General features: G+C 39.6%; 1 protein-coding gene, 1 long non-coding RNA gene and 1 pseudogene across 2 annotated transcripts; 1 reads left to right on the top strand and 2 right to left on the bottom strand.

Annotated features, from left to right (window-relative positions):
• Nucleotides 1–11,531: 11,531 nt before the first annotated feature.
• FLVCR1 (FLVCR choline and heme transporter 1) lies at nt 11,532–48,238 on the bottom strand. The gene is made up of 10 exons (XM_008536334.2): nt 47,255–48,238; nt 42,645–42,789; nt 36,315–36,455; nt 22,127–22,194; nt 21,317–21,420; nt 19,064–19,174; nt 18,474–18,579; nt 18,145–18,256; nt 14,443–14,510; nt 11,532–14,276 (listed from the first exon to the last, which is right to left on the bottom strand). Exons 1-10 carry the CDS (start codon nt 47,990–47,992, stop codon nt 14,202–14,204), a joined length of 1,668 nt encoding a protein of 555 aa, XP_008534556.1. The 5' UTR covers nt 47,993–48,238; the 3' UTR covers nt 11,532–14,201.
• Nucleotides 48,239–48,375: 137 nt separating this feature from the next.
• LOC139079006 (uncharacterized) lies at nt 48,376–49,529 on the top strand. The gene is made up of 2 exons (XR_011532260.1): nt 48,376–48,894; nt 49,410–49,529. It is a non-coding gene; the product is annotated as an uncharacterized lncRNA (long non-coding RNA).
• Nucleotides 49,530–51,769: 2,240 nt separating this feature from the next.
• LOC103561620 (small ribosomal subunit protein uS8-like) lies at nt 51,770–52,355 on the bottom strand (annotated as a pseudogene).
• Between the last annotated feature and the right edge of the window lie 2,117 nt (nt 52,356–54,472).

Raw genomic sequence — 54,472 nt, forward strand, 5'->3', positions numbered from 1 at the left:
TTTGGGAGACCTTCTTTCTTGCACAGGGTCTGCAGAGGGCTCAGTGCCATGGAGCAATCCAGGCCACTGTCTCATGGGTGTTGGGAGGCAAAAGCACCAGCAGCAGGTGCGTGCCAGAGCTCAGAGAGACAGCACCTGACTCCCTCAAGGTTGGTAACCAGCTCTGACTCCTCCTTGGAGACGTACATCCTTCTGGGTCGCAGGTTGGACTGGCGCCTGCCTGCTCACGTTAACTGCCTGAGGCTGGGGCTGCTGCCAGCCACTCCCAGCTTGGGTTTTCTGACTTTCCTTTTCCCAAGGAGGCAGCATGAACAGGAGAGAGGGCGGCCCTGGGAATCTACACTGGTCCCAGCTCTGTTCTTTTCTAGCTCTGTGCCTTTCAGCAAGGCTGGGTCTCAGTTTACTCTTCTGCAGAATGGTTGTAACCAGTGAGCCTCCAGAATTTTTACAGGAGGCACTTAGGGGTCCCCAGGAAGGAGGTGGGGGTGCTGGGGAGTTGTCTACAAGCACATATACACCATTTTAGTTAGATGACAGGCTTGTTGGGGATGAGTTGGGGGCTGAGAGTCAGGGCGATGCTGAAGCCCCTCCCAGCCGTCTTTGTGCTGCCGTGCGTGGTTTATATGAATCAAAACCCGCCTCCTTCTGGGGTGATTGTGATGGTCAAACGAGATCATGGAGAGGAAGCCCTGTGGGAATTGTAATGCTCTCAGCAGATGGAGCTTATTATTATCCCCTGCTAAAGCAGGACTCTAACTCTTGAGTCAGGAGCCTATAATGGATCAGTGATGTCGCCTGTGGACTCTTCTGCAGAGGGGCCACCAATGAGCACTTTCCCCAGCCCTGGACGATGCTCCAGGTGGTTTTCTTGGGGCTCCTTTCTAAGCCAGGGACGTGGTTGGATCTTCCAAGCCCCCCAAAACTTTGTTTTCGGCAGGAATCTCCATACTCATCCATGGCCCAGGTAGTCCTCCAAATAGGCGGTAAGAGCTTCAGAGGAGAAGGCGGCCACTGCCCAGCTGTTCCCGGAGCGTGTGGGATGCTTGGGAAACATCCCTCCCCCCTTTCTGGGTCTGCGGAATCACCTTCTGAGAGCGGGCTTGGACAGTGTGGGGGGGATTGCATTGTTTTGTTTTGTTAATTACAAGCATCCTGGTTATTGTTGTGCAAACTGAATTTGAGTTTTGCACCAGGTTTATCCGGGATCTGGTCCCAGATAGAGTTTCTGCAAACCATTCACATTTGGGAGACTCTTTCCCATTTCTAAAGGGCCCACCTGTCCCTGGAGGGTGATGAAGTGACAGGAACACACAAAATATACCACCCTCATGTCCTTTTGGGACCGTCAGCTGAGACAGTGCAAAGGAAACTTGAGATTAAAAAGAGGACTGGGGAGGTCGGGTTTTAAATGCATTTGGACCTTGCTAAGGGCAGGAACTCCCCACTCTGAGGGGAAAAGCAGAAAACCAGAGGAGGCCTCACAGGGCGCAGGTGGATGCTGATGTCAGACTCAGCTCAAACATCGGCTCTGCCAGCCACTTCCCTCACCCACTCCCTGCCCACCACACCCCCACCCACGAGTTTATCCTAACGTGCCACAGCACGTGGCACAGACCCCTCCTTAGTGCTTCCTCACCATTACAATTCCCCATATATCTGTCCTCGCCTGACTATGAGAACTGGCATCAGGTCATGCTTGACTCTGCCATCCCAACCCCTGGCCCAAAGTGCTGATGATGTTTGTTGAGTGAATAAACAAACAAATCCCATAATTAATCTGCTGGACAGAAACCCAGAGGAGACCTTAAATCTTAAGAGATAATTTAAAGAAGAAGAAAAAAGAAGTCCTTATCATACAACTCATCCTTACAAATAATACAGGGAAAACATAAGCAGGCAGAGGAAGGGTGAGGCAAAACCATACTTGACAGTTCTAGAAGTGAATAATTCAGGGAAGTGGTGTCCTGTATGAGTCCGACCCAGTGTGGCCATCCCGGGAGTCACTAGGTGATTCCTAGAGCATAAAAATCAAGACTACAAGCATCTCTCTTTCCCTCCTCTATGCTCTCAGAAGCAGGAGGCTCCAGCGTCAAGCCTAGGAGTTTTCCCTGTGGGAAGCGGTAGGAACCCGGTTTCGAGGGCAGAGCCTCATCTCTCCTTAGCTACCTTTTCTCCAAACCAGGTAAAGGTGTCACTTGCTTTCCTCGCTTAGTGGCAATCAAGGGGCTGCAGGAACAGTGTATTCATGCTGTCTTCACCAAGGAAGAAACTGCTTTCCTAGAAGCTGGTTTTTCCTACCCTCCCTTCCTCACAGCAGAGTCCTCTGCTCCCATCTTAAATCCACCCCATTTTCAGAATCAGTCCAAAGGAAAGGGGAAGGAGGAGGATAAACATCTGAGAGGGAAGAGCGACAGCTGACACTCTCTAGGAATCAGCCTGGCCCTCCCCAGGGCTCCCGTGGGTGGCTGAGTTTGTTTCTGCACAGAAGCAGGTGTCCAGTGGCGCGTGGTCCCACGCAGGCTGGAGATGCGCCAGCTGCACCGTCTGCGTTCTTTCTCCACGACTGTTGCAGGTGCACCCGCCGGGCTTGGAACTGTCGGGGTGTCTCAGAAACCAAATCTCTACCTTGTTCCTCTTCACAGGGGAAAAACAAAGGCCTCCCATCTGGGTGGTGAAAAGAAGAGCCAGGTCATGTTTCCCTGAGGCCAGAGGAAGTGTTTCTGGGGCATCCGGGCGAGCATCCGCTGGGAGGGATGCTGAGCTCAGGTGGACCCACCTGAAGAGGCAGTGTGTGCGCTCAGCCCCCTGGAGAAGCAAGGCTAGCAGGCAGCTGCTGCAGGCAGGGAGTTCTCAAAGTGTGGTCCTGGACCAGCAGCATCAATGTCACCTGGGAACTTGTTAGAAGTACAAATTCTTGGGCCCCACCTGTGTTAACAAGCCCTCCAGGTGATTCTGGGATACCCTCATGTTGGAGAGCTGTTTGAGGTATGTCTTGATAGTGAGCCCTGAGCCCTGGGGTGGGAGGCAGGCCTGGGGTATGGGGGTCATGCCAGAGGGCCTCCAGTTGGAGCAGCCGCATCCATTTGTGTGGTACAAATAGTGTCCTCTGCTAGGTGTGCCACAGGTTAAGGTTTGGGAGCCTACCTGAGAAGCATGTGACAGGGAGAAACACTGAGGGATGATGTCACCTACTGAAAGATGCTTTCACTCTTCCAGGCACGGATAAGCATTTATCCCAACTTGGATAGCGTATTTCCACAGATTCCCAAGGAGTCTGGCTTGGAGACCAACATGGTGTTCAAATCCTTTTGCTCAACATGAACCTGTCGTTTTTCAGCACAGACCCACTGCTTGGGTCAGCAGGGATGAGGAATGGAGACAGCACACGGCTGAGCTGAGGGGTGTCTCTGGAAGGACGCCCACCCTTGTACCACCCCTGGAGCAGCGTGGCCAGAGGGCACCCCGAGGGCCCCAGGAGGCGTTCACAGATTCCACAGAGGGGCAGCCTCCAGTGAAAAAACACCGTGTTCTTTCCCATTTTACAGAAATTGTGCAGAACAGTTAAGCTGTCAGCACGTTCACCAACCATCCCATTATTTGGGTTGGAAATGGCACCAGAAATGTGAAAGGCTGTTGATGGCTAATGTTTCACCACTCGTTTAATGTGTATGTGTGCGTGTGTGTGTGTGTGTGAGTTTGAGTGTGTTTGGGGCAAGTGACTCCTACTGGTTTGGCGATATGGCTGAAATGAACTGGCACACCCCTGTCTCACACACACACACACACACACACACACACACACGCGCACACATGCACGCACTCAGCAATCCAGCGAAATTTCAGTGAGTCTGAAACAGTTTGTGAAAAGACCACTAGAGGGAGTGCTCTCCCCGTTTTTGCAGTGGAAACGGCTCTACCGGCCCAGAGCCAGGGGTGGGTCCAGCTGCCAGGTTTTCGGGGCTAAGGAAAAGCCCGATTTACTCGTAGGTCAAGGAGGCATCAGCCTAAAGCAGAGTGATTTCAGGGGCACAAGGAGGTACAAAGCCTCCATAGTCTGTCTCAGTGGAGCTCACTGAGCTTTACCCAGATAGACCAGACCGATTTAAAATGCAAATACAATCAGTGATGACACTTCAGGACTTCTCTCTCTGAGATGGAGGGAGCTGAGAGGTTTTGACAAACTGTAATGGAGGGTGAGTGCTGGGTTGGGCAGAGGCATAAGGGGTTTACAACAATGAAACTGGGGCTTCTCAAGCATCTCAATCCTCCTCTATTCAAAAGAAGAGAAAAGCCTTGCCTGAGTCCGTGAGTGAGAGCTGAGCACTGCGTGTCCCTGTGCTCAGGAGGGGGCGCCGCCTCCTGTTTCCTTTGCACCTGGACAGCGTCTGAGCAAGTGCTGTGGACTCTGATAACCGGTGTTCTGGTCTTTGAGCATTTGGAGAGGGGAACACTGTTTTGAATTTCTAGCTCCTAGCATAAACCCTAACAAAATTGTAAAGGCTCAATAAATGTCGGATAAGTGAATGAATGAATGTCCATGAGTAGGGAAGCATTAAGTAAATTATGCTGTATCAGTCTCATTGGAATATTATGCAGTTATTTAAAATAATAGTTATTTGAAAGTTGCTAAGAGACTAGATCTTAAAGGTTCTCATCACAAAAAAAAAAATTTGTAACTATGTGAGGTGATGGGAGTTAATTAAACATTGTGGCAATCATTTCACACACTATATATACATTAAATATTATGTTCTACTCTTCAAACCAATACAATGTTGTATGTCAATTATATCTCAATAAAACTGGAAAAAATAAAATAATGGTTATAAAGGCCGTGTAGCAACATGGGAAATGAGTATATTACATTAAATATACAAATTGCATTGTACCAATGTAAGATTATGCATGCATGTGAACGAAAAGGGAAGAAGGAGGAAGGAAGAGTTGCAGTGGGTGGTGCTGTGGGTGGCTTCCCTCCTAGCTTGTTGTTTCATCTCCTTTGCTGTGGGTTGTGCAATAAACATAGAAGTCATTTTTTCCTGCCCACAAGAGTGACTCAGTTTGGTTCTTTGGTGACCAGGTACCTTGACATCCATCCCATTTGCCCAGATCTCACCGTCTCTCCAGAGTTCATGTTTGTTTCATTTTCTTTGCACGGTGCCCAGTGCTGCACCCCCATGAACACGGAAGTGGCTAAAGACTTTGGGTATTAATGATCTTAGTGGCAGCTGCTATAAATGACGTCAAGTTCAAAAGACTTAAACACCATGTTCTCCCAAATCGGTCAACTTTCTCTGAAGTGTGATCAGCAGCGAGTCCCTGTTGATACCGTTTCTCACAGTGAGAATAATAATGGATCTGATTTGTTAAGGATCTACTATGTGGCTTCTACTTAAATTTAATCCTCACCACAAACCTGCAAGGTAGGAAATATTATCCTATTTAGTAGAGGAAGAAATAGAAATCCAGAGGGTTTAAATTATTTTCCCAAGATCATGGACAGTCATGTTTTACACCTAAGACTTCAGGCTCCCAAGGGCCATGTTTTTACCCTCCATACCATGATGGATGCTTTCAAAGGGCTCCTGATGCAGTAGAGGCAATAAAATAATGCACGTAAATAGCATAATTCAACCATACAAGGAAACTGTGTTATGAATAATAGTACCAAGTGTTGCATAGATCCACAGGTCATGAATCTATGCCCATGTGTGACCTCTCCAGGGACATCTTTTTTTAGTACTAATCTCCTGATTGTGCAGTGCGAAGCTCTATCCACTCATAAATCCTGCCCTAGCCAGAATGACCTAGAACTTATTGTCTTTGTTTTGGGTCAAAATACGTTTTGAAGGATTCAGGCTTTTCATTGAAAAAGAAATCACTGTTACTACTTTTTTTTTTTTTTTAAGATTGGCACCTGAGCTAACATCTGTTGCCAATCTTCTTTTTTTTTTTGCCTCTTCTCCCCAAAGCCCCCCAGTCCGCAGTTGTATATTCTAGTTGTAAATCCTTCTGGCTCTGCTGTGTGGGACCCCGCCTCGGCATGGTTTGATGAGCAGTGCTAGGTCCATGCCCAGGATCCAAACTGGTGAAACTCTACGCCCCTGAAGCGGAGTGCGCGAACTTAACCACTTGGCCATTGGGCCGGCTCCCACTGTCACTCTTATTTCAGCCTCACTTTCATGTGTTGTGAAACTCCATGACGGGCTGGCCTGGTGGTACAGCGGTTAGGTTCGCACATTCTGCTTTGGCAGTCCAGGGTTTGCCGGCTTGGATCCTGGGTGCGGATATGGCACCGCTTGGCAAGCCATGCTGTGGCAGGCACCCCACATATAAAGTAGAGGAAGATGGGCATGGATGTTAGCTAAGGGCCAGTCTTCCTCAGCAAAAAAGAGGAGGATTGGCAGCAGATGTTAGCTCAGGGCTAATCTTCCTCAAAAAAAAAAAAGAAAGAAAGAAAAACAAACTCCATGAACATTATTCTATCAATTAACCTCGGGGGTTAGGGGCCATTTCAGTGCCTGAAGGAATCAGATGTTCCCTGAGAAAGACAGGTGTGCCCAAGCAGCATTCATTGCTCAAAACCTAGACACTCTGACCAGAAATCAAATTTCTACTGGTTTCTGACAGTTCATTCTCTTTACAGTCACCACTTCATCATGGGCTTAAAATAAGAAATGAAGGGAAAACGCAAATGAATATAAATGACAAGAAAGGCAGAGGCCGGATCCACCATCTCTCTAAATGGAAAATGAAGCTCCTCTGCCTTAATGAATCTTTTTCTTCCTCTGCTGATCCCATTTCCTCCTCCCTCCTATTCAACCTGCTCGCAGGACATCTACAGATGTTAGCAGAGATTTAAGATAAGGTGTTCCCTCTCGGTGGCCAGTGTGCTTTGAAACTTTACCTCTCTTTAGGGAACCAAAGATATTTTATCTCCTATGAGATGTCATAAAGGCATTTTCCAGGCACTAGGATTGTGTCAAAGAACTTGAAGTCACTTCAGGGCAGGTTGTCACTTATGTGAATAACCAGCTCCACTTGCAGAGCGGGAGGGGCAGTGTGGCGGGGGCTGGCGTCTTGGTCCAGGAAGCTGAGACTGGGGAAGTGGGTTACAAAACAGAGTTGACTTCAGAAATGTGTTACTCACCCATATATCTGTGTCTGCTGTGGAAAATAAGAATGGTATTTTTTTCTGGACAGAAGTAGTTTTTCCCACTGACAATCTAAATGTAATTTTAATGATTCTCAATGGGATCTGAGAAAGGTCTTAGATTTTAAAGTCTATTTAATATATACTGGTAACATAAAATGCTATGTATTATTTTACATTTCTAACAGTTTGAGGACCAAACATTTAGCTATTTGTAAAATTAAATAAAGCTGGAAACTTCATCTTGAAATATCACACTGTTATCTAAATTAAAATAGTATGACAAGAGGTAGTGGTAGCATTTTTTTATGGCTTCCAGCTTACATAGGAGGTAGCATCTTCATTTGCAGCTACCAATTCTCTTCTCTTTGGCCTCATTAACAAAGCTACCCAGTTCTGCCTTTCTTCCCCACAGGTTCCTTCTGGGTCTCCAGTGACTCTTCTTCCACATGTCTCCTCATTAGAGGTCTTGGATCCTTAACCCTCTTCTTACCCACTCTCCCTTTTTCCTCACACTGTCAATCATCGATCCGTGTCCATGACAGCCAAACTCTTTTCTAGAAGAGTGGTTCTCGCAGTGCACCCCAGACCCTTGGGAGTCCCCAAGAACCTTTTCAGAGAATCCATGTCAAAACTCTTCACTAATAAATTAAAGAAGTTCCTTGATGTTTTCACTGTGCTGACATTTGCTCTGATGGTACAAAGGTGGTGATGGATAAACTGCTGGCACCTTAGCCCAAATCAAGGCCAAGGCAGAAACTGTACCATCGGCGGCCATTGGATTCTTCACCACCACACATTTGCAGTTTTAAAAAAGACAGTTCCCCGAGATTATCCTCAATGAAGGAGTAAGAGCGATTGAATCCTTGGGTACATGACTTTTTCATATTCTGCAGCGAAATGAGAAGTGTGCAATGACACACCTCTGCCACACGAAGTACGACAGTTGTTTAGAGGAAAAGCACTTGTACAATTATTTGAGTTGCAAGCTGCACTAGACGCTTATTTTCATAGAACAATTTGTACTTGAGAGAATGATTGACAGATAAATTACGGTTATTCAGATGCGTATTTGGTAGGTATTTCTTTTTTTTTTAACTTTAATAATATATTTTATTTAGCCCAATATATCCAAACATTATCATTTCAACACATAATCAAGATAAAAAAAACTAGGATTTTAAATCTTTTTTTTTGAACTAAGTCTTTGAAATCCAGTGTGTATTTCAGACTTACAGCACATTTCAAGCTAGATACTAAATTTTCACCAGAAATACTTGATCTGTATGGAGAGTTCATAAAATTAGAGTTGAAAATGTAGATTCCACATACTGAAGTTCTTCTAAACACTCCTAAAAGTTTTCTAATAACTGAAATGTCTGCTTTTATTTTATTTTTATTGAGTTAATGATAGGTGACAATCTTGTGAAATTTCAGTTGTACATTAATGTTTGTCATTCGTGTTGTAGGTGCGCCACTTCACCCTTTGTGCCCACCCCCCACCCCACCTTTCCCCTGGTAGCCACTAATCTGTTCTCTTTGTCCACATTTTTAAATTCCTCATATGAGTGGAGTCATACACAGATTATCCTTCTCTAACTGGCTCATTTCACTTAACATAATTCCCTCAAGGTCCATCCATGTTATTGCAAATGGAATGATTTTGTTCTGTTTTACAGCTGAGTAGTATTCCATTGTATATATATATATATCACATCTTCTTTATCCATCTGTTGATGGGCACTTAGGTTGCTTCCATGTCTTGGCTATTGTAAATAATGCTACAATGAACATTGGGGTGCATAGGACTTTTGGAATTGCTGACTTTAAGCTCTTTGGATAGATACCCAGTAGTGGAATGGCTGGATCGTATGGTAGTTCTATTTTTAATTTTTTGAGGAATCTCCATACTGTTTTCCATAGTGGCTGCACCAGTTTGCATTCCCACCAGCAGTGTATGAGGGTTCCTTTTTCTCCACAACCTCTCCAACATTTGTTACTATTAGTTTTAGATATTTTTGTCATTCTAACGGGTGTAAGGTGACATCTTAGTGTAGTTTTGATTTGCATTTCCCTGATGATCAGCGATGATGAGCATCTTTTCATGTGCCTATTGGCCATCAGTATATCTTCTTTGGAGAAATGTCTGTTCATGTCTCCAGCCCATTTTTTGATCGGGTTGTTTGATTTTTTGTTGTTGAGTTGTGAGAGTTCTTTATATATTATGGATATTAAGCCTTTGTCAGATATATGACTTGCAAATATTTTTTCCCAGTTAGTGGGTTGTTTTTTTGTTTCAATCCTGTTTTCATTTGCCTTGAAGAAGCTCTTTAGTCTGATGAAGTCCCATTTGTTTATTCTTTCCATTGTTTCCCTTCTCTGAGAAGGCATGGTGTCCGAAAAGATCCTTTTAATATTGATGTCAAAGAGTGTACTGCCTACGTTTTCTTCTAGAAGCCTTATGGTTTCAGGTCTCACCTTTAGGTCTTTGATCCATTTTGAGTTTATTTTGGTGAATGGTGAAAACGAATGGTCAATTTTCATTCTTTTACATATGGCTTTCCAGTTTTCCCAGCACCAATTGTTGAAAAGACTTTCTTTTCTCCATTGTATGCCCTCAGCTCCTTTGTTGAAGATAAGCTGTCCATAGATGTGTGGTTTTATTTCTGGGCTTTCAATTCTGTTTTTGGCAGATATTTCTAAAAAGCAATGAAGTGAGTCTGTCACTTCAAGAAACAACTGACAGAATTTTTTCCCAATGATAAGAAAAGTTTTCCAACTAAAATTAGCATTTCGGAAAACCTGCATCTGCCAAGGCAAGTTTTAGAGAACTTGTATGAGCTTGACTCCTTCCCAATACTTGAAAGACTTTCTGATGAGATCAGAGGTATAAACGAATGCAATTGGTCTGGCATTATATAAGGAAAAATATTTTGGAAGAGCAGCATAATTCAGTGAAATAATATTTTCCAAATACTAATGCATAATAAGACAAAACCATGCATGATTAAAGATGTATTTAAAGTATAAGACAGATCGTTAGATTTTAATGTAACAAAGCATGGAAAGTTTATTGATACAGTTTCAGATTCCACATAGCAACTAAACTTTAAGACACTACCAGTTCAAATTTTGGCACAGGATTAAAAAATATCTGCAGTTATCTGAACAGGCTATTAAAATAACTCTCCTTTTCCAACTCCACATGTGTGCAAGACTTTTCTTCAAACATTTCAAAACAGCGTATCTCCACAGATTGAACGCAGACTCTGACATGAGAATCCAGCTGTATTCTAGAAAGCTCGACATTCCAGCGTTTTGCACTCTTTAAACATTAAAAAATATTGCTCTTCTCACATCTGTTTTGTTTTTGAAAAGTCATTTTTCATAAAAATGTAATTTATGTTAATATGTAATGAAGTTACTTTTAAATGAATATTTTTTTTTAGTTTCTAATAGGATAAATAATGACATCGATAACTCACAAAAACAAACATTATTCGGGCTTCTCAATGATTTTTAAGTCTAAGAATTCTGAGACTAAAACTTTTAGGAGCCACAGACCTAGATGAATGGTTCATCCAGCCTCCAGTCCCTGTCAGAGTTTCCTTCAGTTGCCCACCAGTTTATTAGGATACAGGATGCTCTTCGGGAGATTCTGAGGTGCACTGTCCCCCACCGTCCGACCCCAGTCTGATCTGAATCATCTGGGCAGCACTCCTGTCCTCCTCAAATGTCTTCTCTACTGACTCCCACAGGACCTCGATTTTCCTCATTCTTATTCTGTTGATATACCTCACTTAACTTTTCTCTTCAAATCTAAATACATCTAAGCGGTAATATGCATAGTGCTAGGTACCAGCGATCAATGCATAAAAATAGAGCCATCTTTTGAGCGTTAATGTCAAGCTTTATGCTAAACACTTTCCACGTATTATCTCATTTAACATTACGAAGAATGAATGTTCATCATACCCTATTTTTCAATGAAGACACTTACAGATTGGTTTTATTATATTAATCAGAAAGGCCTTGAGGAAAAGTGACGCATACTCCAGGAATAAGGTACAATACAGGCACACGCTACCAGGAGAGAAAGAGAGAGAAAAGTCGGAAGCTTAGGTGTTGTGGCCATGATGGCTCACTCAAGGCGGCCCATCTGCCTGAAGGCAGGGTGGGCACCAGAGTAAGAAGAGGAGACACAGCCCTCGCTACCTTGCTGTTTTAGCCCTGACCTTGGTTTGACTTTGTTTCCCTGTGTTCCACAAACCACCTCTCTCCTTCCCTCGTCCATTCTGAAATCACATAACCCCTTTCCATTTCCCATGTGTGCCTAAGAATAAACTTAAAATTTAAAGAAAAAAAAAGCCATACAAAATTACATTAAAAAAATAAATTTATTTCAAATCTGAAATACTGAAGAACAAGCATACAGATAAATAATACAAAAAGCAAAAATTAGAACATTAAAAAAGACTTAGGCATTCTTCCAGCAATACTCTGGGTTAACACCTAAACATATTTTTAAAGACATTTCTCCAACATTCACAAAAGGCAAAAGCAATATTTGCTGGGGCCGGCCCCATGGCCTAGTGGTTAAGTTCAGCACACTCGGCTTCAGCAGCCCAGGTTCAGTTCCTGGGTGAGACCTACACCACTCGTCAGCAGCCACACTGTGGCAGCAACCCACATACAAAATAGAGGAAGATCAGCACAGATGTTAGCTCAGGGCCAATCTTCCTCAAGCAAAAAGAGGAAGATTAGCAACAGATGTCAGCTCAGGGCCAATCTTCCTCACCCCCCCAAAAAAAAGAAGAAGAAGAAGAAGGAAAAGCTATATTTGCAACATTTATAAAGGTGACAGTTTTTGAAAATATCTAGTTTCTTTCTAAAATCATTTGATTAAAAGTTACACAGGTTATGGTTACCCAACAACATTTTCCAAAGATACAACATAGAATTATAAGACATTTTTGTTTGACATATTACAGTCAACTTTAATTCAAAATACAGAAAAATTCTCAGTTCATTTTATGTTTTATCACATATTTCATCCTTTTCCTAATCAACAAGGAAAAATACACATGACATATATGTATATGCTTTTCAGAAATAAAGCATTCCAACTTTTATCTGTAATGTGTTCAAAACCTCAGGAACTCAACAAATACATGATTATTTTAAACAACATTCACAGTTTAAAAATAAAAACAGTTACTTAGAGAAGGGGCCTTAAAATATATTTTCGGCCATAAAACCAGTGAAGTAAATAAATAAGGAAGTTAATGATTCAGCATATTCTGCCTGAGTGATCACCAACTGAATAAAAAGGCTAAAAAGTCAGATTTTAAATTCCCTGTATGTAGAAAGAAACAATCACTGTTGTGTATCCATTTGTCCAGGGAATTTTTCTCTAGCTAGATTTAAGTTCTTATGCTACAATGATCTGATCTACCCTACGATGAAAGCATTTAAGATTCACAAAAGACCTTTGAGATTAAATTGATCACATTCATTATATGGATGAGGAAATGCTGCCCGGAGAGTTACAGGGACAGTGAGAAACAGACCCAGGACATGGCCCCGGAGGTCCTGAGTCCCAGCTAACTTCTGGTAACACATTCTCCAGGGTGAGACTCTACAAAATTTACCGTTGTTTGATCACAGAGAATGTTATAGCTTGAATATAAAGCAAGACATAGGCTATGCCCAAATCAGAATTGCTAATTCACTTCAAGGGTATGCAAGAATATACCTGACAGCTTTTTTTTCGTTTACTTGGACATAATACAAGTATTATGGGTGCTTAAATGTCATTACTCATAAGATATTCTCTATCAGCTTAGAGAGTCAGGACATGAACATTTAAATTCTCACTGTAAATGAAACGCAGTGGTAGGCACTGTGGAAACACATTTGGTCCTACTCTCCTTACCCTGAGCATGTGAAAGAGCAGACTGTTCCAACAGTACGGAGACTGTGTACACTCTATGGTGAAGATACACTCCCCCGACGCTGAGGGAGCACGTACCTGGGCACAGTATTCCTCAGAAGAGAATGGTCACAAAAAATGATACTGAGAACTAGAATAGAGAGCATTTCAAGAGGTTTCCATTAAATGGAAACATAGGCTATCTGAAGTTATTATAGATTTCCTTATCTCGGAAACTTCAAGGCAAAAGTATAAGGTGTAATACAAAAAATCATGAAAAAGCCAGTAACATATAAGATGGCATTTTCTTACTAGAAAGTTCTATATTGAAAAAAATGAGAGAGTAAAAAAGGCAATGGGTACAAAACTACTCTATTTCAAGTTGGAGTGAAAAAATAGAGTGGTAGCATTTATACCATGATAGGAAGGCAGCACAGAGAAAAATTCAAGATAAGCCTGTGCCTGGGCTCCTTAGCTTAAATAGAACGTAAGTCTAAGACCAAAGTCATGGGTTCAGCCTGTACACAGCTTTTATAGCCATTGACACCATCTGTTACAAAGCACTTTGTAACAAGAATATAAGAAATGGGAAAAATCTCAGAGGTCATCTGGAGGTCTCACCCCAACACCGTCCTCTGGGGGGTTAGGTGTCATGCCGGCACGCTGAGGGGCTGGGACAGCTGGCAGGAACGACGGAGAGAGGGCCAATCAGGAACATATCGTATACTTGGTTCCACTGGATATTTTCATAGAGAAACCACACATACTCTTATGTAACTTACAGGGATTAAACCTCAATATTATTTTAAAGCCTCCTAAGCCTCCATTTTCTACAAAAAAGAAAAATATTTACTTTTGAAAAATAAATGTCAAGAAGCTTACTTTCAGATTGACAATTTAAGACTAAAAATGGGATCTTCATTAGAAAAACGGTAGTGTTAAAATGATGTAAGCAAAAGTAATTTTAGCAAAATATTGCTTAAATTAACAATTAAGCAAAACAGTAATAAAGTTTAGGAGTCATGTGATAATTTTCAACTAAGTATCCATACCCCATAATCTATAAACCAAGCCTTACTGCTCAATTATCACACGACATCAACTTTTCCTTTCACCTCAAATTGCTGATTCTGCCTGCTTGGACATTATAATAGCTTTTGCTTCTTGATCTGCAGGACTATCAACTGGTACCTGTAGAAAGAATCAGAAGATAAAAAATGTATAGTATCTGGCATAAGTCATTATGACAGATCAACAGTTGGCTCAAGAATATAAAACAACTGACTAGATAGATTTGTTTCATACTTATTCTATGCACACATTTCTAAACAGTATAATAAAAATTTTCATTACTTACAGCTTTAATATCACCATTTGTAATTCCTATATTTATATTGTGTCTTCTCAAATCAGACTTGATTAATGCTGAAACAGAGAAGCATCAATGTGGTTACCATAGAGTACATACGAATATACTTTTCTCTAAGCAGTGCAGAGTCTTTTTTGATATCGTCAAATTTAGCACACTATAGCACCATAATATTCAATAGCAATCTCATAGCCTGAAAAAATAATAGTACTTCTCTGAGCCATTAACTTAATTAGCAAGTCATTCATTAGTGAACACATACAGGATGCTAGGAACCAAAGACACTAAGATGGAAAGTGCAATTCTTTCCCTAAATGACCCTCCAATCTAGAGAAATACTGACATGCAAGAATTATAACATTTTAGTCTAACTGCAATAAATGCAGGCATGTACAAGGTGCAGTGGGAGCATGGGAGAAAAAATGCCTGTGTCAGCCAAAAGCCATCAGAGAAGGCTTGCCAGAGGGGACACGTGAACTGCAACTTGAAAACTGAGGAAGAACTCCTTCAGCAGGGAAGAGGAGAGAGGAAGGCATTCCAGGCAGGCAGAAAAAAGTATATGCAAAAAATCAGGACAGAAAGAGTATGGCCTGTTCTTGGCACTGGAGGTAGTTTGAGATCATTGGAGCATTAGCACAGGGCGGAGGTGGCAGGAAATGAGGCTGGGTTCGAGGTATGGTGTCCACTGTGTTAAGGAGTTTCCATCTGAGTAGGGAAGGACGCGACCAGGCCCACGTATTAGGGAGGTCAGCCTGGCAGCTCCGTGGAGGATGACTAGCAGCAACAAGACCAGAGGCAGGAAGGTCAGACAGGGGCTTCGATCCTGCTGAAACAGAGTAATCCTCAATGTGAGACATAGGGATACAGGGACAGATTTCAGAGACATATTTTAGAATAGAACCAATAAGCTTTGGTGACTTGATAGAATACAAAAAATGGAGGGAAGGGAGAAAGAAAAAAGTGAGTGACTTGAGAGTTTTCTTGGGCAATGAACAGATGGTGGTCCTAGTTAATGAAAAGGAAAATGTGAGAGGAAGAGGTGTGGTGGGAAGATGGTAAGTTGAGTTCTGGACAGGCTGAGGATCAGACTTCCACGGGACATCCAGGTCAGGGACCGACACGTAATTGGATATATTGGCCTGAAATGTAAAAGAGATCTGGGTCTGGACATAAAGATTTGGAAGTTACTGTGTTAAAGTGGTAAAGCCACAGACTGCTCAAGGAGAGTGTAAAACAAGAAAAGAAGATATAAGTTTGGGGGTAATTAAGTAATCTAATCAGTCATAAAGCAAAATAAAAGTAAAAGATGAAAGTAAAACCAATGTACTAAAAGTCTAAAGCTTCCTTTGAAATTCACACTGCCTCTTATAATTCTGCTCCATTACTGATACCAACATTTCAGAAATTCAAATATTTATGCTGAGCTAATTGGATATATATAAATATGGCCTTTCTGAGTGCATTTAAATGATTTTAAAGAAACCGGTGATGAGGTGGCCTGGTGGCATAGTGGTTAAGTTCACGTGCTCCGCTTCAGCCGCCTGGAGTTTGCAGGTTCAGATCCCAGGTGCGGACCTACACACCCTGATCACCAAGCCAAGTTGTGGTGGTGTCCCACATAGAAAAATAGAGGAAGACTTGCACAGACATTAGCTCAGAGACAATCTTCCTCAAACAAAAAGAATGGCAACAGATGTTAGCTCAGGTCCCATCTTCCTCACCAAAAAGAAAAAAAGAAGAAGAAGAAGAGGAAGAAGAAGAAACTGGTGATGTTGTGGAATGAGACCATATTTAAAAGCAGTTTAGATATTAGAACAACTATGTTGCTTTAAATCGCAGCAATGATTGCCATTGACTGATCAGCTCTACAATGTTGTACAATTTGCCAAATCAAAGAGGCTACTCACTCATTTTTCTAACAGGGAGAAAATGTATTTCTTTACCATTAATACTAATTATGGAATTTAGAAACACTATGAATGGCATTATCATCCATTTTTTTCAATGGACACACAGATGAGCTAGGGACAAATAATATGCAGTACAGAGAGCTGTCAGTCCTGGAAAAGCAAAATGCACTGCATTCAAATGCTAATTTCTATGTCAAAACAAGAACTCCCAGCACTTCTAGGAAAGAAAATGTAAAGAGAAAAGGTACCACCTTTATCACACCTCATGAATTTCTCAGTCCCCTTTCCTGTCGATACAATATACAAACACTGGATAGAAAACCCATCACACTTGGTCCAGTAAAATACTCAACAGTTGAGGGAAATTAATTAGCATTTTTCGATGGTAAACGTAGCAAAGTGAAACAATTTTAAAGATCATTTTTCACATCTTAGTTTTCTAGGCTTGATTTCTTTGAATTAACATTTATGAATCTTATTACAAAAATGATGTGAAAAAGTACAAAATTCCTCCCTTTTTTGGTCCAACAGTAACAGTCTATTTGACAGACGTGTTACTTCCTTGGAAATTAAGAACCAAGACGGAATTATTTATGACAGATCAGTAGTTAAAGCAGTCAATGTATCACGTTTTTCACAGTTTTGTATGCTTCATTTTACTAACTGAAAAGAATGAGGGAAAAACCTCCCCCATCATAAGATGTTTTCCTTTGAGGACACAGGTTACATTTACTCTCTTTGAACATAATGAATGAACATAGTGACCTTAGGTGTTTGTGTATTTCGAAAATAAATGTTTACCACTGGTAAGATTTCATATTGGGGGTTTCAAAAAGAATGATCAGGTATTCAATGAACACAAAAAGCAGCCTTGATTCACCTCTTTCTGATAGATCTGTCTCTTATATTGGTAAAGGGATGCAGAAAGAAATCAACAAACTGAAATAACAGTAGAAGCCAACATGGGCTGGAAGCACTGCCGGACAGACGTCTTACTTCCAAATTCAAACACTTATGTGCCTGGAAAACTACGGATAAAAGTTCTTTTACACGCTCGTTCTTGGGCGATGGGGCACTATTCTCTTTCCTGCCCATGTCTATTCTGATTACAATCATGCACTCCCCAGGTGTGTAGTAGTCTATACCATCTAGGTTTGTGTAAGTATATTCTATGGTGTTCACCCAATGACAAAAGCTCCTAACAATGCATTTCTCACAACGTATCCTTCTCAATACCTGAGAAGTCTAAGAATGGGCTAACCATTCCACATGCTATTTCCACTACCACCATTTGACTTCTTACTGCCACTATCACGTTATAATAATAGCTAACGTGGTTGGGCATGTCCTAGGTGCCAGACACTACACTACGAGCTTTCCATGAACCGCCTCAGTTAATCCTCATAGCAACCCCGTAACGCAGGCTTTTTAATACTTTATTATATAAATGAGGAAAGGAGGATTTGAGAGGTTAAGAAACTTGTCTAAAGTCAAACAGCTAGTGAGCAGCAGAATCAGAACTTGAACCCGGGTCTGCTCACTCCAGGTCTTCACTGACTCTCGATATAAAAGTTTTGTTTTCAATGCATAGTAATGGCACTGAATTTGAAACCTGAAAAATGAATTAATAGGTTCATATCCTTGGAAGAAAACAAATAACATCCTGCTTTTTACTTCATTTTTTTTTATGAGTTCTGCCACGTCACTGAGAATCAATATACATGAAAATATGAAGACAACATGACACAAGTCTTTTTGCCAAGAACATACCCTAATTTACCTGTTAAAACGATGCCTACAAACATCCAAACACAGAGGAAAATGTTCCCTGCCTTAGGACTATAGTTTGATGTGAGCATTCCTTGAGCCAATGTGAACAAAATTCCAAATATCTAAAATAAAATAAGAGAAATAATTTTTATTGTTTACGTCTTTAAAATAAGTGTAATGTTCTTCCCAGATCTTAACTATTTTATTCAGATGATTTGGCTTCCAGAAACATTGATTGAAAGGTATAATTTTTAAAACAAAAACTATGGTCAAATTCATTACCCATTAGAACATTCGGTAAACTAATCATCTCAGGTTTCAGAGAAATCAGAGGCTTACCTGCGCGGCAGCATTAAGGAGACCAGAGGAAGTACCTTCAGATTCAGGGTAAGTGATTTCAACTGCAAATTCAAAACCCAAGGGAAGGTAACCAGTCATGAAGAAACTAAGAAAATAAATCCAGAATTACAGAAAGAATTAACAGAAGGACATTATTACATATTGAGGCAATCATTCTACTTCTCAGGCTTATTCTAATGATCAAATAAGTAAATATTTTGAAGTTAATACGTGAAAGTAAGGCACTAGTATTATTCACCAGTCAGCCCAAGGTCACGAGAACTGAGAAGCAAAACAATTCCTAATTTTTTTCAGAGACAAACTTACCTCTAGTTTTCTAAGTTGTCTTTCTAACTAAATAAAATTACTTGGATTAAGTGAAGCTTATCCATTTTTCACCTATATATCAAATTTTAAACTATTTTTAATATTTCTAAAGAATTACACATTTATATGCACAGGATAGATTCTTTAAAGTTTAAAATACTAAAGAAACTTTGGATAAACTTTAAAAATTAAAAACCACGGTAATAATACTTCAGAATTGTAAGGGCATGCTGTCATTCCTCCTAAACACATTTGATGCTTACCCAAGCACCCCTCCAGTAATAAACACGATGATAATGTATCCAAGGTCCAATGTGAAAGTAAATATAACCATTCCAACAAAAGACAAAATGTAAACTATCAGAGTGGTCTGTCTAAAACAAAAATAACAAAATTGTTAGTATTTTGTCTGATTTTCCTAGGCACATAAAAATCATATGGCTAGCCACTGCTCTGTCTATACAGTAATAATTCTGTGGTTTCCAAGATTAGGTTTTCCTTATCTGTGGAAAATGTTTCTACCAGAGTGTGGACTTCAAAGCTTAAGACTTAAGATTCAATAGCATCAGACAATAAAACCCACACCATATCCAATGCTCAGACAGGAAGGCATATTCATTTGGATACAATCATTTTTATGCCACCAAATGGGATAGTTCCCTATTTGTATTTCAAGATTCAAATTCCACCTCTTCCAAAATGCCTTTCCTAACCACTGCAGCTTCCAAGTTTCTTTCTTCCAAACTTCCTTATCATTATACCGTCTACATAACTGGCACTTGACTGCTATTGGAAGAACTTATGATTATCTATGTTAGTCTGTTATATCATTATTTAACTTTTCATATGTGAATGCCCTATCTTCCCCATTTACACCACAAGGGTCTTAAGGACACGGATCATACTTCCTTGCCACAATTCCTAGCTAAGAGCGATGCACACAGCAGGAGTTTGGTGTATGAATGGGAGTTACCCTGAGAAGAGAGCCAGGGCAACAAAGAACCAATTTCTATGCCTATCAAGTTTTCTAATTACATAATGGACTAAAGACTATTAATAAATTTAATCCTTTACATACGCTTGTAAGCATGGACCCTCTGGGACCAGTTCAGCTGACTCCATCTTATCAACAGAGTAATTAAGAGTGGTTTTTCAGGAATGGAGACCCCTTGTCCAGTTCAGGCCAGTTGAGACTACCAACCCATCAAGTGGGCCTGCACAAATGCCCAATAAGTGATCTTTTTGATGTCAAAGGGCTGAAAACTCTACCCTCAGATCAGGCTAACTCCATCCTCAGATGATGCTAACACCACCCTTTTGTGAACATGTGTCCTATGAAGAGCCATGAAGCTTGCCTATGCTTGCATATAGGTCATCCATTACCTCACTTCTCTTTACCTCCATTCATCTATCTCCACACTTCAGACGGCCCTGCCCTTCATCCCATAAATTCTGCCCCAAGCCCTGGATTGGGGAGACAGATCTGAGAGCATATGCCTCCCATTTCCTTGAAGATCAATCTCGCAAATAAAGCTATTTTTCTTTTCCCCAAACCTGATGCCTGTAATATTTGGCTCTTTATGCGTATCAGGTGGGAGCCCTTGCTGGGTAAGGTGCCCTTCATCTACACATTAATGGGTTTCACTCTAAGCCACCACTTCATAATAACGAAGCTGCACCAAGTGTTGTCTTAAAGCATGGGAGAATGATCTTTGAGAATTTCAAGATCAAAGGTATTCTGGAAGGGTTTATTTAGATAATGGTATCAAACATATCTTGGGCCTTGAAAGGTGTGTAGGAGGACACAGTTCCACACTTCATTCATTCACCGTTCCACTCATTCATTTCTCCCAAGCAGATGAGAAGTCTATGCCTGTTAAAAAAAATGTAGCTATTCTTTTAAGGCTTGGTGCAAAACATGCGGCCTCTGACACCCGCTTCTCAGTCTCCCAGTTGGGATTACTCTCTTTCTCTTCTGTATGAGCATCTCGCCGGTTCTGTATAGATGGGCGATTAATAAGCAGGAAAATATTATGTATCATCTTATAGTTAAGTGGTGCTATAGTTTGGGGGCATTTTAGCCAAAAACTTTTTACCAAAAAAAGGCCTATGCTCAATAATAATTTTTTGGTAGAAAAGAACAACTTTTTGTTTGTTTTATGCTCACATGAGAAAAGAACAGTACACAGTTTCTGTCAAAAGTCAAATGTTTCTCAGAAAGGGCTTATTTTAGAATAGAAATGATCCCTTCTGAAGTGGTACATATGAGTATTATTAGAGGGGAAGAAGATTCATTAGGAATCCAGCTTCTCAAATTTGAAATAAATACGACTGATAAAATAAGACAATATTTAGCCTATGGAAACATTTGGAAGTGAAGGGAACCTCAGAGTGTCTAGAATCCAAGTCTTTTAGTACTAATACTTCTAAAAATTTCTTAAAATAAAAAGCAATGTTTTCTTTAAAACCAAAAAATCTTAGGTTGTACACCATACATTTTATCTACTTTCACTTACTTGTATGTTTTGGTATAATCCAGCCATAAGCCACAAAGAATAGAGCCCACCATTCCAGCCACTACCAGTGTTAGGCCAATCCTTCCAGCATTCACTTCTTCTCCCTTAAAAGAATTTTCATAAGAAGTTAATCAGATACTTCTAACTCAAACAGATCCTTCACATTCCCATACCCTTTCATAGTCATTGGAAGTAATCAGACAAAATTAAGCAAACAATAGGAAGATTCAGTATGTGTGTTAGGGTGATGTGGGTGGGGACAGGTAACGCATATATAAAGGACATTCTATTTTAAAACCAAAAAAAAAAAAAACCACCGCTAAAATATAGGAGAAATCAAAAAGGAAATTTTTCCTGATCCTCCATGAGGTTAGAAGTACAAGCATGTTGTTAGAATTCTTAACTAATTCATAGATGTCTGAAAAGAAGGTTAATCTGATAGCTTTTACATATTACAACTGTTTTCTCCTTTCAAAAACAAAGAGAGGTTCATCACTTGATATTTACTCCTGTATACTTGTGTTGGATTCCCTTAAAGTTTTTTCTTTGTCTTTTTCCATATAACCTGTCACACTTTCTTTAAAAAAAGAATAACAAAAAGATTTAGGTATTGTCAAAGCAACAATAACTTCTGCTTTCCATCTCATACGTTTTATAAATTGTATTAAATGTATTCTCAATTAAAACAAACATAAATCTTTCACAGCAACAAGGTCATAAATCTTTAATCTTATGATCATGCTAACAGGAATTATATTGCTAAAGAAAATTTCTGGGCCAGACATTCAACAAATGTAGGTAAAAGCTTACCTTATAATACGTCAGTATCATTTGATTTAATAATGTTGAGACTGAATAAAATGCTCCAGTCATGATACCTACAACAATAACGGAAAACTATAAATGTACCGTTAACTAGTTCATGACAGTTGTGAAAATATAAAGTATTTCTCAGACAGCTGATAGAGAAAATGAAGAACTCTTGCTATTCCCCCTTAGCACGTGGACTGATCAATATAACACCTCAACTTACCAGAGATTATGTCCTTACACCATTTCTTATTATTTAGATTCAGATATACCGGCCATAAATCATCCCCACACAAAACACTCTATATGGCAATCAAGCACGTACAATGTACTCAAGCTAATGAATGCTAAAGCACAAGAGAAAATCTCTGCTTCAGAGATCTCATCCCTGCATCAAAGACTTACAAGGCAATCAGTAATACAATATTAATGAAAGAATACTTAAAAAGAGAAAATAAAAACAGCCAGTTATCGGGAAGCATGACTTGTTTGAATCATGGTGTTTCCTTGCACACACTGCATGACTTTAGTTAAGTCTCTTAACCTAGCTGAGACTTAAGTTTATTATTTCCCTCTCTCTTTATTATGAAATATTTTGAGCATACAAAATAGTACAAAGAATAATTTGAAAGTACCATGACTCATCACCCAGCTTTGTCAAGCGTTGGCATGTTGCCAACTTTGCTTCAGATGCATTTTCCAGACCTTCCCTAATCCTATTCCTCTCTCATGTGCTTTCTCAGAGGTAACCCCATCCAGACCTTGCTACTCATTATTTTAGATATTACAATATATGTGAATCCATAAACAACGATTAGAATGATTCAGCATGTATTTAAACTTTATGTAAATAGTATACTATTTGTATCCATGTGCAACTTGCTCTTATCATTCAATACTATGGTTTTGAGATTTATCCATTTTGATACTTTCAGTTCTAGCTCATTAGTTTTCTCTGCTGTATAATAGTCCATTGTGTGAATATACTTCAATTTAATTATCATCCTGTCAATAAGGCTTTTTCCAATTTTTCACTATTTAAAACAATATTGCAATGAATATTAATTTTTGTTCTTATGTATAAGGGTTCTTCTGAATATATATCTAGGAGTAGAACTTCTACTTTCTGCGTATAACCAAATTGCTCTTCAAAACAGCTGTATCAGTTTATACTAACAGCAGAGTTCCTTTACTCCACATGCTTGCCAAATCTGTTTTCATCAGATTAAAAACTTTTTTTTTGCCAATTTGAATGTATGTGACATTGTATCTTGCTCTGGTTTTGATTTGCATTTCCTTGATTACTAGTAAGGCTGAGCATCATATAGAAGCAATACACCCATACACAAAGACACAAACGTCCTTTAGTTTCCTTGGATTGTTTGTTCTTTTCTCATTCATTAGTAGGAGCTATTTTTGTATTGTAGGTACTAAGCCTTTGTTGGCTATATATGACTTGCAGACATTTTCTCATAGTCTATGTCTTGTCTTTTCACTTTAAATGGTGTCTTTTTAGAAAAGACCATTATTTTAACGTAATCATATTTATCAATCTTTTTCTTTAGGGTTTATGTTTTTTGTATTAAGAAATTCTTTTAAAAATACTAAAGACGACTTCCAATAGTCACTTCTAAAACTTTAACATTCTAATTTTTACCCTTTCGTCTTTAATCCACTATGATTCATTTTTGTGCATGGTATGATGTAGAGACCTAATTTTTACTTTATTTTTCCTGTATGGATAATCAATTATCCCACAACAATTTAGTATATAGTTTCTCTTGTGCCAAACATCAAGTTTTCATATATACATAATGATCTAAGTCATTAGAGCTGTTCACAAATATTCTAGTTTTCCTCTTTTCAGGTACTTAGTGTCATGCCCATATGACTTTGTGAGCCAAAGTGACATTTCCCATTTTCTGCCTTCGTAATCATGGAAGCAGGTACTGAGATGTCAGCCTAGATCCCTGAGTAACTGTGATGAGCAGAACATTGCTGCCAATTCACAGTGAACATGTAGCATTGGTAAGAAATAAACTTTTGATGCGTTAGGCCACTAAGATTTTTTGGCAGGGTTTCATTGTTATAATACCACCTAGCCTATGCCAACTGATACCCAGGGGTAGGTCCCTGGGCTCTCTGTTCTGTTCCAGTGATGTAATTGTCTGTCCCTTGATCATATATGGCATCTCAATTACCATTGCTTTATAAATCTTGATGTCCGAGAATGAGTCCCTCACTTTGTTCTTCATCAAAATTATCTTTGTTGTTCTTGGCCCTTACTTCTCTCACAGGAATTTTGGAATTAGTCAAGTTCCATTACAAACTCTGTTTAAAATGGAGATTGCAGGATGAGGCCTATAGGTGGTCTAAAGATCTCATCAGAAACTCCTAGGTGGAGAAAGGATAGTCTCTTCAATAAATGATGGTGGGAAAACTGGCAAATGCCACATGCAAAAGAATGAAAGCAGACCATTATCTTTCACCATACACAAAAATTAACTCACAATGGATTAAAGACTTGAATGCACATAAAACTCCCAGAAGAAAACATCCACAATATACTCTTTGACATCAGTCTTAGCGATATCTTTTTGAATATCATTTCTCCTCAGACAAGAGAAACAAAAGAAAAAAATAAACAAATGGGACTACATTAAACCAAAAAGCTTCTGCATGGCAAAAGAAACCATGAACAAAATGAAAAGACAACCTAATAACTGGAAGAAGATATTTGCAAATCATATATCTGATAAGATATGAAATATCTGATAAAATATATGAACAACTCATACAACAACAAAAAACCCAATTAAAAAATGGGCAGAGGATCTGAACAGATATTTTCCCAAAGAAGATATACATATAGCCAATAGGCACCTGAAAAGATGTTCAATATCCCTAATTATTAGGGAAATGCAAATCAAAAGCACAGTGAGCTATCACCTCACGCCCATGAGAACGGCTATTAAAAAGGCAAGAAATAACAAGTGCCAGAGATGATGTGGAGGAAAGGGAACCCTCATACACTGCTGGTGGGAGTGCAAACTGGTGCAGCCACTATGCAAAACAGTATGGAGATTCCTCAAAAAATTAAAAATACAACTATCACATGATCTAGCTATTCCACTTCTCAGTATTTATCCAAAGAACACAAAAACACTAATTTGAAAAGACATATACATCACTACGTTCATTGCAGCAATATTCACAATAGCCAAGACTTGGAAACAACCTGTGTCCATCAACAAATGACTGAACAAAGAAGATGTGGTTTATATAGAATGGAATACTACTCAGCTATGGAAAAGATGAAATCTTGCCATTTGCAACAACATGGATGGACCTTAAGTGTATTGTGCTAAGCAAAATAAGTCAGATGAAGAAAGCCAAATACCATATGATTTCATTCATATGTGGAAGATAAAACAACAACGACAAACAAACACATAGATACAGAGAATAGAATGGTGGTTACCAGAGGGAAAGAGGGGGGAGGGCAAAAGGAGTAAAACAGCAGATTTGTATGGTGACGGATGACAACTAGGCTTTTGGCAGTGAACACAATTAGCCCTATACAGAAATCGAAATATAATGATGTACACCTGAAATTTACATAATGTTATAAACTAATGTTACTTCAATAAAAAAAAGTTTTTTTAAAAAAACAACCCTGGATAACTGCATTGAGTTCAGGAAAGCACAGGTTATCCTGGAGAGGCCAAGGGAAACAAAGGAGGCCTGTGCTCAGTGTACTCTACCGCACTCTATCCTATTGAGATCATGAATCTATTCCAGACCCGAGTAAGGACAACAAAATAAAGAATTATAATAGCAAGGAATACTGTTACCCGAATCTGGAGTATGGTATTTGTCTGAGTTTCAGAAAGCAAGTAGCAATAGTGGGGATAGTGAGGGATCATGGTTTCTCCAAATAGCCTTACCTCAAAAAAATTTATCTTAGTCTATTTGGTTCCTAAGTTTTGGACACTGTATATAATCCTAAAAACTTGTCCTAGGAGTGTAGTCTCTATCCAGGCTATCCCATGTGCAAGTCTGCTCCAACCTTAAGTATATAATACTAGGTATGGAGGAGGACAGGTGTCCTTCCAAAAGGTGTGATATGACTCTCATTCATTCAAACATTATGATCCCGAACTATCCACCCCTTTGGTGAAGAATATGAAGCTGAGAAACTTCTCCAACTGTCCTGGGGAATATTATCAAACTCTCTGCAGTGGTACCCAACTCCTTCTTTCTAATTCTTTCAACAAGTAAACTCCGTTTAATTTCCTAGACATCACCCATACCTGGCCTTTCCATTAATCCAAATCTACAACTGGCATTTATTACTACAATGGTCCTGTAAGGTTAACCGACATCATTAAAATCTTGAGTCTTCCATAAACATGGTATAGGCCCCCATTTAATTTATGTCTTCTCTTACATCTTTTAATGTTTTATAATTTTATAATTTATAAAGTTCTTTTGGCAGATTCCTAGGCATCTTATAGTTTTATTTGCTATTATAAAAGTTATCTTTTTACAGCAATGTAATTCTTAAAATACATAGGAATGCAACTGATCTTTTCACATTGTCAGATGTTTAGTAATCTTGTTGAACTTATTAGTTCTAATAGTTGTCTGTAGGTTCTCTTGCATAATTTTTATAGAGCACATGGTCAGTAAACATTTCTGTAAATGGCCAGAGAGTAAATACTGTTAACTTTGCAGGTCATACGGTCTCTGATGCAACTACACCAAGCAGCCTTTGTAGTTCACAAGCAGCCATAGACAATATGGAAACAAGCAACACTTGATTTATAAAAACAGACAACAGCCAGATTTGGCTCATAGGCCATAGTTTGCTGATCTCTGCTATACATAATCACATTATCTGTGAATAATAGCATCTTTTTTCTTTCCAATTCATATACTTTTCTTTTTTCTTGTGTTACTGGGCCAGCCAGGACCTTCAGTTGAATGCTGAATAGGAGTGGTGACAGCAGGCATCCTTGTTTTAAGGGCTACTTCTTTTTTTTCATTTTTTCTTTTTGAGGAAGATTAGCCCTGAGCTAACATCTGCTGCCAATCCTCCTCTTTTTCCTGAGGAAAACTGGCCCTGAGCTAATATTCATGCCCATCTTCCTCTACTCTATATGTGGGACGCCTGCCACAGCATGGCTTGACAAGCGGTGGTAGGTCCACACCCAGGATCCAAACTGGCAAACCCCGGGCCACCTAAGTGGAACATGTGAACTTAACTGCTGAGCCACTAGGCAGGGCCCTGAGGGCTACTTCCTATTGATTCTTAAGAGGATTTTTTCTAAGGTTCTGCCTTTAGAATGCGTTTGCTATAGGATTTTTGTAAATAAACTTTATCAGGTTCAGAAAGTTCATTTTTCTTCATGGTTTGCTAAGAGTCTTTAATCTATGGGTACTGAATTCTATCAAATACTTTCTCCTCAGCTATTGGGTAAACTTTCCTCCTTGATCTATTACTGTGGTAAATTATATTCATAAATTTCTAGTACTAAATCATTTCTCACCCCTCACATAAACCAAACTTGATCAGGATATGTAGTAACATTTTTAAAAACTGCTGGATTACATTTGCTGATATTTTATTTTGGATTTTTACATCTGGGTTCGTTAAGTGAAACTGGCCTGTAATTGTTCTCTTACACTGTACTTGTCTGACTTTGATTTCAAGGTTATCCTAGCCTCACAAATAAGTTGTAGATGATAACAGCGATTGCCTGTGGGGAGGGGAACTGGGTGACCTGGGGATAGAGATAGGGGAAGACTAACTTTTCATTGTACGTCCTTTGTACCTTCTGAATTTTGTACAAATAAACAAAATTTAGAATTAAGAAAAGAGAACTCAGATTCTTCATTTATAAAAATAGGTATGATAATCTTTCATTCTCAAAAGGTTAAATGAAATAGTATATATGGAAGTCCTTTATAAATTTCAAACACTAAAAAAATTTTCACCTCATCATTTACGTATAATCAAGTAAGTACTAAATGACGTGATATAAAAACGCCACAGAAATCAGAGTAGTCAGAGAAGGCACCATCTAAGACGCTTGCTCATGCCACTTCCATCTTCTCCTTTTTCTATCCAAATCTAAGCCATCATTCAAGGCCAGGCTCAACCACCAACTCTGCCGTGATGCTCTGCCTGTCATCCACACCACTTCTCTTCATTTATCCTGTCTCAATTACATATTCTGAAGGCCTTTAGCATGCATTTGCCATACAACTTCTCTTGTGTCATTACCTTTTTCATAAATAACTCTTAAATTGCTGTTTACTTCTCAGATGTTTGTATTATTATATTATCTCACCAATCTGGATTATAACCACTTCAGGGTGGAAATCATATATCGTCTTTCTCTCTAGGCCACACAGCATCTAGGGCACTATTTCACATTTAGTTGATATTTGATAATCATTGATGGAATAAATGAATGAATAACAAAATGAACGTTAACTATGATAAACGTTAGGCTAGCTCTTGTAGGATTACTGAAGGGAAAAAAGGAGCACATTTAAGGTAAAAGAAACAATGGCACAAAATTACACAGACTAGAATTAACAGTGTACAGGCATCTGAAGGCATGTCTATGTGCGTGAGTATACACGTCTGTGGCAAGGAGTTAGTTATAAATATGGATGAAAGAGAATTTTACAGTGGGACACAGTGAAAGAAGTCACCTTAAATGACAATCTAAGAAATAAATTTGTTCCAACAGATAATAGTGAGCCACTATATTTTCTCTACTTCCTAGTTATCAATTTTAAGTTTAAGCTAACCAGTGGAGGTAAACAGCAAAATTAAGAAAAAGAACTATGGCACAGTGAAATATTTAATGCTGAGATGATATACATCTGGGACTTGCTTTAAAATATTCCAGAAAAAAGTACAGCAAATAGATAAACAAGAAGGGTGAAATGCTGCTAACTGTTGAAGCTGGGTGATGGTGGGTACATAGGAATTCATTATATTAAATGTTTCACTTTTTTTTTTCCCCCTTTTTCTCCCCAAAGTCCCCTGGTACACAGTTGTATATTCTTCATTGTGGGTCCTAGTTGTGGCATGTGGGACGCTGCCTCAGCGTGGCTTGATGAGCAGTGCCATGTCCGCGCCCAGGGTTCAAACCAACAAAACACTGGGCTGCCTGCAGTTGAGTGCGCGAATTTAACCACTCGGCCACGGGGCCAGCCCCTCACTTTTGTGTTTAACAATTTCCACTAAAAAAAAAAGGGAGGGGGTGGAAGTAATCCTGGCAAAAGGGTAAGAGTTAAGGTCAGGGCATGATCTGTTACAATTTGTAAAACAATTATGTACCAGGGCGTGTACTCCTCAAAAAATGTAAAGAAGAAAACAGCAGTGAATGACTTCTGAAGGCAAGTAAGACAGAAATAGGTGGTGTTGGTGGTTCAAATAAACAGTGTTACTATAAGAAACAAAGAATAAACTGTCAGAAAACTCTGAAGGGAACCAAATGTGTTGGTGGCCGTAGTCAAAGCTACAGTGTTAGGATGAATATCTGTCAGCTATCCTGAAAGATCTAGAAAGATGAGAATTGTTTCTGAAGGTTAGAAATGGTTAAGGAGACCTTAAAATCAAGTTTTGATTGAACAGTCAAAATAGATGCTAATTTGCACAGGGTCAAAGAAAGGAACCGTTGATGATATTTCCCAAATGCTTATAATGGTCATAACTATAGTTCATAAAGGATCTAAAATATTCCGTGGGAACTCATGAAAGACAACAGTGCTTCTCAATTTGAGATCTACTCTTTATTTATTTTAAAAACATGTAAGAAAATCCATCCTAAAGTTTTCGCTTTTAGTCCAGAATTGAAGTTTATGACTATGCTATAATTATTTTTATAGAGTTAAACATATCTCATTAATTAAAGCTAAAACCATCAGATTAAAGCGAGTGAAGTCAGCATCATGGCCAAGTGAGTTGTTCCCTTTGTCTCTTCCCTCTAAGTTACAACTAAACGGACATTCATTAACCAACAGAGGATTCCCTACAGAGCACAACAGGACGTCTGAGAAATACAGGCAGGCATACATCTGAAGGTGCGTGGACCAGGTCCTGCGAAGCAGTGGGACTGGGTGAGTGGACCTCTCTACCTCCCTGGAATCAGTGAGCCAGGTTTCAGAGCCTCACACAACGAGCTGGCACGACTATAGTAGGAGGTGGAGGCAGCCAGACCATGAGTGCAAACACTTCTGGAGTGTCAGCCCAGCTGTGGGAGTGCCCACCATGCCACAGCAGTCTCGGCTGTGGGAACACACTCCACTGAGTAGCGACAGTTCAGCCCCCATGTAGACACCATGACCACCAAGAGCAGGAGCTCAGCCAAACCACCCGTGAATGCAGTGCCAGCCTGCACACGCAAACCTGCTCACTAAGCCCAGAGGACCCACCTGCACAAGAGCAACCCACTGAGTAGCAAGAGCCAGCCTGCACAAACACAGAGCAGCCCTACCTGCACAACTTCCAGTAGAGGGGGCAGGATTCAGAAACACAGCTCCTGCTCCCCCACAGCAGTGGCAGGTGGAATCTGTGACCTGATACTACCACAAATGTGCTTGCAAAGGGTCAACTTATCAAACAACATGAAGAGCTACAGTAACACTTCAGAGCAGGAGGCAAATAACAGTTCTCCAGACCAATCTTGACTCTCAGAAATTTGCAATCTAAATGACAGAGAATTCAAAGTATTTATCATAAAGACACTCAACAAGTTACAAGAAAACTCAGAAAGATAGTTCAATGAGCACAGAATTAAAATTAATGAGCAGAGGGTATACTTCACCAAAAAGATTTAAGCCCTTAAAAATACTATACAGAAATTCTGGATACGAAGGACAGAATTAATGGGATAAAAAATAATTTAGAAACCATAAAAAATAGAGCTGACGTTATGGAGGACAGAATTACTGAATTAGAGACAGAAATCTAGAAATGCTTCAGATGGAGGGGGAGAGAGAACTAAGATTTTTAAAAAATGAAGAAATTCTTCGAGAAATATCTGACTCAATTAGGAAAAGCAACATAAGGATTATGGGTATTCCAGAGGGAGAAGTGAGGGGGAAAGGAGCAGAGAGCTTATTCAAAGAAATAATAGCTGAGAAGCTCCCAAACCTGGGGAAAGAACTGGACTTACAAGTACAGGAAGCCAACAGAACTCCTAATGGCATCAATGCAAAAAGACCTTCTCCAAGGCATATAACATTAAAACTGGCAAAAAGTCAATGAGAAAGAAAAAATACTAAGGGCAGCAAGGCAGAAGAAAATAACCTACAAAGGAACCCCTATCAGGCTTTCAGCAGATTTCTCAGCAGAAACCTTACAGGCTAGGAGAGAATGGAATGATGGATTCAAAATACTGAAAGAGAAAAACTTTCACCCAAGAATATACTATCCAGCGAAACTATCCTTTGGATATGATGGAGGCGTAAAAGGTTTCCCAGATAAACAAAGCTGAAGGAGTTCATCACCACTAGACCTTCCTTACAGGAAATGATGAAAGAAGCCCTCATACCTGAAACACAAAGGCAAACGTTTACAAAACCTTGAACAAGGAGATAAATAGACCAATACAATCAGAAAAGTGCAGCTCTATATCAGAATAGGTCAGTAAACACTTAATTATAACATAAAAGACAAAGGGCGGGGAAGCATCAGAAATAACTATAAACACTTCAATTTAGTCACAAACACACAACACAGAAAAGAACAATTTGTGACAACAATAACTCAGAAAGGAAAGAGGAAAAGGTTGGAACCTAGTTAAGCTAACGGAGACAAGAGACTATCAGAAAATGGCCTGTCATCTACGAGATCTTTTATACAAACCTCATTGTAACCACCAAACGAAAAAATCAAAGCAGAGCCACAAATCATAAATAAAGAGAAAACTGAGAAAACCATCTCAAAAAACCACCAAACTGAAATGGCAGTCAGAAATACAAGGGGAACAAAACATGGAAATATAGAACAACCAGAAAACGAGAGATAAAATGTCAGTATTAAGCCCTCATATATCAATAATCAGTCTAAATGTAAATGGATTTAATTCTCCAATCAAAAGACACAGAGTGGCTGGATGGATTAAAAAACAAGACCCAACAATATGCTGCCTCCAGGAAACACATCTCAGTTCTAAAGACAAACATCGGCTCAGAGTGAAAGGATGGAAGATGATATTCCAAGCAAATGGCAAGCAAAAGGAAGCAGGTATTGCCATACTTATATCAGACAAGCAGACTTCAAGATGAAAAAGACAATGAGAGACAAAGAGGGGCAATATATAATGATAAAAGCGACATTCCACCAAGAGGACCTAACACGAATATATATGTGCCTAGCACAGAAGCACCAGAGTATATAAAGCAACTATTAACAGACCTAAAAGGAGAAATTGACAGCAACACAATAATAGTAGGGGACCTCAACACCCCACTTATAGCAATGGATAGATCATCCAGACAGAAAGTCGACAAGGAAACAGTGGCCTTAAATGAAATACTAAACCAGATGAACTTAGACAGATATAGAACATTCCATCCAAAACAGCAGAATCCATATTCTTCTCAAGTGCACACAGAATATTCTCAAACACAGACCATATGTTGGGAAACAAGGCAAGCCTCAAAAAACTTAAGAAGACTGAAATCATATCAAGTATCTTTTCTGATCACAGCACCATGAAATTAGAAATCACTTACAAGATAAAGGCTAGAAAAGTCACAAATATGTAATCAACATGCTACTAAACAACTGTTGGATCAGTGAAATCAAAGGAGACATCACAAAAATACCTGGAGACGAAAATGAAAACATAACATACCAACTCTTATGGGATACAGCAAAAGTGGTTCTAAGAGGAAAATTTATGACAATACAGACCCACAGCAAGAAAGAAGAAAAATCTCAAATAAGCACTCTTAAACTACACCTAACTGAAAACTAGAAAAAGAAGAACAAACAAAGTCCGCAGAAAGGGGAAAATAATAAAAATTAGTGCAGAAATAAATGAAATAGAGACTAAAAAAACAATTGAAAGACCCAATGAAACAAAAAGCTGGTTCTTTCAGAAGGTAAACAAAATTGAGAAACCCTTAGCCAGACTTACTAAGAAAAAAAGAGAAAAGGCTCAGATATCTAAAATTAAAAGTGAAAGAGGAGAAATTACAACAGATACCACAGAAATACAAAGGATTATAAGAGAACACTATGAAAAATCAAATGCCAAGAAACTGGACAACCTAGAAGAAATGGATAAATTCTTAGACTCATACAACCTCCCAAAATTGAATCAATAAGAAATAGAGAATCTGAATAGATCAATCACAAGTAACGAAATGGCAACAGTAATCAAAAACTTCCCAAAAAACAAAAGTCCAGGACCAGGTGGTTTCTCTGAAGAATTCTACCAAACATTCAAGGAAGAGTTAATACCTGTCCTTCTCAAAGTATTCAGGAAAACTGAAAAAGACAGAATGCTTCCTAATTCATTCTATGAAGCCAACATAACCCTGATACCAAAACCAGACAAGGACAACACAAATGAAAATTACAGGCCAATATCACTGATGAACACAGGAGCAAAAGTCCTTACCAAAATACTGGCAAACTAAATACAGCAATACATTAAAAGGATCATATACCATGATCAAGTGGGATTTACACCAGGGACACAGGGATGGTTCAGTATTCGCAAATCAATCAATGTGATGCACCACATTAACAAAATGAGGAGTAAAAATCACATGACCATCTTAAGAGATGCAGAGAAAGCATCTGACAAGATCCAACATCCATTTATGATCAAAACTCAATAAAATGGGTACAGAAGGAAAGTACCTCAATATAATAAAGGCCATATATGACAAATGCATAGCCAACATCATACTCAACAGTGAAAAACTGAAAGCCATCCCTCTGAGAACAGGAACAAGACAAGGGTGCCCACTCTTAGCACTCCTATTCAACACAGTACTGGAGGTTTTGGCCAGGGCAATTAAGCAAGAAAAAGAAATAAGAGGTATCCAAATTTGAAAGGAAGAAGTAAAACTTTGCCTGTTTGTGGATGACATGATTCTATATATAGAAAACTCTAAAGAATCCACCAGAAAACTATTAAAAATAATCAACAATATTGCAGGGTACAAAATCAACTTATAAAAATCAGTTGCATGTCTGAGCCAGCCCTGACAGCCTAGTGGTTAAAGTTTGGTGCTCTCACCACTTCGGCAGCCCAGGTTCATTTCCCAGTTGTTGGACCACACTACCAGTATGTTAGCTGCCATGCTGTGGTGGCGGCTCACAAAGAAGAACTATAAGGACTTACAACTGGGATATACAACCATGCACTGGGGCTTTACAAAAAATTAGCTGCATTTCTACACACTAATAACAAACTATCAGAAAGAAAAGTCAAGAACACAATCCCACTTACAATCACTACAAAAAGAATAAAATATCTAGGAATAAATTTAACCAAAGAGGTGAAAGACCTATACAATGAAATCTATAAGACATTATTGAAAGAAATTGAAGATATAAAGAAATGGAAAGATATTCCATGCTCATGGATTGGAAGTATAAACACAGTTAAAATGTCCATATTACCTAAAGCAATCCACAGATTCAATGCAATGCCAGTCAGAATGCCAATGACATTCTTCAGAGAAATACAACAAAGAATCCTAAAATTCATATGGAACAACAAAAGACCCCAAATAGCTAAGGCAATCCTGAGAAAAAAGGACAAAGCTGGAGGCACCACAATACCTGACTTAAAATATACTACAAAGCTATAGTAATCAATACAGCATAGTACTGGCACAACAACAGACACACACAACAATGCAACAGAATTGAAAGCCCAGAAATAAAACCACACATCTACTGACAGCTAATGTTCAACAAAGGAGCCAAGAACATACAATGGAGAAAGGAAAGTCTCTTCAATAAATGGTGCTAGGAAAACTGGACAGCCACATGCAAAACAATAGAAGTAGACCATTATCTTACACCATGCACAAAAATAAACAAATAGGATAACATCAGACTAAAAAGCTTCTGCAAGGCAAAGGAAACCATGAACAAAATGAAAAGACAACCCACCAAATGGGAGAAAATATTTGCAAATCATATATCCGAGAAGGGGTTAATTTCCATAATATATAAAGAACTCATACAACTCAACAACAAAAGAAACAAACAACTCAATCAAAAAATAGGCAGAGGATAGGAAGAGACATTTTTCCAAAGAGATACCGATGGCCAACAGGCACCTGAAAAGGTGTTCAACATTAGTATTAGGGAAATGCAAACCAAAACTACAATGAGATATCACCTTACACCTGTCAGAATGGCTATAATTACCAAGAAAAAACAGCAAATGTTAAAGAGGATGTGGAGAAAAGGGAACCCTCATCCACTGCTGGTGGAATGAAAACTGATGCAGTCACTATGGAAAACAGTATGGAGGTTTCCCAAAATATTAAAAATACAAATACCATACGATCCAGCTATCCCACTACTGGATATTTATCCAAAGAACATGAAATTGACAATTCCAAGAGATTTATGCACCCCTATGTTCAATGCAGCATTATTCACAATAGCCAAGATGTGGAAGCAACCCAAGTGCCCATCAACAGATGAATGGATGAAGAAGATATGGTGTATATACACACAATGGGACACCACTCAGCTATAAAAAGACAAAATCGTCCCATTTGCAGCAACATGGATGGACCTTAAGGGTATTACGTTATGGTTATTACGTGAAATAAGCCAGACAGAGAAAGACAAACACCATATGATTTCACTTCTATGTGAAAGATGAACAAACACATGGATAAAGAAAACAGATTAGTGGTTACCAGAGGGGAAGGGGGTCGAGGAGTGGGCAAAAGGGGTAAAGGGGCACATAAGTATGGTCATGGACAAAATTAAACTACTGGTGGTGAGGATGATGCAGTCTATACAGAAACCGATATAGAGTAATGTACACCTGAAATTACATAATGTTATAAACCAATATGACCTCAGAAAAAACCCAACTAGATTAAATGAGAAGAATTTACAACACTTAAAGGTTTATACAGACAACAAAGAAAATAAAAGAAAACCACTTACCGTAAGTAATCAATAGAAGGACAAAAGGAATGTTTTTAAATAGGTTCCTTATTGATTTCTCATAGGAGTACTCTTCAGGGGAACTGTCTTGGATTGCTGCTTGAGCCTGACTTGGTGGATACTGAGGTTTTTCTTTGAATGCTGGAAACATACAGAAAAAGGCAATTAAATATATGTATCTTCCTCAGTGAGCAGATTAAATTCACCTTAAGTTTAAAGAGGTAGTGAATGTCTTTTATAGTGAAGCTTTTCATTTTCACTAATTTCTAAATGAAGAATAGTTTGGCATTATCATCTCAGTCCTCTGAAACTGACTAAGACACAGAGATTTGGCCAATTCGCACAACTGAATAGCAAAACCAGCAATATTATGTCACAACATTGCCCGCTGATTATTCCATTTTTAGTTATGCAAGATCAATTTTGATTATATTAAGTATTCAACAATTGTATTTTTAAATTTAGTTCAGTTTATAAGTAGAGGTAACATCAGATATGAGCAAGCCAATGTATTATTGAACTTTTAGAAGACTGTCTTTAGTAATTATTTTCTTGATATTTGATATAGTTTATCATCTGATCTAATAATACTTTCAGAACTGAAAAAGTCGAGGTGGATTCATGGGAGCGGAACTAGGTGTTTCTTGCTGACTCACTCTAGCTGCATATGGAAAATCTAGGTGTAGAGCTGAGTGATACAAAAGGCGATATATGGTTTCCAACACTGTAAGTTCTAGCACTTCCGATTTTTATGGAGTTACAGATCTCACAGCCTTCTCAGCCAGACATTTAGAGACTGCTCTTCTGATGGGCAGGGAAGGATCTACCAACTTCCTGTAACACGTGGCTAGAGAGATTTCTGTAGGTTTAGGCAAGTCAGACGTCAAGACTACTCGAGAAAGAGCTAAACTGCTAAAATTTGGTACATCAAAATTAAAATCTAGTTTTAGTAATGACTCAAAAATTTAAACTAAAATAGATGGAAAAATACTGTATTTCATTGACTCTAAGATGCTCTGATGCTGGCACTCGATGATCTTGCCAGGTATTAATAGAAGGCTTCTATATAACCATGCCTCAATTGCCACCAATGTTACATGCCATTAATTTTTCTTTATTGTAGTAAGAACACTTAACATGAAATCTATCGTCTTAATAAATTTTCAAGTGCACAATACAGTATTAACTATAAGCACAATATTGTACAGCAGATCTCTACAACTTAATCATCTTAGACGCTACTGATTATTAAAGTCATCTCAATTTCAGAGATTTCATGAAAAAAATGTACACTTTAGGAAAAGGCGAAAGATTTATACGATCTGAAGAAAAACCAGAGTATAAACGCACACTTTAGAATCCATGAAATAGGGTAAATTCAAAAACTGAAAAAGAAGGTAAATGGATTCATAAAAAAGTAATATTTTCTAAAAGATCAGAATTTCTTCTTTCTCTTTCTCTTTTTTACAGTGGCTATTTCTTCCAACAAGGAAGGCACGCTTTGTAGTCTGAAAGTGGGCTAGATCTGATGGACCTGGCTGTCAATCATAATCATGCAGAAATTTAAAAATAATACAGATTTTGACATTCTACCCAAAGCTCAGTGAATCAGAACCTCCAGAATGGAACCTGAGAATCTGTATTAAACACAAAACCCGAAATGCTATCAATACCCAGCCGGGTTTGAAAATCATTGCGAAAGAAATGATCCTTAAAACTTCCATATCAAACCATAATTCTCTAATTCTCCTGTTTGCTGCTAATAAAAAAATTAAACTTCTTTGCTCACCAAAACATTGATTAATTATGATTTAACTAAAACTTATCAAAGTAAACCAACTTCTATTTTTATAGGTCTCACAACTAATTCATGAGGAGACATAATTCATAAATATTTACTTTTTAATATTCTTACATTGGAGGACTGGTAGACATAAAATATTTAAGTTCTTGCAACTCCTCCTCTTCCTTTCACCCTATCTGCTCCATGGACTGTTGAGGACGTCTGCTGTCCTTTCCTGAAAGTCACTTTGTGTCCTAGTTAAGATAGAAAGCTATCTCTTTTTATTAATGTTGGTAATACAGAACTCATACAGTTGTAAAACAAAGCTTCAGAATGTAAAGCTATGCTTACAAGGTACTCATGGGTATTCAATGAGTCTCTTACTTAGGTTTTTACTCACTATGGTAAAATAAGTCTAAATGGTTTGGATGTAAACTCAAATGCAAAATGAAAACAATTCTTACTAGTCTTTAACTCTACTAGATTTATTTTCTAAAAACCAGTGTTATCTTTTAGTTTCAGGTAGTCAACTGCCCTTTGAGCAAAATCAGGCCTGTATCTACCACCAACACAATATAATAAAAGTTGGGCTTAAGTCTATATGAAGAAAAAGAGGAACAAGAAAACCACTGGTCTATGACCCTGGTTACGCTGCACTGCTCCTTTCAAAGGATGAAACACGGCTTCTTCTTTCTCCTTTGAAACTGAAAAACAATAGCCTTCTGCCTTCTTTTCTCCCCACTAAAAACCTGTGCCAACAAAATAACTATCAAAGCAGTTATTCCCTGCCCCTGGCAACAGGCATATAAAGTAGCCAAAGGACTTTTGGGCACCACAGTCAAACTTTTTCTCCCATGATAAAAAAAGTAGCAAATCTATTGCTGTTTAGGACCACTTCTACTTTTTGAACTTAGACTATGACATTATCTTTTGATTTTATCATTTGTCCCTGTGGTTCAAGCAAACGTTACACATACTAATTTATTATAAGACAAATAGAAGTTTAAATCCTGGCTCGGCCTCATTTCGCTGTATGACTCTGAAGAAGACAATTCCTTCCTCTCGACTACAGCTTTCTCATCCATAAAATGGAAATAACAACAACAAGCTGCTATGAGGATTGCATGATGTAATGTAAAACAATTCTGTAATTATTGAGTGAACACAAAGTACATTGTCTGTTTTGAGGAACAGTTATTTCTTAAAATCAGAGACTATCTCAGGGACTTGAAATTCTGATAAATTAAGTAAAATGTATTTTTGTTAAAACTTTACAATAGTAGCCTATACATAGATATCCTGAATATAAGAATCAAAATAAAACTATGCATATATGTTCTACACTCACATGTGTAAGTACCTTAATATTAAATATTCTGACTGCCATTACTTTTGGTTTCTGTCATGCACTCACTGTAGAGAACCAGGATGGTAAGGATTTTACTTGATACACCTAAGTGATGTAGTTTACTGCTCTGCTGCACAAGAATAGCTTTCAAATATAACATTACCACTCATACAAGAGGAATTTGAATTGAAATAAAAAATAAGGCTAAGTAAAAGTTAAAACGATGTATTTTTATATAAAACATTTTCTATATGGAGTTAGATTGCCAAGCCTCAAATCTCATTTTCAGTATTTACTAACTGTGATCATGGGTATATTAAATTTATTTAAATTCTGGCTCCAGTTTCCTCATCTATAAAATGGGAATGATAATAATATTACTGTAAGTTAATTGAGATACAGCATGTAGTGTGTCTTTAAACATGTTTGGTGGGGCTGGCCTGGTTGCACAGTGGTTAGGTTCATGCACTCTACTTTGGTTATCCAGGGTTCACAGGTTTGGATCCCGGGCACAGACCTACACACTGCTTGTCAAGCCATGCTGCAACAGTGTCCCATACACAAAATAGAGGAAGATTGGCACGGACGTTAGCACAGCAACAATCTTTCTCAAGCAAAAAAGAGAAAGATTGGCAACAGATGTTAGCTAAGGGCCAATCTTCTTCACCAAAACAAGACAAAACATGTTTGGTATATATCAATTAAATGCTAAGGGCTATAATAGTGTTCTCTGAATAAGAACAGAGTATTAGTGTGAAATTCAGTGGAAGGCATGGGTTAATTCCTAGAAATGTTAGATGGATTATACTCACATGTAAGCTCCATGAGGGAGAGGAATAGCGTTACATGACACGAACCTTCAAGACAGTATTTTAGGAAGACTGCTGAACACCAACTTAGTATATGTCATCTTGCTGAAAGCATCAGCAAAACTAAACTATTTTAGAAGATCTGGTTGGGCTTCCAAAGTATTTATCAGTAGAATTTAGAGGAAAGTAGCACTGTGTCCCAGTAATTATGGTCCTTTAAGTAAGTACAGATTTTTTAAAAATCCACATTTTCCTCAATAGTAAACATTTGGATATGAGGAAAATAGGTAAATTTTTTATTTAAATGTCACAATTTTCAACCTAAGACTTCCATATCACAACTGAGTATTATCTTACTTTTATACTAAGCTTAGTATCATAAGATTAAGATTATAGGCTGCCAAGCAAAACTTGACAATGAGCTCTTTTTTCCTATTCCATTTCCATTCTTCTTTTTCCCCATTTCCATTTCCACCATCTACCCATACGCCATGAGTACATAAATATGTAATTACATACATAAATAGCTCTCTCAATTTCTCCAATAACACAGGGTGATAAGCGAATGGTCACACCTATTATCATTTTCTCCCTCCTCTGACAACTAATTTTATATTTGTAGCATCTCATATATATACTTTTAAACACATATATAACTTCATATCTTTACATATCTTATATACAATCTACTACTCTCTCACTTCTTTTTTTTTAAAAGATTTTATTTTTTCCTTTTTCTCCCCAAAGCCCCCTGGTACATAGTTGTGTATTTTTAGTTGTGTGTGTCCTTCTAGTTGTGGCATGTGGGATGCTGCCTCAGCATGGCTTGATGAGCGGTGCCATGTCCGCACCCGGGATCCAAACCAGTGAAACCCTGGGCCACCGAAGCGGAGTATGTGAACTTAACCACTTGGCCACGGGTCCAGCCCCTCACTTGTTTCAAAGAGACACGCAATTAAAGACAATTAAAAAAAACGCAAACCACAATTTATGTGAAGATATATACGCAATCAAAGGAAACAGAATTTTATACTTTAAAAATCCCTATTGCTAATAAAAGGTCCGTTTATGCAAAATCCATATAAACTCTATTTCATATTTCATCTATGACTACCAGAAAAGCAGACTTAAGAGTTTGTTTTTAAAAAATATATAATTTCTCTTAAAACTTTGTTAAACTGCTAAAATATTACAGGGCTAATTTTTTCTTTTTCAGTAGCCTCTACACAGCAAATATGCCACTCTCAGACTAATTAAGGACATAAAGCCAACCATAAGGAGATTGGACACGTCAGAATATATGCTACCAAGAGAACATTTGCTCATTATCTTAAACAAAATTAAATATGTGGCTGAGCTTCCTGTACCTGGATCCTGCAGTCCATCTACAAAGGCAGTCTCTACTGAAACACTCCATAGTCTTCAGCACACATTTCTTTGAAAACTGAGGATTTCATATCTGGAGATCATAAAACTTGAATTTTTCATTACTAGTATAGCCATGGTAAAAATTAATACACAAATTTTAAAACTCCAGCTATAATGCAGTTTAACTGTAAATTTTAATGATTAAAAGATGGCCTTTCCACTTTGTAATTCCTCTCCTCTTCAAATCAATTTAAGATAAACTGAGAGCCTAATGGGCAACATTACAGTTATGTTGGCAGCTACATTGCTTAAATAAACCTTACCTATCCTTTTCCCTGAAATCAAAATTGTTTCCCATTAAAAATAAACTTTAAAAAGCAGACCTTCCCAAACCTTCTTCCAAACTGCTGATGGCTGCTGGCAGCTGATTCTGACTGACTGCTTCAAGAGACAGGCCCAGACGAGAGGACTCAGTGACGAATGGTGGCAGCAGTGCTTTGCTGGAGTGGCCTAACAAGTAGATAGTTGCCACAGTTTGAAATTCTGCTGAACAGCTTGCTGCTGCCCAGGGTCATTCACTGGTCAACATTTTCAGATCCAGTTAATTGTTAAGTTAGGGATCCTTGGAAGGATTTCCATTAAAATGAAAGTTGTAGCCTATTATCATCATTTCAAAGCATGACAAGAACTTGTTCCTGGCTAGGTTAGCAGAGGAATATGCAGAGAGGAGGCAGGTAATATGTTTGAAACCAAGAGTTATCAGAGAAGAAAAGTTAGTAGGGAGATAAATGAGATGAATTAGTCTTCAAACCCTTTACAATACTGAAACAGATGTAGTGGACCATAACATATCGCTAGGGTTGTAGCATTCATCACCTGAACAAGACAGTGCACAGCGAGAATGAAACAAGCAAATGGCATTCAAGGTATTATCATTAAGAATTTCAGGGTTGGTTATCTTTATTTTCATATGTTTGTCATGCATTTATCTATGTAAACTTCAGGGAAAATAATTCACTTACCAATTACTGCCAAAATAAATAAAAGTGTGGCAACAGCTGACGTTCCATAAAACATGGTACTGATATTACAAGCCAGAAGATCTGTGTTATTCTGTGTGTTGGGCACTAAAACAGGTGGTAGCAAAAAGCCAACTGCAGTTCCAAGCTGTAAAACAAAGAGTCCTGTTAAGAGCTATTATTATAAGAGAAAAAAAGTACATACTGGCAATTAACACAACTTAAGAAGACAGCTAGTGTATGTAAGGTGCTTTTGTAAACTTTAAAGCACCATCTTCTAATGTCTCTACTACTATGGTACTGTTAAAGGGAAATTGCTGACAAATGTCCTCCCTATTCAACAAACATTTACTGAGCTCCTGCTATCTGAATCATGCTGCGAAAAAGTTGTGTGAGATACAGTACCTACCCTTTAGATGCTTACAATCAAAAAAGGGAATAAGAATATGCAATATAAGGCTGAGAAAGACAATCTATAGAATGGAAGAAAATATTTGCAAATCACATATCTGGTAAGATTTACTATCCAGAATATATAAAGAACTCTTACAATTCAATGATGAAGAGACAAACATCCCAACTCAAAAATGGGCAAAGGACTCAGACAGTTCTCCAAAGATATACAAATGTCCAACAAGCACGTGAAAAAATGCTCAATATCATTAACCATTAGGGAAATGCAAATCAAAACCACAATGAGATACCACTCCATAACCCCTAGGATGGCTATAATAAAAATGTTAAAAAAATTAAAAAACAGAAAATAAGTATTGGCAAGGATGTAGACACACAGGAACCCTTGCACACTGCTAGTGGGAGTGTAAAATAGTGCAGCCCCTGTGGATAACAGTTTAGCAGTTCCTTAAAAAGTTACACAAAAAATTACCATATGACCTAGCAATTCCAGTCCTAGGTATATAACCAAGAAACTGAAACAGGTATTCAAACAAATATTGAATACTGTACATGAATATTCATAGCAGTCCTATTCACAACAGCCAAAAGGTACAAACAACCCAAATGTCCATCAAAAGATGAACGGATAAACAAACTGTGGTACATCTCTGCAATAAAATATTATTAGTCATGAAAAGAATGATGTACTGATACATGCTACAACATGGGTGAACTTTGAAATCATGCTAAGTGAAAGAAGCCAGACACAAAAGGCCACCTATTATATGACTGCCTTTGTATGAAATGTCTAGCATAGGTAAATCCATAGAGAGGAAAAGCAGATTAGTGATTGCCAGAGGCTAGAGGGAGGGAGGAATGAGGAGTGACTGCTTAATGGGTACTGCGTCTTCTTTGAGGGTAGACGAAAATGTTTTGGAACTAGAGGTGATGGTTGTGCAACACTGGGAATGTACTAAGTGCCACTGAGCTGTAGGCTTTAAAATGGTTACTTTCATGTTATATGAATTTCATCTCAATAAGAAAAAAATAGAGCTGAATATGATAATCACAAGAGAAATAAAATCAATATATTAAAGGAGGTTCAATGGAGAGAGATATCAGATTCTTTGGAAGAGTGGAGGAAAAGAAAAAGGCACCAAGATTGGTTTCAAGAAGGAGGCTGAGGCAGAGATAGTAACAAGTATCTCATTTGCTCCCTTACAAAAAGTTGGAAAGAGGCAATTAATCAGGTAATTAAAAGTGACTGTAGTTAAGTACAATACCGTGATGGAGAGGTAGAGGGTGCCAACTGGGGAGATGATGTAATTTATCATCCAAACAGGAACACTGTTCAGAGTGAAAAGGACTCCATCAGTAATTATGCTATATGACTCGAGACTATTCCAGGCAAACTGGAACTCAAGGTCACCCCAGCTGAGACAGTACTTTGGAGGAGCACTTTGTGTAGACTTGGGGTTTGGGAAAAGTTTCTGGAGAAGCAAAGATCTAAATAAGAAATTGGAGTTAGCCAAGCGAAGTAGAAGTGTTCCCAACCAAAGGGACATCATGTACAAAGGCGAGGAAGAAGACAGCATGACCTTGTGAGAAACTGTAAGTAGTGCACAGTCCCCCTCAGAGCAGAGAAAGAGTTCGTCTGCAGAATTAGGGGTGTGGAGAGAGGTGAAGCTGAGTAGTTGGCAGGAGGCAGATCTGGAGGGTCTCACATTGTCACATTAGAGAGTCTGGATTTTATCCTAAGGGCAATGGAAGCCACGACAGGGGGCAAGAGACTGCCGCGGACAGATCTGGACATTAGAAAGACCACACTGGATGAGTTTAGAGAATGGAGGGAAGAGGGTGAGAGCTGCAGCAAGGAAGGTCAGTTAGCAACCTCTAGGTGACAGCTGGGGTTACCCAAAGCTAAGAAACTGGCAGTAGAGATGAAGAAAAATGAGTAGGAGACAAGGTAAATTTTAAGTGGTGGGTTTGTATGGGATATTCTAGCGGAAATATCCAGCCGGCCAGCATCTGAGTCTGAAGCTCATTCATTTATTCAACAAATTTTCATGGAGAATCTAGAATGTGCCAGGCATTGTAATAAATGCTGGTGAAACAGCTGTGTACATTCAAACCACGTGCCTATTTTCATGAAACTTACAATCTAATGGCAAGGATGGGGGATGAGCAATAAATAACAATTAACGTATAAACATATAAATATATGGGACAGTGATAAGAGCTACAAGGAGAATCAAAGTATAATGATATAATAAGAGAGTGACTAGGCAACTCTAAACAGGATCATCAAGAAATGCCACTGAATGATATTTAAACTGAAAGGTGAACGACAATAAGAACATAATAATGTGATCCTGGAAGGAAGAACATTCCAGGCAGAAAGAACGTTTCTGCAAATACAAGCTTAATGTTGTTTAAGGAACCAAACAAGACATATCAGTTAAGATTTTGTAAGCCAGAGTAACAACTTTAGATTTTAAGTAGTATGGTAACTCACTGGCAAGTTCAAAGCAGGGCAATGACATGATCTGATCTATGTTTTAAAAGGTTCTCTCAGGTTAGAGATTGGGCAGTATGGATGTGTAGCTAAAAGCCAGGATTCAGGAATCAGACAGAAATGAATGTGCATGCTGCCTCTAATTAGCTGTGTGACTTTGGAAATTAATTTCATCCCTCCAAGTCTCACTTTCTGTATCTATAAAACTGGGAGACTAATAGTTCCTACCTTACATTATTAAATTAAATGACACAATGCCTGTAAAGTATTTAGCATGGTGCCAGGTTCTTAGTGAGTGCTCAATAATGCTGAATATTATTATGGATGATTATTCTATAGTCTAGGCTGAAGATGCATACTTGGTGGTTATGAGCAAGTGCACAGCTACTGGAGTCAAGGAAGGATTAGGGAGAAACTCTTAGGGAGAATTAGGAAGGCCCAGAGGTGTGCTGAGTCAGTTAGAAGGAAATCTGCCTAAGAGAAAACATTTCCATTTATTATCCATGAAATAGATGATCCATAGATACGGAATTGATAATATTTCTGTTATGCTCAATGAATGTTAATCTTGAACATAATTTAGTAAATGTAAACTACTTTAAGAAAGCAGTTCATATCCAAACATGCAGAAGCAACCAACTAAAATATCAGTCACAAATTATTTTGGATTCACAATATTTCGAGCTATCGTTTCGTCTGTACTTTTAAAGAAAGGAAATAAATATAAAGCAATAAGCACACAGAGTTTGTCTTTTTATGGATTTTAAACAAATCCTGTGATGTTGCAACACTATTAGACCAAAAGTAAGACTAACATTCTTTTGTTACATAGCTACATGTAGTACCATATGAATAGAGAGAGGTTATGTTTTTGGTATACAGATTTTTAACTAGATTCTCCTCAAGCTGAAAGAGCACTCAATACAATTTACATAAAATATTATAGACTCCATATGCAAAATTTAAATTACAATAATCAGTTTGCAATTTAAAAAAAACACGGAAACCATTCTACCTAGTAATGCTAGTGACATGCTAACGGAATTCGAACCTATGGTGTTCCGAAAGACTAGGAAGCACCTTAATACAGGCTTGGCAGAATAAGCCACCCTTTCACAATGGATTCCATGATGTGTGATTTGTCTTGCATTTTCTTACTGTTAATAATTGGTAATTGGACTCAGCAATGCTGTGAGGCCTTATCCCTAGAACGTTTATTTAGCAGTCATTTATAAGTGTCTGTCACGCACCAGGGACCCTGTTGACCACTAATACATAAAATTAAACGGGCTGTACACATTGACCACTCAAAATGGGAACAAATTTCCCAGAATCCAACACCTTCCTTTTGCAAAGAATACAGTGGTGACAAAAATAATACCTATCCTAGTCTCATTCATTACTGCAGTGACAGTTTTTCTATGATGTGAGGCATATATAGGCTAAAACAGTTATTTTACAAGTAATTCTCAAAGATGACAAGAGGGTCACTTTAAACTGGTTTTGAAAGTTCTCTCCTTACAAATAAATCAAAAACGCTCTTCAATCCAAGACTGCCTCCTCTCTTGTGACTACTCACCTCTTCTCCTTCATTTATGGACAAATGCCTCCTGAGGGTCTATCCATACGCCTAGCTCTCATAGCCTACGATTTCTCCTGGTCCTTTAAGGATCCGATTTTCATCTATCACCCTAGTCCTTACCTGATTGCCTAGCACGGCGGTGGCACAAGCTGTGGACACCTCCTTGGGCCCAAACCACACTGAGGCGATGCGAGAGGGTAAGCCCAGGATGAACACCTGGGCCACGGAGCACAGGCACTGACCCAGCATGGTGACCCAGAAGAGATGCTGCTGCACACTGCCGCACTTGACCCAGGCGCCCAGGCAGTTGAGGCCGGAGCCCAGCAGGGCGGTGAGCCGCAGGCCTCTGGTGTCCAGTAGCCAGGTGGCCGGGAAGATGAGGGGCACATAGGCCAGCATGTACACCATGGACAGCCAGTCGACGTGCAGCGAGGAGACGCCGTAGAAACCCTCGAAGACGTTGCTGATGATGCTGTACTGGATCCACTGAAAGGCGTTCACCAGCGAGTACAGGCTGAAGATCAGGAGCACCACAAAGCGCCGCGGCGACAGCGCCGTCCGCGACATCCGGGGGTCCTCGGCGCACGGGGTCTCCTCCCCGGGGCCCTTGGGCAGCAGCCGGACCTGGGTCTCCTCCTCCGGGGCCAGCGGAGACTGTGGCCTGCCCAGGGCTCCCAAGGCGGCCGCGGGGCTGTCCGGAGGGACCCCATTCAGGGCCAGGAAGCCGGCTTTGGGCCCGTTCTGCGGCTCCGCGTTCACCTTCCCGGCGGGCGCGTCCCCCGGGACCAGGAGGTATCCTTTCGTGGGCGGGTGCGCGGCCGCCACCGCCGTCCCCTCCTCATCGTCCGGCCGCGCCATGTCCCCGGGCACCCGGCGCCGCCTCGCGTCCCGCTCTCCTACCCCGCCCGGCACCCCCGGCCCGGGACCTGCCGCCCTCCCTGCACCCCAAGCCAACCCCTTGGCCCACTGCTCCTGCAACCCTTTCCGCCGCCGAGTGAGCCCAGGCGTGAGCCACAAAACGCAGCTCAGGTTGCCCGGTTCCGCAAACCAAGTCTTCCTCACGCGTGGCGGAGCCGGCAGTCACCCCGCGCCAGGCCCCGCCCCAGGAGCGTTGAGGCACCGCGCGGTGCCCACCAGCCAATCAGAGGGCACCTTCCCCCGGCGTGGGAGCCAATCGGGAGCTCCCTGGGGGGAGGGGCGGGAGCAAGTTGCCGGGAAGCGGAGGCGGGAGCGGGGAGGTAGGAGGTGCGGGGGAGGGGATGGCTGCGTTCGGGGTGTTCCTGGGAAGCGTGCGGTAGCGTCGTGTCCCGGTGCTGGGCGAACGGGAGGCGGCCCGCGGATTGGAGAACTCCGGAGAAACAAAAGAAACGGAGGCGGGCATCACCCTCTCCACCCAGAGGGGCTCCCCTGGGGCTGGGCCAAATCGACGGTGGAGGATGAATTTGACCTCTAGCCCTAGCACAGCTGTCCGTCAAGGTCTTTAGAGCAGACAGGACCACGTCTCATAAATTCTTGCTATCTCGGCAGAGGAAAAAAGCAGTAGAAAGCGTTCCAATCCAGATAAAGAGATTTCGTCAGAGATCTGCCCTTGTGAAGTTGGAATCCCCCCACCCCCGCGCCGCTGACGAAGAGGCGAGTGAGAGGTGTTGCGCCGGAGCAGACCGTGTCGCTCGGCATTCTCCCTTGGACCAACGCCTGTTGTTAGTATTTACTGGGCACGCGCATTCGGTGGGTTCCAGCTACCAAACTTGTTTTGAATGGTATGTGCCAAACACTGTCATAGGCCCTGGGGAATGAAAAACAAAAATGAGACATAGTCCCTGCCCTCACAAGTCGCTTGTAAATCTTCCTGGACTAGAGAAAAAGCCAGCCTTGCTACTTCTTGGGAAACTAAATCCGAAAGAAAAAAAAAAGACTCCAAATATTCATTATTAAAGTGAAATTGAGACTAGGGATATCTCACTATGGATTTAGTCTAAAGTGCTGCTATCTAGAATCCCAAAACCCTGTATACCTTCTTTTTATTGCCTCATTATTATTTTGGTCATGTATAAAAATATATCCTATACCTCTCAGTACAGGTGAAATGTTACATAATCCTATACTTTAAGGAATATGTGTATTTTAATGCCTTCCTTGGCTACCGTATATACATTGCCACACGCCCCCTCCCCTTGCCCCTTCCCTGCTTTATTTTTCTTCTTAGTGCTTACGTTATGTAAAGTGGCCTATATTTTACTTCATTTTTTTCTGGTTATTTTCTCCCTCCCCATAGAATGTAAGCTCCACGAGGGCACGGCCGAAAGTTTTGCTGTTTTTTGCTGCTGCTGCTGTGTTCTGAGAACTTGAAACAGTACCTAACACACATGTTCAATAAATATTTACTGAATTCAGCTAACAAGCATTGAATTACTATTGAATATTTTCAATAATTACTTGCTTCGTAAATGAATCCCATTTCTTTTTTTAAAAAACCTTGTAGATTTTCCCTGCAAATACGATTTCCTAAGCCTTGATTTAGGTATTATTTCAGATTAATGAGCGATGTTCTCTGAATGAACAAATCATGTGGAATCCAAAGGATTTCAGTTTTAGTTAAGTTTATTTTATGGAATTCTGTAAAATGAACTAATTGCATTGCTTAAAATTCAGCACAACTTATTATTCAATATTCAGAGGCATTTTTTATACCATCATGCACCATGAAACCTTCTACATAGCTCACAAAAAAAGCTGTTCAGAAAGGGAATCCAGTGGGTAGAATTTTAAATGGACCCTTCTTTGCTTGCCTCAGTTGTACCTCCATTCCAGATGTTCACAATAAACATTCAGGTGTCTGCAAACTTCCCACCCTCTTCCTGAAACCAGACACTGGCAAATTATATTAGGCTTCCTCTTCCTGTTACCCAGTGGGAGCTGGAGATAATCTTCTGCCAGATAACTTTCCTCTCTGTACAGAGACAGCTTCTTGAATGTACTCCTTCAGGGAGGCCATTCTTTCTGGTTGCGTAGGCTCCTTCTGTTTAGAGATAATTCGTCTTCTCTATGTCTTTAGCAAAAATGGTTGGGTTGGGAGTCCTCTAGGTAAGCTAGATTTCAGTCAGCATCTAATTTCCCTCCATGTTTTTACCAGCTGATGCCTATGCTATTCTTGCCCACCTTGTCATTTGCCTTCCCTGTGCATGACAAAGCTCTGTATCTGACAATGTCACTATCTACATGGAGCATGCCACCAAGGAGGTCTAGAGTAGTGGGGAAGAGCATCAGATGTAGAGCCAGGCTACCTGGATTTGAATCCCAACTTCAGACTCGCTAGCTGTGCAACCTTGGGCAAGTTAATTAGCTGTTCTGTAACAGTACATGCTTCATAGGGTTGTTATTATGAAGATTAATGAGCGAATGATGCCTGGCACATGGTTCAGGCATTCTTAGTTACAGTTATTATGGTAGTCTACTATAGTGGTTAAGGGTCCAGGCTCCAGAGGCAACTGATCTGGACTCAGATCCTAGCTCTTTCACTCACTGGCTGCATGACTTTGGACTAGTTACTCTTTGCCTCATTTTATTGCAACTGGAAAATGAGGACAATGTTCTTTATGAATTGTTGTCATAAATAAATGGCTAATAAATATAAAGCACTTCAATGGTACCTGACCTCTGATTTGTAAGAATACTCAGTAAATGTTACCCAAAGCCATTGTTATCAACTCATATCTTTTCTCAAAGTCATATCTCATTCTTGTGTTATCTTAGATTTGACCCCGTCTTGTCTAATTAAGCCTTCTTGGAGTGTCCTGGAGTTACTCCAAGCTCTTTCAGACTGAATTTATGATTGTAAAAAGATAGCTCTGAGGATGCACCTGAAGGGCAACTCCCAATGGCATATACTAACTACCCGTGGCCTAAGAAGTAGATTTCTTCTCATTAGAGGTGGTCAACAGTTAAATGAACTACCATGTGATGTATTTAGACAGCAGTTAGATGATATCTGTGTTGGACCAGGTATGTTGTGGATAGAATTCCTGAATTCCATGGCAAATTGAGCTGTGTGAGATCTAAGGTTTCTTCTGACTTTAAGTTTCCATGATTTATGAAAAGTAAAATAAGATAGTTCCAGTGAAAAGATTGGACAAAATTCATGTACCTCTTTCAACAAAGTTCCATAAAGAATGGAGTGCAGAAAGGGGAAAACTCAGCAGTAACTCTTTGTGGTATCATTCTAATCTCTTAACCGTTGCCTCCTCTCTCAAGGCTTTGGTAGTAGATACTTTTTAACCAGTGTAGGCATGAATCCTACTTTGTATCATATTTTAGGATGTATAACACAACATGGACCTTAATCTCTGCCAGAGAGGACACTACTTGGAGCGTCACTTGACTGGGAGTCAAAATGAGATTGAGCTACACTATGGGTGTGGAATGCAGAGTCTGAGTGAGATTTGACTATGTAATGGTTCAGTGATAATGAGATCTGAACAGCACCCAGGAGCCAAGGTCTGTGACACTATTAGGAGTGATGTGGCTGTTCCTGGGCAAAGGTTTCCTGCAGTCTAAGAGGGTGCAAACCAGAACAATGCCACTAGATGTAAAATCCATGTTTCATGGGGAGGTGGGTAGATTTTGGCAGGCTTGCCTTCAGTCTGCATCGCTGTTACCATGCTCTGGCCACCTGCGCAGCCAAGGCTGTGCTGTTCTACTCTGTGGAAAGATTAAGTTGGGAATAGAGGTCTGGAACAGGCTGGAAATCAGAATCCTCCTATGCGTACTTTTTTTTCCTGCATTGAGGCACTTTATGTGTTTGTATATATTATGTTCCTGGAAAAAGAATCCCAAGGTTTTCCCTTCCGTGTGTTTTTGTCTTGCTTTCTCTTGGTCTGTGCTGCCAATTGAGTTTGTCAGTCCAGTGAAATCGAACTGACAGGATGGGAGCAGATTATTCGGCCATTTTCCTAGGTCTTTGAGTTGCTCATCAAATCTAGGGCTGGTATTACTCCACTTGTGTAACCTGCTTACGAGGTTTGGAACAATTTTCCCAGCTCTGTGATCATCAAATCAGCTCTGTGACTTCAAATTCGCCGATGTAACCATGCTTCAACATCGCAGTTAGAAACTGAATGATGACCTGGAAGCATGGCCTAATAAGAACTTGGTGTGTGGGTCTCTTTTCAGCATTGTTGATGCTCTTGAGAGGATCAGCCAAGACGTTCATGAGTACCATTGTAGCAGCACAGAACAATGGTGGAAACCACATGTACATTTTTGTGTAAATTGTTACAGATTTAATTTTTTTCCTGAGGAAGAGTAGCCCTGAGCTAACATCTGTGCCCATCTTCCTCTACTTTATATATGGGACACCTGCCATAGCATGGCTTGGTAAATGCTACATCTACCAGTATACCACTGCTAAAAATCTAACAAAACAAATCATCCAAAGCATTTAAAATACTACTTACAAGCTTAATAAGTTAAAACTTTTCAATTAAAATGAATTTTTTTTTTTGCTGAGGAAGATTTGCCCTGAGCTAACATCTATGCCAGTCTTCCTCTATTTTATATGTGGGTCACTGCCACATCATGGCTGATGAGTGGTGTAGGTCCATGCCCAGGATCTGAACCCATGAACCCAGGCTGCCAAAGCGGAGCCTGCCAAACTTAACCACTATGCCATGGGGATGCCCCAAAACAAATTTTCTTAAATAGTGAAATACTGTTTGCAAAGAAACTCTTTTAGAGCTGTGAGATAATTGAAAATATATATATTGGTCTATGCCCCCAGTGCCTGGCACAGAGATCCTTAAACCCTTGTAATTTCCTAAATGCTAGGAGTATCTTTTATTTTAATATTTGGTCTTTGACCCCAGTTCCTGACACAACGCTCCTAAATCCCTAGGAATTGCCTAGATGATAGAAGTGTCTTTTGTTCTAATGAGACAACCCTTCTGGGGTTCTTGGACGGGGGCTGGTCTCCAGAAAGACGAAGCCATGACAGTAAGCTTGGAGTTTTCAATTCCACCTCCCATTCTCCAGAGAGGGGAGAGAGGTTGGAAACAGAGTTAATGATCAATCATGCCTACGTGCTGAAGCCTCCATAAAAATCCCAGGAGTACGGGGTTCAGAGAGCTTCCAGGTTGGTGAACACGTGGCAGTGCTGGGAGAGTGGCGCTCCCAGAGACAGGATGGAGGCTGCACCCCCCACCCCCTTCCACACACCTTGCCTTATGCATCTCTTCCATCTGGATGTTCATCTGTATCCTTCATCATATCCTTTTATAATAAACTGGTAAACAGTAATAAATGTTTTTCCTGGGTTGTGTGAGCTGCTCTGGCAAATTAACCGAATGGAAGGAAGGAATCACGGGAACCTCTGATTTATAGCCAGTCAATCAGTCAGAGGCTCGGGTGACAACCTGGACTTTCAATTGGCATCTGAAGTGCGGGGAGCGGTAGTTTTGTGGGACTGAGACCTTAACCTGTGGGATCTGACGCTATCTCCAGGTAGATAGTGTCAGAATTGAGTTGAACTGTAGGACACCCAGCTGGTGTCACAGAATTGCTTGGAATGGGAAAAAAATGCCACATCTGGTGTCAGAAGTGTTGTCAGTGTGATAAAGAGTAAAGGAGAACAACACAGGAGGTAGAGTGAGTTTTTCCTACACACAGCTTTCAAATAAAAATACTACAAGTGGAACAGCAATTAAACATAAATTAAAATCACAAGTCTAATAGGTCAGATTCTCTAATACACCAGGCTCTCTTAATGGTTCAAACATTTAAAATAACAAAACAGACCCTGATTATTGCGATTAGAAAAACATTACAATATTATGATTTTCTTCATTTTCTTGTAAAGCCATTTATCAAACCAGGAGAAGAGATTCACTATCTCAGTTTGGTTGAATTTGTGACCAGAGCCTCGAGGCAAGGACCTGGGACCTGAGCATTGTATTTCCAAGTTGATTTCTCCCAAGTCGCAAATTAGCACAAAAGCCCTGTCTAGGGGCCAGCCCGGTGGCATAGCAGTTGGGTTCACGTGCTCCACTTTGGCTGCCCAGGGTTCGCCGGTTTGGATCCCAGGTGTGAACCTGTGTACAGCTTATCAAGCCATGCTGTGGCAGGCATCCCACATAGAAAAAATGGAGGAAGATGGACATAGATGTTAGCTCAGGGCCAATCTTCCTCAGCAAAGAAGAAGAGGATTGGCAGGGAATGTTAGCTTAGGGCTAATCTTCCTTTAAAAAAAAAAAGTCTTTCTTGAGTTACTAGCAAATTAAAAACTCAAACTTTGTTTTGAAAAGTTCTTTCCAAGTTTTAATTGCTTAATTTGAATTGATTGAAACC

The sequence above is a fragment of the Equus przewalskii genome, chromosome 23, assembly GCF_037783145.1.
Source record: "Equus przewalskii isolate Varuska chromosome 23, EquPr2, whole genome shotgun sequence".
Lineage (NCBI taxonomy): Eukaryota > Metazoa > Chordata > Mammalia > Perissodactyla > Equidae > Equus > Equus przewalskii.

Excerpts from the sequence above, each read along its gene's own strand:
- FLVCR1 (XM_008536334.2), bottom strand. The coding sequence starts at position 47,992 with ATGGCGCGGCCGGACGATGAGGAGGGGACGGCGGTGGCGGCCGCGCAC. Across the intron at positions 42,790-47,254 it reads CCGCCGTGCTAGGCAATCAG|CTTGGAACTGCAGTTGGCTT; the intron begins GTAAGGACTAGG and ends TTTGTTTTACAG. Across the intron at positions 18,580-19,063 it reads ATTACTGGAGGGGTGCTTGG|TTTCTTCATGACTGGTTACC; the intron begins GTAAGCATCAAA and ends TTATTTTCTTAG.